At 38.2% G+C, this 52,645-nt stretch overlaps 4 protein-coding genes and 5 non-coding genes across 12 annotated transcripts; 8 read left to right on the top strand and 1 right to left on the bottom strand.

Moving 5' to 3' along the window:
* The first annotated feature begins 1,084 nt into the window (after positions 1 to 1,084).
* LOC111804155 (uncharacterized) lies at positions 1,085 to 17,125 on the top strand. 3 transcript variants are annotated; one of them, XR_002816468.2, is made up of 5 exons: positions 1,085 to 1,289; positions 1,600 to 2,775; positions 4,605 to 4,679; positions 16,684 to 16,884; positions 16,963 to 17,125. XR_002816468.2 is itself a non-coding variant. In XM_023688861.2 (4 exons), the coding sequence occupies exons 2-4, from the start codon at positions 1,861 to 1,863 to the stop codon at positions 16,798 to 16,800; spliced, it is 1,107 nt and encodes a 368-aa protein (XP_023544629.1). In that variant the 5' UTR covers positions 1,085 to 1,289; positions 1,600 to 1,860; the 3' UTR covers positions 16,801 to 17,125. The 3 variants fall into 3 exon arrangements, 2 of the variants coding, with proteins under 2 accessions (XP_023544629.1, XP_023544630.1); XM_023688861.2 differs by having other exon boundaries at positions 16,684 to 17,125; XM_023688862.2 differs by having other exon boundaries at positions 1,563 to 2,775; positions 16,684 to 17,125.
* Positions 17,126 to 19,055: 1,930 nt separating this feature from the next.
* Positions 19,056 to 26,544, top strand: LOC111804567 (uncharacterized). The gene is made up of 11 exons (XM_023689421.2): positions 19,056 to 19,483; positions 20,655 to 20,742; positions 21,136 to 21,227; positions 21,345 to 21,463; positions 23,025 to 23,140; positions 23,211 to 23,338; positions 23,437 to 23,523; positions 24,702 to 24,762; positions 24,838 to 24,878; positions 24,972 to 25,092; positions 26,265 to 26,544. Exons 1-11 carry the CDS (start codon positions 19,119 to 19,121, stop codon positions 26,322 to 26,324), a joined length of 1,278 nt encoding a protein of 425 aa, XP_023545189.2. The 5' UTR covers positions 19,056 to 19,118; the 3' UTR covers positions 26,325 to 26,544.
* Positions 26,545 to 27,499: 955 nt separating this feature from the next.
* RECA3 (RECA homolog 3) lies at positions 27,500 to 35,987 on the bottom strand. 2 transcript variants are annotated; one of them, XM_023688582.2, is made up of 8 exons: positions 35,747 to 35,987; positions 34,534 to 34,594; positions 33,350 to 33,567; positions 32,062 to 32,149; positions 29,824 to 29,996; positions 29,453 to 29,599; positions 29,235 to 29,369; positions 27,500 to 28,241 (listed from the first exon to the last, which is right to left on the bottom strand). In XM_023688582.2, exons 1-8 carry the CDS (start codon positions 35,843 to 35,845, stop codon positions 27,960 to 27,962), a joined length of 1,203 nt encoding a protein of 400 aa, XP_023544350.2. In that variant the 5' UTR covers positions 35,846 to 35,987; the 3' UTR covers positions 27,500 to 27,959. The 2 variants fall into 2 exon arrangements, with proteins under 2 accessions (XP_023544350.2, XP_086984089.1); XM_087127963.1 differs by having other exon boundaries at positions 34,534 to 34,591.
* Positions 35,988 to 36,872: 885 nt separating this feature from the next.
* Positions 36,873 to 40,528, top strand: LOC111803961 (Transmembrane proteins 14C). The gene is made up of 6 exons (XM_023688583.2): positions 36,873 to 37,167; positions 37,769 to 37,997; positions 39,400 to 39,564; positions 39,843 to 39,889; positions 39,980 to 40,020; positions 40,128 to 40,528. The coding sequence occupies exons 1-6, from the start codon at positions 37,057 to 37,059 to the stop codon at positions 40,216 to 40,218; spliced, it is 684 nt and encodes a 227-aa protein (XP_023544351.2). The 5' UTR covers positions 36,873 to 37,056; the 3' UTR covers positions 40,219 to 40,528.
* Positions 40,529 to 44,706: 4,178 nt separating this feature from the next.
* On the top strand, positions 44,707 to 44,778 carry TRNAC-GCA (transfer RNA cysteine (anticodon GCA)). Its single transcript has one exon. It is a non-coding gene; the product is annotated as a tRNA-Cys (tRNA).
* Positions 44,779 to 45,989: 1,211 nt separating this feature from the next.
* TRNAC-ACA (transfer RNA cysteine (anticodon ACA)) lies at positions 45,990 to 46,061 on the top strand. The gene has a single exon. It is a non-coding gene; the product is annotated as a tRNA-Cys (tRNA).
* Positions 46,062 to 47,135: 1,074 nt separating this feature from the next.
* TRNAC-GCA (transfer RNA cysteine (anticodon GCA)) lies at positions 47,136 to 47,207 on the top strand. Its single transcript has one exon. It is a non-coding gene; the product is annotated as a tRNA-Cys (tRNA).
* A 265-nt stretch (positions 47,208 to 47,472) lies between these two features.
* On the top strand, positions 47,473 to 47,544 carry TRNAC-GCA (transfer RNA cysteine (anticodon GCA)). The gene has a single exon. It is a non-coding gene; the product is annotated as a tRNA-Cys (tRNA).
* A 744-nt stretch (positions 47,545 to 48,288) lies between these two features.
* TRNAC-GCA (transfer RNA cysteine (anticodon GCA)) lies at positions 48,289 to 48,360 on the top strand. Its single transcript has one exon. It is a non-coding gene; the product is annotated as a tRNA-Cys (tRNA).
* The last annotated feature ends 4,285 nt before the right edge of the window (positions 48,361 to 52,645 follow it).

Genomic DNA, 52,645 nt, shown 5'->3' with positions numbered 1-52,645 from the left:
GTTTGATTTTTTTTAGGTCAATCCGACCAACTTGAAAATAGTGTTACAATGCAATCTAATCCTATTTTTAAAAAAATTAAGAATATATTTAACGTTTGTAATCGATGTTAATACGTTGTGACTTGTAAATATTTAATATTTAAAATTTATAAGATTTTAGTTATTAACTTAACATGTATACGTGTCACAATTGCACTCTTGATGACAGCAGACTTGTGATTGTGCAGCACTCACTTTCCAACAACAAGTGAGCTAAGCCAATCGTTCTTGCGTCGCCTACGGCCAACCGACGTATGCTCGAGCCTCTAGCCTCGGTTTAAGAAGAAGGTTTTAGAAAATGAGGGCAGAGAGAGATTTTGAAAGGTGTTATATATGCAAGCAAGAGAGTAACAACAACTGCTCACAGTATATAACTATTAGTAAGGAGAATTGACAACTAGCCATATCCCTTACCGTACATTTTGGAGCATTTTAGCCCTAGCAGGTGTAGACACGATTTTGATGAACGATCATACACCTCTATACTAACCCAATATGGAATGGTAAAGGCCTATCTAGAATGAGAGCATATAAAAGGAATTTGGAATGGGCATGCAACCATGGACAATACGTCCTGGACAAGCAAGACCAAGATATCTGTCATGCGGCCACGACAACATGCCTCGGACATGCATAAGTAATTTTTTTTAAATAATTAAAAAAATAGAAATTGTTGGGTTGGATTGTGAACTTTATTGACGTTGCTCGACTCACCGACCTACCTAACCTGAAATTTTGGGTTAGTCCGAGAGATTTTTTCGACTCAACCCATATAAACCCGAGATGATTCAACGTGTCTTCCGGTGTCTTCAACCTCTAGCCAATTTTTCGCTTTAACAATTCGTTAGACATAACATTACTCTCATTATGCTTATTTATTTATTTTTTTGTAGTTTTTATTATTAATTAGTCAAAATTGAGTAATCAATAATGAAACATGAAGTGTAAATATATTTTATGAAATATTTAAATATAAAATTTAGAGAAATAAATAAAAAAAATAAAAATAAATAAATAAAAGAACGGTGTTTCTCCTACTGTATGGTGTTGGCAGCATGTCAAGAATCAGTCAATATCGTCGCTAGCAAAATCCCACTCTCTCTCTCTCTCTCTCTCTCTCTCTCTCACTCTCAGGGCATTCGCTTGCCAACCCAAAGGGCAGATGCAGAGTAGATCACGTGAAGGAGAGGGAAGAATTTCAATCACTCGCTGATTTCCCAGCCCTAATTGCAAATTGATTCCTGCAACAGGTCTATCTCTCATTTCTTTGTTTTTACTTTTGCATAATTCTATGGAATCTCGTTTTGATTTCGTTTCAATGCTGTTTCAACTATGGGAATTCGTACTTCTTTTTCCATTTTTCTACGTTGTTTTTGATTAAGGGAGTTTATCTTCAATTTTGAACATTCTCTTTTGGTCGTAATTTGTGGAATTCGAGCGATCTAGTTCTGTTTCTGTTGATGTTTCTTGTTTCTTTCTCGAGGATCTTGCTTGATTTGTTGTTCTTGATTGGAATTGTTCAGTTCAAGTTCACGGTGTGATAAAATTGTTCATTTCTAGGGATTTTGCTCGCCGACGAACACTATTCTGCTGCTTCGCTACATTAGACTGATGGTCGATTCTTAAACTGGGCGGATCGTATAACTTGGTATAGAACTCGTCAGGATGATTGTTTCGTATCCTCAGTTTTCCACTGCTTTGTAGTGATCTTGTCTAATTTTCATTGAGTGCTCGGGGGAATTATGCCGGAATTGGCTGATTATTGGATTTATTGAAGTAGAATGGCTATAATCCCAGAGTAGAACTAGCTTGTTTAAATCTATGTACTCTACGACTGATAATATGGGAAAGGAAAATTTGCTGCAGAGAGTAGATGACAACACTGAAGTGAATGGTTGTTCAACTACTGAGAATGAAGATCTCGGTTGTCAGTCTCGCCATAGTGTAGGCAAGGAATCTGGGGCAAGTTGTCGTGTGTGTCAATGTAGCGAATCTGACAGGAGAGGTGATGCTGTTTTAGGATTTCTAGGCATCACTCCTCCAATAATGGAAGAAAGAAAAAGTGATCGGGATTCTACGTCCGAGAAGCAAAGTCTAGAACATGTTGATGGTTGTTCTGTGCTGAAAAAAAACGTTAAAGGGGATTCTGGTTCGATTAAGTTCATAGGCCCTAATGGGGAGGTTTTCATTTGCAAAGCTGATATTGAAATGGGTTCATGTCATCTTGAAGATGCATTAGTGGAGCTTGGGTGTTCTTGCAAGAGTGACCTTGCTCTTGTACACTATGCATGTGCTCTAAAGTGGTTTGTCAGCCATGGATCAACAGTTTGTGAAATTTGTGGATGTATTGCGGAAAATATTAGAACTGATGACTTTAGAAAGGTTGTGAGTTCTTTAAAAGAATATGAAGCTTTAAGGGAAAGAACTGCTCGTGGGGAACCGAATCCTATGCAGACAATTGCTAGTACCGATATAGATCCTGATGCTGTTGCTGCTGTCCGCAGGCAGCGGCTTAGTGAAATTGCATTGTGGTTTAGTCCTCATAGTTATATTAGCAACAATAACTCTAGTGCAGCCTCCCAGGTTGTTTCTGAACATTTGAATACCATCTCAGAAAATGTCGTTCGTGCCGAAAATCCTGCAACCAGGTGGGCTGTTGAGGGTACTGGAATTCTCCTTGCTACAGGTCTGCTCACCGTTACGCTCGCTTGCCTAATAGCTCCTCGTGTGGGGAAGGTAAGTCTTAGTAGTTGTTTTATATTATAGTAATTCAGATGCATCTTTCTTGTCAATATGGTTCATTTAAATTCTCTTATTTTAAAATTGGAATTCATAGTACTGCAAATTGCAAAATTGGGGTAGAGGAGCAAACTATTGACAAAAATAGGGTAGATTTTTTCATGATGATTGCCATGTCGCCGCTTAGTTGGAAGGGCAAGTGGGTAAATTGTGTATATCGTACTCGAGTTTTAGGCCTTCTTTTTTAGTTTCAAATAATAATCCAATTGTCTTCTATTATGGTTTGCTCGTTCAATGAGTTCTTGTGTTATGTTGAAGACATGGAAACCATCAATACTCCATTAGAGCAACCATCCACCACCAAACCAAAAAACACACAACCTCTACTTAATTCCCCACAAAAAAAAGGGAAAAAAGGAACACATAATCAATCATTTTGTACACAATCAAATTTTAAAGTGGAATAGAAACCTACAAACAAACTCCACAAAAAGTCCACTCCTTGACCGTTCATTTCATCTCTCTACTTCAGTGGTCTTCTTCAAACATTATGTGAGACTCGAGAAAGGAGGTGTACATGAATGGATCGAGACCACATTTGAATGAGAGGGATCATGAGAATAAGATGACTAAGAAAGGCTTAAAAAAATTGAAAGTTACTACCTATACCAACAAGGTGCACCTTTCTTTTCTGTAGCTCAATCATATGAACTAAGTTAAGTGTGCTTTGCTTGAAGCGATTCTAAGTTGGGTGACATGGTAATTCTCCTAGGATGCATGTGAGTAAGGACAAAACATGCGGGAAGGTCTCGTCTTGGTTTGTAGGGATATTCTTCACTCTTAGAAGCAAGGAGTAAGTAACGTGACCATGTCGCAAAAGAATGTTAAGACCATCACGTGCTGAATTTGGATTCTGAATTCTGATTTGAATCTTGGGAATAGGTCATTACAAATGATACTAGAGCGATATCTCTCCCAATAAGATGTGGTTTGTGGACGAACCAAAGCGGAAACTGGTGGGCATGTGACACCTGAATCAAAGAGTGGTACATGAATGAACCGAGACCACATCTGAATGAGAGCGATCATGGGAATAGGATAACTAAGAAAGATTTAAAAGAATTGAAAGTCACTACCTATACCAATAAGGTGCACCTTCCTTTTCGGTGGCTCAATCATATGAACTCCATAGTTAAGCATGCTTTACTTCGAGCAATTCTAAGTTGGGTGACTTCTTGGGAATTCTCCTAGTGTAACGACCTGCTTTTTGAGGGACTCAAGTCATGGACCGTTACTCACTAATGTAAAATAAGTAAAAATGTGTAAAATTTAAAATCTTAAACACGTGCATGCACATATGAAATTCATTTAAAATAGTAATGAGATTTTTTGATTTAACAATGGATAAACGGAGACCATCAAAATAGAATATTACAATTAAAGCTAATTGGCGAGCTTATTGTTATAACTTGGGTTTGTTTGGGGGTAGAGTTCCTCCTTGCCATTGGGGATGAATATGCCAAAGGTTGCTATTAAGGATAACTCAAATTTATGGATATATCAGACACATATTTTAATATCGAAGGCTATTATTGATAAATTACTCTTAGTAACAGTAGAGTTTATATTTTATTAAGACAATTTTTTAAGAACATTAACAAATATATAATTGCCAATATAAAATTGAATCGACCATATGTCGTCGTTAGTTTCTCTTTGGAGTGCCAATGCTATGGGGTTTTGTAATTGTTCCATTCATTGATATCCTTTGATCGCGCTAGATTTCTTTCTTGAAATACCTCTTAAAGAATTTTATTTTGGTGCAGAAAACTGCAAAAAGTGGCCTTCATATTCTTCTCGGAGGAGTTTGTGCGTTAACAGTAGTGGTTTTCTTCCGCTTTGTGAGTATAACGCATTTTATTTGGCCATGAACTTGTTTTTGTGGCATCTTTTTTTTACTTTTATCATAGGAAACATTTTATTCATTAGTAACGCATTGATTAGGTAGAATGGACTAAAGGTCTCACTCAAATATAGTTGTCGGGTGTCATAATCACAATCATGTGGCAGCAAGACGATGATTGTGCGATACTTGTTCTAACTCAATGAACAAGTCAGCCGTGTGAAAGTCGAATTTTGTGGACAATCTTAATGTATGGTCGAGCCTTGGGTCATGTTTGAGAGAAATGTTTTATAAAACGTTAGCGAGGAAATGAGTGGAGAACAATTTGAAAGAAATCAATATTATAGGTTAAAATTGAATAAGCAACAACGATGACTTGATAGCTTAGAACCCGGATAGGAAGAATAGACAACTAGTCACATACTCCTATAGTACATTTTGGGGCATTTTAGCCATGTAGGTGTAGACATGATTTTTGTGAATGACCATATACACCTCTGTATTGATATAACAAGATAGTAAATACCTAACTAGCATGATAGTAAGGAGAAGGGGTTTGGAAAGGGCATGAGGCCCTGGGTTGTTAGTGTTGAGATATGATTCAAAGTATTCAAAATGAAGATATGATTTGAAGTAGTTGAGATATGATTCAAATATTCAAATATTCAAACTACCAAGATTTTAGGAGATTTTAGGAGATTGTTAGTAGATTTGAATTTATCTAGATTTCCATGATTTACTATTTCTGGTTCAGTGTATTAGGTATAAATACTCAATTGTGTAACCCTCTAGGCATCAAGTCAGTAGACATTAATAAAGCACTGCAGCTTCTATCTATTTTATCTATTCCTATCTCTTTCACTATCCCTCTTTCCAACAATTTTGGTATCAGAGCCAAGTTCGTTCGACACGAGGGCGAGTGATTATTTTCTTTCACAAAACAAAAATGGCAGTAGTTGGTTTTTCTTTCTTTACACCGTTGTTGCCAATCTTTAATGGTGAGAAGTATGAGTGGTGGAGCATCAAGATGAAGACCTTGCTCAGATCGCAGGAGCTATGGGACTTGGTGGAGTACGGGTTCGTTGATATATCACAACCCACAATTGAAGAAAAGGAGACACTAAGCGAAACCAAGAAAAATGATGTCAACGCTCTATTCATTATTCAGCAAGCAGTTCATGAGACTATCTTTTCACGAATTGCAGCAGCAACCACATCAAAGCAAGCATGGTCAATTCTACAGGAGGAGTTTCAGGGAGATTCAGAAGTCATAACAGTGAAATTTCAATCTTTAAGACGTAATTTTGAAACTTTGCTCATGATGAATGGCGAATCAATTGCTGATTTTTTGTCCAGAACAATGGCAATAGTCAGTCAGATGCGTACCTATGGAGAGAAAATTTCAGACGAAACAATTGTTGCAAAGGTGTTGAGAAGCTTGACTCCAAAGTTTGACCATGTGGTGACTACTATAGAAGAAGCTACTAAGGATCTATCAATACTCTCCGTTGATAAACTGATGGGCTCGCTTCAGGCTCATGAGGCAAGAATCAATAGAGCATCAGAAAGAAACGAAGAAAAGGCACTACAAGTGAAGGAGACAACCAATAACGAAAGAGAAAATATTCATTTAGCAGGTAGAAGTCGTGGAAGAGGAGGATTTCGCAACTTCCATGGTGGTCGTGATAACAGGTGGAGAAGTGATGGACAGAGACAATTCAATGAACAAAGGAATGTCATACAATGTTACCATTGTAGAAGGTATGGTCACACAAAATCTGATTGTTGGTATAAAAATCAACGAATGAATTTTGCAGCAGAGAATGAAGAAGAAGAAGAAAAGTTGTTTGTGGCGTGCATGGATACTAATCCAGAAAAAGGTAACTTATGGTTTGTTGATAGCGGATGCTCGAACCATATGACAGGCACCAAATCCTTATTCAAAGAGCTTGATGAGACGCAAAAGATTAAGGTGCAACTTGGAAATACAAAAGAGATGCAAGTTGAAGGAAAAGGTACAGTGAAAGTCGAAACCAGTCACGGTAAGATAAAACAATTAGATAATGTTCAATTTGTACCTGATTTAGGGTACAATTTATTGAGTGTTGGACAATTGATGACCAGAGGACACTCAGTTCTATTTGATGATAACACATGTGTCATCACAGATAAGAAATCAGGCCATAAAGTTGAAATTGCCATGACTTCAAATAAGATGTTTCCACTTGATGTTTCTAACATGGAGGATTTTGCTCTTACTGCTAGCATGAAAGATGATTCAACATTATGGCATCTCAGATATGGACATCTTCATATGAACGGCCTGAAAATACTCAGGGATAAAGGTATGGTTTTCGGATTACCAAGAATTGACTCAACTAATTTATGTGAAGGATGCATTTATGGCAAGCAGACTAGGAAGTTCTTTCCTGTTGGAAAAGCTAAAAGAGCTTCACATTATCTAGAACTAATTCATGCTGATTTATGTGGGCCAATGCAAACGAAGTCCTTGGGTGGAAGTATATACTTTTTACTATTCGTTGATGACTATAGTCGCATGAGCTGGGTTTACTTCCTACAACATAAGTCGGAAACTTTTCAGAAGTTCCAGATTTTTAAAGCTATGGTAGAGAACCAAAGTGGCTGTCACATTAAAGTTCTTCGCACAGACAGAGGTGGCGAGTTCGTATCTAAAGATTTCAATCTCTTTTGTGAAGAAGAGGGCATCCAAAGGGAATTAACAGCTCCCTACACTCCAGAACAGAATGGAATCGCTGAACGAAAAAATCGAACTATTGTGGAGATGGCAAGAAGTATGTTACAAGCAAGGAGACTTCCAAACCAATTTTGGGCCGAAGCCGTAGCAACATCTGTTTATCTATTAAACATCTCACCAACAAAGGCGGTTATGAATCGAACTCCTTATGAAGCATGGCATGGAAGGAAACCATCTGTAAGTCATTTACGAATCTTTGGTTGTGTTGCTTATGCTTTGAAACATCCTCAAACTCGTCAAAAGCTTGATGAAAAATCTGAAAAATGCATTTTCATTGGCTATTGTACTCAATCAAAGGCATATAAACTATACAACCCCGTTAGTGAAAAGATTTTAGTTAGAAGGGATGTAATATTTAATGAAAACGTGAGTTGGGATTGGAGTAAAGAACAGGAGCAGCAAAAGATTACAGTTGAAGTTTCCCCAAATGAAGAGACAAGGGTCAACTCCAGTGCATCTCCCAGTGCATCCACTGCAACACAAAGTGTGTCAAATTCATCATCTTCAGAATCACTTAACAGCAATTCCTCTCTTGAAGAACTTTCAGATGAGACACCTCCAAGGAAGTATAAATCTTTAGCTGACATATATGCATCATGTCAATTTGCTCTTACTGTTTCAGACCCTATGAATTATGAAGAAGCAACTGAAGACGGGAAGAAAGCCATGACAGTAGAGATGCAGTCCTTTAAGAAAGATGAAACATGGGATATGGTTTACCTACCAAACGAAAAGTTTTATGGAGATTTACAAGAAGAGGTTTATGTAACACCGCTAGAGGGATTCATAAAGAAAGACAAAGAAACAAAGGTATACAAGTTGAGACAGACATTGTACGGGTTAAAGCAGACATACTTACGAAGGCCTTGTCAGAAGAAAAGCTCTGTACTTACATCTGCAACTTTGAATCATGGGGGAGTGTTGAGATATGATTCAAAGTATTCAAAATGAAGATATGATTTGAAGTAGTTGAGATATGATTCAAATATTCAAATATTCAAACTACCAAGATTTTAGGAGATTTTAGGAGATTGTTAGTAGATTTGAATTTATCTAGATTTGCATGATTTACTATTTCTGGTTCAGTGTATTAGGTATAAATACTCAATTGTGTAACCCTCTAGGCATCAAGTCAGTAGACATTAATAAAGCACTGCAGCTTCTATCTATTTTATCTATTCCTATCTCTTTCACTATCCCTCTTTCCAACAGTTAGGTTAGGGAGCTTGCTGCCTATTTATAGCTTAGTCAATGCTTATACATAATAAAGTTATATATGGTAAATGACGTATAAGTAAATTGTTATAAATAGTAAATAACTATGTATAGTAAAATGCTATACTCGGTAAAACTATATATGGTATAACTATTTACCATATATGGTAGATAGTGATATATAGGAGATGATTATCTGGTAAAGCTAAATATAGTAAACTGAACCCCATATATATATATATATATATATTATCTCCTTAGACAGAGCTTTGAGTACATGCTGAAGTCATCAATATAAACCTCTAGCCAATATTCCTCCTTGCAATTTCTCTCTCCTGTTCTCTGTGTTCATTTAGATCGAGTGTGTGCGTTGTTGTGCGATCCTAACAATTGGTATCAGATTAGACGAAATTCACCACGATCTGTGAAGATGGAAAGCTTAAAGATTGGAATTGAGAACTTCGATGGATTCGATTTTGGTTTCTGGAAGATGCAGATTGAAGATTATCTGTACCAGAAATATCTTTACGAACCCCTGTTGGGGGTGAAGTCGGATACCATAACCACTGAACAGTGGAAGCTCAAGGATCGACAAACCTTAGGGTTGATCTAGTTGACGCTATCCCGAAACGTGACGTTCAACATCATCAAGGAGAAGACCTTCACGAACCCTTGTTGGGGGTGAAGCCGGATACCATGACCACTGAACAGTGGAAGCTCAAGGATCGACAAGCCTTAGGGTTGATCCAGTTGACACTATCCGAAACGTGACGTTCAACATCATCAAGGAGAAGACAATGTCAGATTTGTTGAAAGCGCTGTCGAATATGTATGAAAAATCGTTGGCTATGAACAAAGGTGTATTAGTTGCGGAGATTGTTCAATCTATAGATATCTGAAGGTGAATCTGTTGCTGATCATATAAATGAACTCAATATGATTGCAAGTCAACTGAGTTCGGTGGAAATTAATTTCGAGGATGAAATTAAAGCGTTGATTTTGATGTCATTTTTACCTGAGTCATGGGATACTGTTGTTGCCGCAATCAACAGTTCCCCGAGGGTCTGATAAACTGAAGTTTGATGAAATTTGAGATGTAGTTCTTAATGAAAGTATTCGCAAACGAGAAATTGGAGACTATCGGGCAATACTCTCAGTGTTGATCGAAGGGGAAGAAGTAAATCAAAGAGCCCAAACAAACATGGGCGATCAAAATCAAAGAATCGAGGAAAATCTCCAAACAAACCCAACGTAACGTGTTGGAGCTGTGGAGAAAAAAAGGCACTTTCGGACAGATTGTACGAAATTGAAGAAGAAGCAGAATCATAAATCTGGAGATGATGATGGTTCTACATATACAACAGAAGATACTGAGGATGCTTTAATCTTTAGTGTGGATAGCTCGACTGAATCTTGGATTTTGGATTCAGGTGCATCGTTCCATTCGTCTCCAAGTAAGGAATTGTTTCGAAATTTCAAATCAGGAGATTTCGGGAAGGTGTATCTTGCCGACAACAAAACCTTAGAGATTGAAGGGAAGGGAGATGTCTCCATACAAACTCCAGTAGTAAATTAGTGGACATTACAAGACGTCAGATATATTCTTGGTCTCAAGAAGAACCTGATCTCTATTGGTTAGTGGATAGCACAGGCTATGCAACAAAGTTTAGAAAGAGTTCGTAGAAGATTGTGAAGGGTGTCATGGTTGCATGTGGCACACAATTCGGAACCTTATACACTACTGCAAAGTGTATAAATATGGTTGCTGTTGCTGAGAGTGCTTCTAATTCAAGTCTACGTCGCAATAGACTTGGACATATGAGCGTCAAAGGAATGAAGATTCTAACTGCGAAAGGAGTTTTTGAAGGCCTAAAATCTGTTGATATGGGTCTTTGTGGAGCTGTGTTATGGACGAACAGAAACGAGTTAGCTTCACAAAGGCTGCCAGAGAATCGAATAAAGTGCGGTTGGAAATGGTCCATACTGACGTTTGGGGACCATCTCCAGTTTCATCACTTGGTGGATCAAAGTTCTACGTCATCTTCATCGATGATTTCAGCAGGAAGGTATGAGTTTATTTTTTGAAACACAAGTCAGATGTGTTTATCACCTTCAAGAAGTGGAAAATGAAGTTGAAAATCAGACCAGCTTGAACATTAAATGCCTGAGGTCTGACAATGGTGGAGAGTACAACAAATCAGAGTTTAAAACATTTTGTGCCGCTGAGGGAATTGGATTTATATGAGAACAATTTCCAGTAAGGCAAGACAAAATGGTGTGCAAAAAGGATGAACAGAACATTGAATGAGCGAGCAAGAAACATGAGGATTCATTCTGGACTACCAAAGGCATTTTGGGCTGATGCTATGAACACAACCACCTATTTGAAAGAACTCAAGTACTCTCACTTGAGAATTTTTGGTTGTACTGCGTATGTTCACGTTGATCCAGAGAAGAGAGACAAGCTTGATGCTAAGGCTGTGAAGTGCTACTTTATAGGCTATGACTCTGACATGTTCGGCTACAAGTTTTGGGATGACAAGAATAGGAAAATCCTAAGACATTGTGACGACCTTTCATGAAAATGTCCTGTACAAGGACAGAGAGAAGATAAACTCTGAGACTACGAAGCAAATGGGAGTTGAGCTTGAGTGGCCAGAAAACTCACATAGTGATATTACGACAGAAGCTCAAGAAACTCCTGATATGGTTGCTGAAGAACCAGACGTGGAGCAAGTTACACCTGAGCAGGTGTTGAGGAGATCATCCAGAACTATGAGAGCACCAAATAGATATTCACCTTCATTACATTACCTGTTGCTGACTGACGGAGGAGAACTAGAGTCCTTTGATGAGGCCCTACAGGGGGAAGATTCAACCAAGTGGGAGCAAGCTATGGATGATGAGATGAGCTCACTTGAAAAGAATAATACGTGGGCGATGACTGAGTTACCTACAGGAAAGAGAGCTCTGTTGAACAAATGGGTGTTCAAAATCAAGGGGGAACCAGATGGCAAAAGGAGTTTCAAGGCTCGGTTAGTAGTTAAAGGATATTCACAAAGGAAAGACATTGATTATGCTGAGATCTTTTTTCCGGTTGTGAAATTAACTACTATCCGAATTCTGTTGAGCATTGTTGCATTGGAGAATTTGCACCATGAGCAAATGGATGTAAAAACAACCAAAAGGATTTGTAGCTCCAGGCAAGGAGCACATGGTGTGTAAGCTCAATAAGAGTTTGTATGGACTGAAACAAACACTAGGACAGTGGTACAAGAAGTTTGACTTCTTCATGTGCAAGAGCAGTTTCCATAGGAGTGAAAATGATTAGTGTTGTTACCTCAAGAAATACACTGATTCTTATGTGTTTCTACTCCTGTACGTGGATGATATACTGATTGTTGGATCCATCATGAGGGAGATAAACTACCTGAAGGCGAGCATGTCTTCAGTATTTGAGATGAAAGATTTGGGTGCAGCGAAGCAGATTCTTAGGATGAAGATTTCTCGAGATAGATTTGCTGACACATTAAATCTATTTTAGGAGCAGTACTTTGAGAATGTGTTGTCCAAATTCAGGATGAATGATGCTAAACTCAAGACTACCCCTTTGGCAAATCGTATTAAATTGTCAAAGGGGCAATCTCCTAAGACAGTTGAGGAATGTGAGCACATGACATTAGTTCCGTACGCTTTTGCAGTTGGGAGTTTGATGTATGCTATGGTCTGCATTAGACCTGATATAACACATGCAGTGGAATGTTAGAAAGTACATGGTAAACCCAGGGAAATAATATTAGGAAGCTGTGAAGTGACTTCTGAGATATCTAAGAGGTGCATCCAATACTTCACTTTGTTATGACAAGGTTTTGTGGATGCTGATCTGTGGAGATGTAGACTCTAGCAAGAGCACATCTGGATATATCTACACTATAGATGGAACAACAGTGAGTTGGATGTCCAAGCTTCAGAAATGCATTGCTCTTTCATATACTGAGGTTGAGTACATGACAATAGCTGAAGCTGGAAAGTTGATGATTTGGATGATAGACTATCTAGATGAATTAGGCAAGAAGCAGTGCAAGAAGATTTTTTATACAGATAGTCAGAGTGTCATACAGTTGGTGAAGAACCTAATCTATCATTCAAAGATAAAACACATCAGAAGGCAATACTATTTCACTTGCAGGTTAGTGGAAGAAGGTGATATGTGTTTGGAGAATATAGAGGGTGCAAAAAATCCAGCAGACATGTTGACAAAATGTGTTAAGGTTGGAAAATTGAGGTTGTGCAAAGCCTTAATTGGTACGGTGTAGTGAAGATGCTGATGGTCGTTTGAGAATGAAATTCTTGGTTGACTGGATCAGTCTTCAAATGGGAGAATTGTTAGGTTATGGAGTCTGCCGCTTATTTATAGCTTAGTCAACGGTTATACATAGTAAAGCTATATATGGTAAATGACATGTAAAGTAAATTGTCATAAATAGTAAATAGCTATGTATAGTAAAAAGTTATATTCGGTAAAACTATGTATGATAGATAGTTATATATAGTAGATGATTATATCTGGTAAAACTATATATAGTAAACTGAACCATATATATATCCCCTTAGGCAGAGCTTTGAAAATATATTTTATGTATTCTCTGTATTCTGTCTTACTGTACATACCTAAAGTCATCAATATAAATCTTTAGCCAATATTCCTCCTTGCAATTTCTCTCTCCTGTTCTTTGTGTTCATCTAGATCGAGTGTGTGCATTGTTGTGCGATCCTAACATGGGTAACACGCCCTAGACAAGCATGACTGGGACATTCGACACGTGATCACAGACAATACACCTTGGACAAGCATGACTGTGACATCTTCCCCCACTCAATTGGTTGACGTCTCTATCATTCGACTCTCCATGAACTCAATGATGTAAGATGAGACTGACTTCAGATCTCTCGACGTGCTTCCAGTTGATCTCAGCATTAAGGATCGCATAACAATGCACACACTTGATCTAGATGAACACAAAGAACAAGAGAGAGAAAATGCAAGGAGAACTCTGACTAAAAAGGTTTGTATTGATGACTTCAGGTATGTACACCATAGAGAATACAAAGAGTACATAAAGTACATTTTCAAAGCTTTGCCTGATGGGATGGGATATATATGGTTCAGCTTACTATATATATAGCTTTACCATATATAACCACTACTATATATAACTATCTACCATATATAGCTTTATCGGATATAGATTTTTACTATACATAGCTATTTACTATTTATGAAAATTTACTTTATATGTCATTTACCATATATAGCTTTACTATGTATAACCGTTGACTAATCTATAAATAAGCAGCATACTCCATAACCTAACAGGACCCCCTTGTCTATGAAGCAGCACGAGGGCCCTTGACTATGGTCGTTCTTGTTGTGAGGTTTCCACCATGGAGTTCTACCTCTCTGTTGGGAGCATTCACCATCCCTTCCTCCATCTTCGAGTTTGTCACCTCCTTACCTTTGGTTGGGGAGTTAGATAAGTAATTTCTATTACTCCCATTTGCAGAAGCCTGATTCCGCTTTACCTCTTGGGATTGATTGTTGCTATAGTCAAACAATCGTTCAACTGTAGCATAGGCCGTGGAAAGATCTTGAACTATGTTCGTAGAGCGTGGTCTTGGTCCATGGCTTCAGCCCCTCAATAAAACTGAAGACCTTATCTTTGTCGGATATGTCATGAATATCCAATGTAAACCTAGAAAACTGCTTAACGTAGTCTCAGAAATTTCCAATATGCTTCCGCTCCTTTTAACTTCCTTCTTACTATTATCTCAACATTATCTGGGAAGAACGTGAGCGGAGTTCTTGTTTTAAGTTCTCCCAAGTATCCACCGTCCATCAACCATCTTGAATGTCTATTTACTTGAATCTTCGTTACAACTTTGCATCATAGATTTATACTTGCACATAGATTACAATGTTAATTTGCAATTGTTTAGGCACATCTAGAAGCTTATTTAACTGCCCTTCCTTGATTTTCTTTCTCTTCATTGATTTTCTTTCTCAAACGTTGTGCTTATGGAGGGGTGGCTGAACTATTCTGATGCGCTGGAACTCTTTTATGAGCTTGTTTGTTGTTTGGTATAGCTTATAGTGATTGGATGATGTAGCTGGCCGAGCCTTCTTGGTCTCATCATTATCAGACTCATTTGAATTTCTTTTTCTCTTCAAGTTGAGATTGGTCTAGGGTAGGTTGATTGATATTGCCTGAACTTCTTCTCTATCGATAGGGTTCATTTGTCTTCCGAATCTCAACTTCATTGCTTGGCATTTCCTTAAAGACGAAGTTTCTGAATGATTGTTCCATTCTTGGCCATATACTCGTTTATTAAAGATACGAGTGAAGTTGAGGTTGAAGCTGTTAGTACGTTGATTCCTTGCTGATTGTTGCGTTGAAAATTTTCTCGGTGTTGTAGAATGGAAACATTTGAGTTAGTGTTAAGCCAGGAAGATGTAATTGTAATAGCTCAAGCCCACCGCTCGCAAATATTGTCATTTTTGGGCTTTTTGTTTTGGGCTTTTCCTCAAGGTTCATAAAACCGTCATCCAGGGAGAGGTTTCCACAATCCACCTCCCTTCGAGGCCCAGTGTCCTCGTTGGCACTCGTTCCCTTCTTCAATCAATGTGGGATCAATTCACTCCCTTTTGAAGCTCAGCGTCCTTGCTGGCACACTACCTCCTGTCCACCCCCCTTCAGGGTTTAACCTCCTTGATGGCACGTCGCCCGATGTCAGCTCTGATACAATTTGTAATAGTCCAAGCCACTGCTAGCAGATATTATCTTCTCTCGGTTTTCCCTTTTAGGATTCCCCTTAAAACTTTTAGAACGCGTTTGTGAGAGGTTTTCACACCCTTATAAAGAATGTTTTGTTCTCCTCCTCAATCAATATGAGATCTCACAGTAATGGTCTACTTACGTGAAGTAGACACTAACGCGTTAGGATGGTTTTGATTCCCTCCCAAAAAATTGGGGTGATGTCTGTTGCAAGTGTTGTTGAATAGATTATTTTGGTTATTATTTGGCTGCCTCCACATTATAAATTGACTCTGAATTAGATGGACAACTTTTTCCAACGTGTGGTTGTAGATGGAATATGCACGACAGTTGGCTACTTGGTTTTTACCGAGAGAACTGTGGGCTGCGTTGACATTGACTTCACCAAGTTAGTTAATGCAGCCATCTGATGTACTTGAAAACTTCTTGTGCTGGATTGAATAGGAAGCTTTCTCTTATCTTAGGCAGATCCCTATTCATACTTATTCTTGGCGATGGTTTTTACCGAGAAGCCTTTAAGTAAACTTGTGAGATCCCACGTTGGTTAGAGAGGGGAACAAAGCATTCCTTATAAGGGTATGAAAACCTCTCTCAAGTAGACGCGTTTTAAAATCGTGAGACTGACGGCGATACGTAACGGGCCAAAATGGACAATATCTGCTAGCGGTGGGCTTGAGCTGTTACAAATGGTATCAGAGCCAGACACCGGATGGTATGCCAAAAAGGACGTTGGTCTCCCAATGAGGGTGTATTGTGATATCCCACATCGGTTAGAGAGGGGAACGAACCATTCCTTGTAAGGGTGTGGAAACCTCTCCTTAGTAGACGCGTTTTAAAACTGTGAAGCTGACGGCGATACGTAATGGGTCAAATTGGACAATATTTAATAGTGGTGGGCTTGAGCTGTTACAAAACTACACGTAAGAATCAACAAAAGGTGAATCCTTATCTTCAAGGATCGGTAGATTTCTTCAATGGGATATTTTAAAATTCTCAAGTAATAGTAAAAATATGGTATACTTGTATACGTATATACTCGAAGTCCACATTGAAGGGTTGTGTACCCATTCGTCGCATTAATCGTTTAACATACTTTTACATCGGCATTAATCGTAAAAGGAGATAGTTCGAGAAACCTCAGCTGCAATTCTTGACATTTATTCTTTCCATTTCTGCAGTTTGTGCTTACCAGAATAAAATATGGACCTGCACGATACTGGGCCATTTTGTTCGTCTTTTGGTTCCTAGTGTTCGGCATTTGGGCGTCGAGGACACACAGTGCCCATACGACGTAACCGAGTACGTTATGTACATTCTATTTGGCTGTTTTTCGCTCTCCACTTCAAGGCGATATAGAAGAGTTTGATACCTTCTTTGAGGTACTAATATCATGATATATATACATATATATATATATATATATTCCTGCAGGGTTTTGATTTTATGTTGTATTTTAGGTTGTACTGAGTGTAAAGTTCACATTGAGAAAGGTATATAAGTATCCAACAGGATACAACATACCCTTCAGCTGTATTCCCTTGACATTAGAGCTGAGCATTTTTTTCTTTCATTTGTTAGAAGGATCTTTGATTCTTTTAAAATTTTGGTAAATTTCTCTCATTGGTGGATGATTTGATTATACGTTTCTAGCTAGATATCGAACCAGATCAGTTACTGCCTCCTGTTGGTAAATTATCGTTGGTTCGATCTCGTCGGTTCGATAGTTTAGTCTCAGTTAGTCAGTTTCTCCCGATACTTATCTTGTCTGGCTTTTTTTTTTTTTTGTTAAGTATAATATACAAATATTATGGAGTCTGAATTTTGGAGCGGTCTGATTGCATGATTACTGAAATTAGTGTTTTTTTTCATGAGTTCAAATTACACCTTGATCATTCTGTTCGAATAGTTGATGGACCTTTCGTTGAAGTTACATGAACATCGTCAATAAAATTGTCAAATGATGTCGTATTCTCAACTATTTTTTGTGTTCCTAAATTGAATGTAACTTATGTTTTTTTTGTTCTTCGTGTTCTAAAATGGTGGATGATTTGACTATAAGTTTCTAGCTAGATATCGAACCAGATCAGTTACTACCTCCGGTTGGTAAATTATCGTTGGTTCAATCTCATCAGTTCGATAATTTGGTCTCAGTTAGTCAATTTCTCCCAACACTTATCTTGCCTGGCTTTTTTTTGTTAAGCATAATATAAAAAAATTATGGAGTCTGGATTTTGGAGCGGTCTGATTGCATGATTACTGAAATTAGTGTTTTTTCACGAGTTCAAATTACACCTTGATCATCTAGTTTGAATAGTTGATGGACCTCTCGTTGAAGTTACGTAAACATCGTCAATAAAATTGTCAAATGATGTTTTATTCTCGACTGTATTTTGTGTTCCAAAATTGAATGTTAACTTATTTTTTTTATTGTTCTTTGTGTTCTAAAATGGTGGATGATTTGATTATACGTTTCTAGCTAGATATCGAACTAGATTAGTTACTGCTTCTGGCTGGTAAATTATCGTTGGTTCGATAGTTCAGTCTCAGTTAGTCAGTTTCTCCCGACACTTATCTTGTCTGGCTTTTTTTGTTAAGCATAATATACAAATATTATGGAGTCTGGAATTTGGAGCGGTCTGATTGCATGATTACTGAAATTAGTGTTCTTTCACGAGTTCAAATTACACCTTGATCATTTAGTTTGAATAGTTGATGGACCTCTCGTTGAAGTTACATGAACATCGTCAATAAAATTGTCAAATGATGTCTTATTCTCAACTGTTCTTTGTGTTTCTAAATTGAATGTAACTTTTATTTATTTATTTATTGTTCTTCGTGTTCTAAAATGGTGGATGATTTGATTATAAGTTTCTAGCTAGATATCGAATCAGATCAATTACTGCCTCCGGTTGGTAAATTATCGTTGGTTCGATCTCGTCGGTTCGATAGTTCAGTCTCAGTTAGTCTGTTTCTCCCGATACTTATCTTGCCTTGTTTTTTTTTGTTAAGCATAATATACAAATATTATGGAGTCTGGATTTTGGAGCTATCAGATTGCATGATTACTAAAATTAGTGTTTTTTCACGAGTTCAAATTACACCTTGATCATTTCGTTCGAATAGTTGATGGACCTCTAGTTGAAGTTACATGAACATCGCCAATAAAATTGTCAAATGATGTCTTATTCTCGACTATTCTTTGTCTTCTTAAATTGAAGAACATTACAGGCAACAAAATTTTTTTTAATTAATTAGAGTAAAAAAAATTAAAAAAAAAAAGGGCAAAATTATTGTTGTGTAAATTTAATTTTTAAAATTATCCCTTCAATCCAAAATTTAAATTTTATTTATTTATTTCCTACATAAATACGACCATTTTAAATATCCATTTTTTATTTAAAAAAAAAATATGAAACTAAATTAAAGCACAATATTTTGACATTTAGTTTGCCACGTGGAAGAAAGCTTGCTGACTTGGCGCTATTTGGTTGGTCAATGACACATGATCAACAGACATGTCATAAAATTTTATTAATTCCAAATTAAATTTGAGAAATGAGAAATCACAGAAGAAAAAGAGATTAGGAAGCGCAGAGACTCAATATCGTCCGCCATGACTGCTCGCAAGAGAGCTTCTGCAAACCCATCGGTCAAAGAACCTTCTCCCAAAGAAATTGATAAGATCCACCAAAGCAAATCCCCAATAATATCGGATGATCCGCCCCTTGCGCCGCCGAAAACAGGTTTTATTTTCAAGCTCGTTCTCTTATTCTCGGTTCCATACTTTTACCTCATCTTCTACCGCTACAAGATCGACATAGAGCTCAGAAGATCAATCATCATCAATGCTGGACTCAGTCTTGCTGGATTCTTTGTCACTCTGTGGATGATACCTGTTGCTTCCAGATACGTTATTAGGCGTAATTTATTTGGCTATGATATCAACAAGCGGGGTACCCCTCAAGGCGCTGTTAAAGTGTAAGTGATTTCAATTCAAATTGATAACTCTGATTAGATTTAGTCATTTTGTGAACATGATTTGGTTTCTGCTTGCCAGAATTTTTGTTCAGTTTAATTTAATTTTCTGGGTGACTTCTAGTTTAAATTAGGTTTCGGAATGTTTATGGGTTCAATTTTCTGATTGCCAAGCTCCAAGTAGACCAAATTGAACTAAAAAAATCAATTAAATAAAACAAAATTACAGATAATCTATTTATTGTCTCTAATTTTTTTTTTGAGGAATTAGCATCATGAATCTTCGCTGGAGGATTTAGCCTATGGTATTGGGCATAAAATAGTTTATTTCTCCTGAATAAGTGTCGGAGTTATGGTTATTTTATGAACTGGTTATTCATGAAAAAATATATTATGAATGATATTTTAGGGATATATAGTAGGCAGTTACTGAATTCATGTGATCAATGATAACAACATTAGGTAATTGAAACTGTGGTGGCATTTATAAATGAGGTAAGTAAAGAAACCAATTTTCATTTTTGTTTTTGGATAGTTACTTTCTATGAAAAAATTGTTTTTGACTTATGATGTCTAACGGTCTAGACCTACCGCTAGTAGATACTGTCCTCTTTAGGCTTTCCCTTTCGAGCTTCCCCTCAAGGTTTTTAAAACGCGTCTGCTAGGGAAAGGTTTCCACACCCTTATAAAGGGTGTTTCATTCTCCTCCCCAACCGATGTGGGATCTCGCAATCCACCTCCCTTCAGGGCCCAGCGTCCTCGCTGACACTTATTCCTTTCTCCAATCGATGTGGGACCCCTACCAAATCCACCCCCCTTTGGGGCCAGCGTCCTTACTGGCACACAGCCTCGCGTCTATCCCCCTTCAGGGAACAACCTCCTCGCTAGCACATCGCCCGGTGTCTGGCTCTGATACCATCTGTAACGGTCCATGCCCACCGCTAGCAGATATTGTCCTCTTTGGGCTTTCCCTTTCGGACTTCTCCTCAAGGTTTTTGAAATACGTCTACAGGTTTCCACACCCTTATAAAGGGTGTTTCGTTCTCCTCCCCAACCGATGTGGGATCTCACATGATGTGTTTTTAAGCTTTTGTTATAAGACATCTATATTTATTAGTTTTAAAGCTCATGTACCTTTTTGATACACTTTCTGATACTTCATTGTGTTTTGCAGGCCTGAGTCGCTGGGAATTGTTGTGGGGATTTCCTTCTTGGTCTTAGCAATTGCGTTTCAGTATTTTAACTTCACATCAGATTCAAATGTGAGCCCCAAGCTTACGAAGATTTTTGCCATTTGAATTTGTTTCATAGCTATGGATTAATTCCTTCGTATTGAGTAGATTACTGTTCTTTTTATTTAATTTAGTTTTAATTGATATATTTGATTCTTTAATTACTTCATATTTTGGCGAGGGTGGGGAGATGTTGATCATAGAAACCTTAGTTTGACCCATATTCTCCAAAAAGTGGATCCCGCTCTAATAGCTCCAAATAAATTAAATACATGCATTAAAATACGAAGGCTTCTTATTCCACAAAAACGAAGGCACTTTTATCTTATGCTTAACTTTATCAAGCAAGCACTTGCATAAGTTTTGTCAAATTTATGTGTCAATTTTTCAAAGATTAAACTGTTAAATAATGTGACAATGCAGTGGCTTGTTGAGTACAATGCAGCCTTGGCATCTATTTGCTTTATGACATTGCTTGGATTCGTAGATGATGTTCTTGATGTCCCCTGGAGAGTGTGAGTATTTTCTTTACTCAATGTTTGTTTCATATCTAAGACGTCATCTAGCATGGTGCTTTAGTAATTCTAAGACTATATTCTGACCTGCCTTCTTTTATTTGCGGTAAAGATCAGGAAACTGCTACTGCCATCGTTTGCTGCTCTCCCCTTGTTGATGGCTTACGCTGGACACACTACTATTATAATCCCGAAGCCTTTGATTCCATACCTTGGAATGGATGTCTTAGATCTTGGTAAGATTTCAGACAAAATATGTTTATGTTGGAGATAGAATGCATGATCCAATGTTGTTCTATGTTGATCCAATGTCACAAGTTTTGGAGTATTCTAAAATTCAGTTATGCTTGTTCGAGATTCTCTTGTTGTAACGGTCCAAGCCCACCGCTAGCAGATACTGTCCTCTTTGGGCTCTCCCTTCCAGGCTTCCCCTCAAGATTTTTAAAACGCGTCTGCTAGGGAAAGGTTTCCACACCCTTATAAACGGTATTTCGTTCTCCTCCCCAACCAATATGGGATTCTCACACTTGTGCTCCTCGGTCTTCTCTCCCTTGAGTTTTGCCTATTTCTACCATGAGTCAAAGATACTCGTCCCCGAGTAATGAAGCCCTTCAAGATAAAGAGGAGGTTTCTAAATGAGAATTTGTTAATCTAAAGAGAGTGCTTTTGATAAAGTATTGATATAATTAAATTTATCGTAACCTATTTAGCTTAAGTTTATGAGTCTAGTGGTGATTTAACGTGATATTAGGAGGAGGAGGTCGAGTGTTCTAACTCCTATAATATTTTTCCTCCGCTCATTAATATTAATTTCACTTGTTAGGCCTTTTTGAAATTTTCAAACCCACAAGTGAGGAGGGTTAAAGTTGTGATATAACTTAATTCACTAATAAAATTTTGCATTTTCTCGCAATGATCTACTAGTTTACAAGGATGTGTTGTAAGAGAAGAATGGCTTGTAACTCATTGCCTCAAGATTTTTTAAAACGTGTCTGCTAGGGAGAGGTTACCACACTTTTATAAGAAATATTTCGTTCCCCTCTCCAATCGATGTAGAATCTCACGATCAACCCTCCTTGGGGGCCCAGCATCCTCACTGGTACACCGCCTGGTGCCTGGCTCTAATACCATTTGTAACATCCCAAGCTTACTGCTAGCAAATATTGTCTTCTTTAGGCTTTCTCTTTCAGATTTCACCTCAAGGTTTTTTAAAACGTGTCTGCTGGGGAGAGGTTTCCACACCCTTATAAGGAATGTTTTATTCCCTCTCCAATCGGTATGGGATCTCACAGGAGCTAGCCATTTCCCCAAACTGTTGTGGTATATATCTAGAAACAGTCCTCTGAAAGTGTTATACTCTTTTATTATGCCAGGAACTTTATTAAGGATGAGAACCAGTGCTTGCTTGCATGTCGCTTGGCCGTTCTAAACTAATATGTAGCATGAAGCTTGTGTTGTAACTAAGCGTCAGTTCTAAGTCCGGTGGCCACATAAGTCTCTGCTTCCTAGGCAGTTAACACATTGGTAACTTCAGTAATAACTTCTCGCGAGATCACACATCGGTTGGGGAGGAGAACGAAACACTCTTTATAAGGGTGTGGAAACCTCTCCCTAGCAGACGCGCTTTAAAAACCTCGAGGAAAAGCCCAAAGAGGAAAATATCTGCTAGTGGTGGGTGTCAATGTTGATGTACTTGGTCAGCATTTCAAACAAGTTAATGTCGTAATCCTAACTTGGCTTAGCTCTCCAATAATTTGGTGATCGAGATACTAATTTCTACTACACTATGATACACAGGATGGATATATAAGCTTTATATGGGACTATTGGCCGTGTTCTGTACAAACTCCATTAACATTCATGCTGGTTTAAATGGCTTGGAAGTTGGGCAAACAGTTGTCATTTCATTTGCGGTAAGTACTGAACAAGCTGTAGTAAAGGGGCCCAATTTTCTTGAGCATGACATGTCTTAGCAATTTGCAGATATTGGTTCATAACGTTATGCAAATTGGAGCGTCAACAGATCCTGAGTACAAGCAGGCCCATGCATTTTCTATATATCTTGTTCAACCCCTATTAGCCACATCCTTAGGCTTGCTAGCTTTCAATTGGTAATTTATCGTGCTTTACGAGAATCGTATAGTTTTTTACCTGTTTTTCCTTGATGTTTCGGTCTTCTCAACATCTTTTGTTGGCTTGCGTGATTTAGGTACCCGTCATCGGTCTTCGTTGGCGATACCTATACATACTTTGCTGGGATGACTATGGCTGTGGTCGGGATTCTAGGCCATTTTAGGTGCGTACTTTGTTCTAACTTTTGTTTTTTTTTTTTCTTCCCTAGAACTTTATTGACATTTCATTGTCAAGTAGATGGAATACACAAAAAAAACGGCGAGGAGGAGATGGGCTAATGGTCTTGAGCACTCAAAATGAACTCTAGATATCTAAAAAGATCGGGATTCCGGGATTATTAAGTGATAACGGGATCTGCCTTTGCTTGTGTCTTCACAAATATAAGTCGATAACACTTAAAAAGGAAAAGAAGAAAAAACAAATTAGTTCCTGTGTAGTTTTGCTTGAGAGGAAGCCTTAAACTACACAAGTCTTCATTTATCTTTGAAAATTGGATTACTTCTTTTGATCACAAATCAGCCAAAAGAGATTTCTTTTGTACGAGTCTCCAAAGGGTCTGAGGTCTTAGCTTTTTCCCTAAATCATAGAATGTCCATGTAATCCAAGAAACTTGGAGCCCTTACTCGAGTATGCTCATGCATAAACAACGAAAATATTGTCTACCCTCATCTTGTGCTAGCAAACTTCTTATCTAATGACTATTGTACCCTTATTAATCTAATGGTATTGTGGCAGAGTGGCCTTGCTGCCCTTACTCGAGTATGCTCATGCATAAACAATGAAAACTACCCTCATCTCGTGCTAGCAAACTTCTTATCTAATGACTATTGTACCCTTATTAATCTAATGGTATTGTGGCAGAGTGGCCTTGTTGCCACAATCCATTGAGATTCAGCTCTTCATCTCTCATTCTGTCCCTCCCCACGCAATAGACAAATTTGATTCTACATGTTGATGATTGGACATGCTCCAAAACAGCAACAAAACTAATAATAATAATAATAAATAAACGTACTCAATGGAAAATAAAAAAGTCCTTGCAGAGTGTTCTTTCTTTCTTGAAGATGAGGCAATGGAATTGCTTTACCTTCTTCTCGTGTCCAGACTATTTACCAAGTGAAAGAGTGAAAGAGTGAAAGAAGAATTTGAGTCTTTCCTTCTCGTTCAAACGAATGAATCTTGAGTTGAGTCTTTACTTTTTTTCGATTATTCAAGACTTACCTTCGACCAAATGGTAAAAAAAATGATTCACAGCCAAATGACATTTGTTTGAAGATACTGGTTCAAGACTTGTTAACTATAATCTTCTAATTCGTTTTTGTTATATCCTTCCTGATGCAGTGAAACTCTTCTGATCTTCTTTTTCCCTCAAGTTCTGAACTTCCTTCTGTCACTCCCCCAGGTTCGATCCTCTACTCCGTGCGTAAGACTTATCTGTATGTTTTCATCGTTTAACGTGTAAGATACGTGTTTGCAGTTGTTTGGATTTGTTGCGTGTCCACGTCATCGGCTGCCGAGGTATGCATTTTCCTATCCTATTATCCTTCTTTTCTTTGGGGAAAAAATAATACTGCTGCATAGTTTAGTCTTCTTATATCTTCTTGCCCTCAGATTTGATCCACAGAGTGGACTACTGACTGGAACAAATGATGGAACACTTGTGAACTTTTTCTTGCGAATATTTGGGAGAAAAACAGAGAAATCACTTTGCACCTATCTTCTTGTTTTCCAGGTGATTTTTCCTTTTTTTGTTTTGTTTTTCTTCTATTCAAAGGCATCCCGAACAAGAAAAGAAAGAAGAATTAATCCCCTTAGTTCGTTATGAACATGACTATATAGAATTAATCCCCGTTTAAGGGAAGTAAGATTCGGATTACCTTGTTATTTCAAGGCAAGAACACTTGATTGAAATTTGAATCACTCCACAAGTAATAAGATTGATCGTGTCAAGCTTGAATGATTCTAAACATGCAATATAAATTATATAGAATTGCAAAGAAACTTAGTCATTGGCTAAAGGAAAAGGTAAGAACACTTAGCCTTAGTGATAAGGAATCACTCCAACGGAAAGTAAAATTTGGATTACCTTGTTGATTAAATATCTCAAAGCAAGAACACGTGATTGAGATTCGAATCACTTCACAAGCAAGATTGATCATGTTAAGCTTAAATGATTCTAAACATGAAATCTAAACTATATAGAATTGCAAAGAAACTTAGCCATTGGCTAAAAGAAAACATTTGGTCTCTTAGAAGACAACATACATGGCTTTATATATAGTCTCAAAATTAAAACCCTTAACCTTCTAAGTTGTAACGTTTATATTTTATGAACATAATGAACCAGTGTGTATATTTTATGACCATAATTTGCCTCTAGGTAAATAAGTTTTAAAATACATTAAAGAAACACCAAAACTCTAAATTATCACCCACCCAAAATTTAGACAACAAAAACTTATTTTGCGAAGACAAGATTTGAACCAAGCTCTTCTACCCTACGAAGAACGGTGAACTAATAGACAAACAAAGATTGAATGTACCCCTATACCATATATATACAAATATAATAGTCGATTTATACAGAATGGTAAAGGGGGTCCCTCTATGATCACAAAATTGAATAGAAAGGGATATATGAATCCTTACCAACTTGACCCGTTAAAGAAATACTATAATTCTAAATTATCATCCACCCAAAATCTATGACCATCTAAGAATAAATGAAGCTTTATTCTTCTTTAATATACGAACGACAACATCATGTGATAGTTTGAACAATATTTTCTTCACATCTTCCTTGAAGTTTATATTGCATGATTGATGCCTTGGTTCGTATCACGAATGCATCTCCATGTCCATGTTTTGTTATGTATAATTGTTGTTACATTTATCTGTGAGCAGGGCGTTTCTTGCTGCTTCTGTTTCTTGCTGAGGTATTTGCTTACTGGATGGTATAAATGAAGCAAAAACAAAACAATCTTCACTTTGAAGCATTTCAAAATCATACCGTCTAAATGACGACGTTCGACTTCGAAGCGGTTTACTCTGCTGTTGTTGAGTTAAAAGAATATGATTTGATTTTAGCTTAGAAAGTTAGAACTTTGTTTATATTTAACAGTGTGGCAAATGAAAAGTTTGCTCTTTATATGGTTGATATCTGATCACATGAAAGTTTCTGAAATGTTCTTTTGCTAAGTTCTTACCTTACTGCAGCCAAAGTCATTTTTTTTTTGTTATTTTTGAGCTCGAGAACGTATAAGGTGGGGATTTAAACTTATAATCTCTGGATCGATACTATATGCATTAATCATTTGAGCTTATGTCAATTTCTGGGCATTATTCCGTTCTTGCATATTGGAGTTGCTGGTAACAGTGGAGATGCCGTTCTTTTTTCTTTTTTCTCTAATAGGTCGGAGACAGGTCTTATGTGAGTCAGATTTCACTAGTATTTGTTTGTATCCTCAATCATGAGGACTTTAATGGAGGTCATATCCATTTTCATAGAGATTTCTTGATTCGCAGTCTAGTGATATTTGTTGTCTTTTTGTCATTAAACGTTAGCAAAATGGTGTTGCCCACACCTTAGAAGGCATTGGGTGTGTCGGGTGGCATGAAGGGAGTTTGGTTTTAGTCGTTGTGCTCGAGTCTTAGGTTATGTTGTGACAACCAAGGAGTTGTGCTCGAGTCTTAGGTTATGTTGTGACAACCAAGGAGTAGAAGTTGATGGAGAGACTATAAAGGAAATACAAGACTGACCCAAAGCCACAAAGCGTAAGTGGGGTAAAAAGTTCCATGTATTAGCGAAGACATTAGTTCCATTGCTTCACCATTAAATTAAATTCTAGTTCCATTGCTTCACCATTAAATTAAATTCTAGTCGGGGACTTTCAAAATCGACAGTATGATAAGGAGTTAGACACAAGTGAAATATCTTACTAACTACTTCTCCCGACATTAGGTAACAATGCATAAAAGTATTGACGGTCTTTCGACACTCCTCAAGATCCATTCAAACATCGAGCTGCAAAGTTTTTTTGTTAGTACATCTATTGATTGTAGTCATGAGGGCATTAACTAATGCATACTATCCCATTCTCTAACTTATCTTTAATAAAATAACGATCAACTTCAATATGTTTGGTTCTATCATACTCAGAGAGTCTTTTTACTATCTCATTAATATCGTTGGACATTTCCTTTTAAATTTCAATAATATCAATCAAAATATTATCTTTTAACTCTATAATCATACAAATACCTGAAAATTGTAGTTATGTTGAATCAATAACGAAGCCAAAATCTTGCTTTCTGCTCGACTTGAAAACGGTAAGAACGCACCCGCTACTCGAAACAAAATGCCAACCATCGTAGGCTAATAGCACCGACAATGACCTCTCCGAGTCCGCCTCGTCAGCTAATCAAAGCAAGCTATGGATTACACGGTTGCTCTCTTCCTTCTGTCAGTTCTCAACGAGAAGCCTCTAAAGACTTTCGACTTCTCCAATGACTCTTCACTTGCTCGGGTCATCGTAAATGACCAAGAACAGAATCGCAAAGCCATAATTCAAGGAAATCATCAAGGGGTGAAGAACTCTACTATTGTACAAATAATTGGTTTCTTAAGATCTCAACCACCTTACAAAGAACATCTTCATTTTCCATAAGATATTGGTGTGCTTCATGCTTGCTGCTGCAAATCCTCCCTTCTATACGAAAGTTGTTTCCATCTTTAAGAATAACTCGATGCTCACAACCCAATTCCAAAACCTCAGATTCACAGCATAAGCCTTTCCCAAAGCGTATCCCGAGTTCTGCCGTTTTCATCGACGTTGCTAACTTATTTTTCACCACTTGCACAGCGACCGCAAGACCCGTGACCTAGAACAAACCATGGTTGGATTTAAGAAAGCATTCCATACATGAAAAACCAGAGGTCTAAAGTCTTCTCGGGTTTGGTATTAACGCAAAATGCTGCAAAAATTAAATGACTAGTAGATGCGTTTTAACGAATGTGAGATCCCACATTGGTTGGAGAGGTCTAAAGTATACAATCCAAAAATGAAGTTATGTTGTAAATAATCAATAAAACTGTGTTAACGAATGTGAGATTTCACGTTGGTTGGAGAGGGGAACGAAACATTCCTTATAAGGGTGTGAAAACCTCTCCCTAGTAGACGGATTTTAAAACCGTGAGGCTTATGACAATGTGTAACGGGCCAAAACAAACAATATCTGTTAGAGGTGGGCTTGAACGGTTACAAATGGTAACAGAGCCAGACACCGAGCAGTGTGCCAGCGAGGAAGCTGGCCCCCGAGGAGGGTGGATTGTGAGATCCCACATTGGTTGAAGAGGGGAACAAAGCATTCCTTATAAGGGTGTGGAAACCTCTCCCTAGTAGACGCGTTTTAAAACCATTAGGCTGACGGTGATACATAACGGGTCAAAGCATACCATATCTGCTAGCATTGAGCTTGCTCTCCCTAGTAGACGCGTTTTAAAACTGTTAGGCTGACGGTGATACATAACGGGCCAAAGCAGACCATATCTGCTAGCGGTGAGCTTGGACTGTTACAAATGATAATAGAGCCAGACACCGAGCGGTATGCCAGCGAGGACGCTGAGCCAAACACCAACGGTGTGCCAGCGAGGACGTTAGGGCCCCAAGGAGGATGGATTGTGAGATCCCACATTGGTTGGAGAGGGGAACGAAACATTCCTTATAAGGGGGTGGAAATCTCTCCCTAGTAGACGCGTTTTAAAACCGTGAGGCTGACGGCGATACGTAACAGACCAAAACAGACAATATCTACTAGCGGTGGGCTTGGACTATTACAACGAATCACGGCTAGCAACTACGAGATGAAGCGTACCTTATCGTCACTCTTCAGTAATCCCCTTCTCAAAAGCCTCAATCTGACTGCTGCATAGAATTGCAAGGCATTCCCACCACAGGTTACCTCGTTCATCTGTCCAAAACCACCCCGAGCCCCTCCGCTCGATCTAACCTGTAAGACGATAATGCTGCATAGTGAAACACTATTTCTTATACTGACAATATGAGGAAGAACGTTTGCAACTTAGTTCCAACCTGATTAATAAAAACAATCAGAGTTTGAGATAGGCTCAGGGAATAATGTATTTTCCTCAACGCTCGGGTCATCACTCGAGATTGAACGTCTTTCTGTGGACTGCCAATCAAAGCATCGAGTTCACTTTGTGGAACAAGTGCAGCTACCTGCAGTTCCAATGAAAGCATCAGCGGACTATCGAAGACTCGATAATATAAAACTAGTCCACGAGTCCTAAGAATAGAAGCATATGACAAATGACATAGTTACCGAATATATCGCTATCGGTCCTCGGAATTTTGGCATATAAAACGAAGATCATGGCAGAACCATAACTAAATAAGACGTTTTGAGATAGGTAATACAATACATGAGGGCAAGGTAGTCTTACGCTATCAACCACGATTACGTCGACCGATCCACTTTTAACTAACGTATCAACGGCACACAACAAATTTTCAGCAGTATCTGGAGGTGAAATAAGAAGATTATCTACGTTTATACCCATTGCTTCAGCAAGTGACATGTCCATTGCATTCTCTGCGTCAAAATATGCACAATATCCTGCCCAGGGGAAAATCAATAAGCAAAAGATGACAATGAAACAAAGAAACCAAAAATCTATCGATAAATTCCACGACAGTTGGTATGGCTATGTAACAGACCAAGTCCACCGCTAACAGATATTGTCCTCTTTTGGCTTTCCCTTCTACGCTTCCCCTCAAGGTTTTAAAACACGTCTATTAGGGAGAGATTTCCACACCCTTATAAGGAATGCTTCGTTTCCCTCTCCAACTGATGTGGGATCTCACAATCCACCCCCCTTGGGGTCCCAGCGTCCTCGCTGGTACACCGTTCTGTATCTAGCTCAGTGTCCTCGTTGGCACACTGCTCGATGTCTGGCTCAGCGTCCTCGCTGGCACACCACTCGGTGTCTAGCTCTGTTACCATTTGTAACAGTTCAAGCTCACCGCTAGCAAATATTGTCTGCTTTGGCCCGTTACATATCGTCGTCAGCCTCACGGTTTTAAAATGCAATTACTAGGGAGAGGTTCCCACACACTTATAAGGAATTCTTCGTTCCCCTCTCCAACCGATGTGGGATCTCACAATCTACTCCCCTTGGGGGCCAGCGTCCTTGCTAGCACACCGCTCGGTGCCTGACTCTGATACCATTTGTAACAGCCTAAGTCCACTGCTAACAAATATTGTCCGCTTTAGGCTTTCCCTTCTGGGTTTTCCCTCAATGTTTTAAAATGCGTTTACTAGGAAGAGGTTTCCACACCCTTATAAGGAATGCTTCATTCCCCTCCCAATCGATGTGGGATCTCACAGGCTAGGACATATGTCCTTGTGGAACACGTTGCACGAAATATACTTATGCACGTGTGTTTTTGACAGTTATATTGGCGAATCATTGACCCACCACATTTCAAAGTTTCCTTGAAAGCCATGTATTAATCTGCCTTTCTTGTTTGCTCCTAAGTGACCTTCTAAACCAGAAAAGGGACAAGGGAAATTGCACCCAAAAAAAGATAAAAGATAGGAAAATACAAACTAGAAAAGGAGCAAAGAAAGTTGCACTAAATTTTCATGAGTAGATATCATTGGTAAATTCCAGAAATGCAGGCATTTCAACATGAAATGGCTGGCACTCGTAGCCAACAAGAAATCATATTTTGGAAAATAATACCATCTTATCTCCATAATTCATTACAACATTCACAATTCCTTCATAAAAATAGTAATAAATAATACACGTCAAGACTTGAATTTGAAGGTGAGCAATAACGGTTAGGAATCACGAGCCTCCACAATAGTATGATATTGTTCACTTTGAGCATAAGCTCACATGGCTTTGCTTTCGTTTTCCCAAAAGACCTCATACATGGAGATAGTAATCATTACTTATATACCTATGATCTTTCTCTTAATTAGCAACGTGGGATTCCGATAATCCTCAACATGGTTGCCACTCAAACCCATCCTCGAAGAAACAACATGAAGAAATGAAATATGATACTAAATAACATGCAACAAACCAACTATTCAAAACATGCACAAGCAAATTTCACTTAATCGAGGCTCAACTCCTTTCTCTAGAGCCCTCAAACAAAGTACACCATTTGTTTGACACTTGAGTCTTTTTTTTACTACCCATTCGAGGCTTACAGTGTCTTTATTCGACATTTGAGGATTTTATTAATATGGCTAAGTGAAAGACATGGCTCTGATACCAGGTTAGGAATCACGAACCTCCACAATGGTATGATATTATCCACTTTGAGCATAAGCTCTCATGGTTTTGTTTTTTCTTTCCCCAAAAGTCCTCATGCCAAGGGAGATAGTGTTCCTTATCTTACAAACCCAAGATCTTCCTCTGTGGGACTACTCTTTTCAATAATTCTCAACAATAACAATCGATGATCCAACAAGTAGTTTCGATATGTTATGAGATTGGATAAAAACGAAGAACGAGCATGAAAAAAAGGACGGTATAAAAATCCGAGTTGATACTAAACCAAATGGGTTTCATCTTGAACAAAATATTTTAAACTAAACAACTTGTCAGAATTATCAACAGGCAGTTATCATTCTGATCCAAAAAAAAGGCAAAACCAACAGATACCTCCAAGTTTCTGAGCCTCCTTAATGATGTGGAGCGCCAATGTTGTCTTTCCAGAAGCTTCTTGCCCATAAAGTTCAACTATTCTTCCCTGCATAGCAAGTAGAGTGCTCAAACAATGCTTTTGCGAACTTTCATAAGTATGCATTATGTAATTTATAAATAATCATACGACTTAGAACTGAATCATGCTGAAACTACATAATTGTTCGAGCATAGGCTCTCATGGTTTTGCTTTTGGTTTCCCCAAAAGGTCTCGTACCAATAGAGATAGTGTCCCTTACTTATATACATATGATCTTCCGCTTAATTAGTCAATGTGGGACTCCAACAATCCTTCGCTCGAACAAAGTACACCATTGAGCCCCCCTTAAACAGTCATCTATTTGTCTAGCACTATCAGGACGACACCTTTTCTCTGGAGCACGTTGCTGATCTAATAGAGCTCTAGCACGAATCTTCACTATGGCTACACCCACCATTGAGCCTCCCCTCAAAGCATCAATTGTCCGTCTAGACTATCTAGACGACTCCTTTTATCTGGAGCACATTATTGGTCCAACAGAGCTCTAACACGAATTTTCACTATGGCTACAACCACCATTGAGCATCTCCTCAAAGAGTCATCTGTCCATCTAAACTATCTGGACGACTCCTTTTCTCTGGGTCCAACAGAGCTTAGCACGAATCTTCACTATGACTACACGTTTGAGACTCACAACTTTGTTCGACATCTGAGTCACACTATAACTACATAATCGAGGCTCACAACTTCTTGTTCGACACTTGAGAAATCTATTGACATGACTAAGTTAAGATAAGAGCATGAGTCTGATACCATGTTAGGAACAACAACCCTCAACATTGATATAATATTGTCCACTTTGAGCATAAGCTCACATGGCTTTGCTTTCGGTTTCCCCAAAAGACCTCATACATGGAGATAGTAATCCTTACTTATATACCTATGATCTTTCTCTTAATTAGCAATGTGGGATTCCGACAATCCTCAACATAATTGCCGCTCAAACCCACCCTTGAAGAAACAACAAGAAGAAATGAAATATGATACTAAATAACATGCAACAAACCCAACTATGGTAAGGTTTAAAACATACATAAGCAAACTTCTCCTATAAGACATGACAACGATACAAAGTAACGACCGTTAAACCTGTTTATGTTCAAATCAACCCGACACGAACTTTAACTGCAAACACATTCCAATTCCATAAGTACATGAATGAATCAAATATAAGGCAGAAGAAGAATTCAACTTGCAGTTACTCACCTTAGGTAATCCTCCAATCCCAAGAGCAAGGTCAAGCTTTAATGATCCAGTAGAAATCACAGGTGCATTCCGGGAGCTGAAAAACCTCTGCAAACACAACATAGATTCCTTCCCAAACTCACCAGCAAGCTGAGTGACTGCCAAACGTAGTGCAGCATCTTTCTCTGTTGTTCTAGTATCATCACTAAGCTTATCACATTCGAGCTCCGAAACATCAACTAAAGCCATAAACACAAATTAAGGTGTATCAGGTAAACAGAAACCGTCAATTGGACATCTCTTATATAACTAATGAGCTACAAAGAAAGAGATCGCTCGTGCTTTTATCTAGTGAGGAAAAATGACAAGCAAGCTGATATGATATGAAGGAAGACACTAGCGGGATTGTATTAAATGATAATGAAATGAAAAAATGTAGGGGCCTTGTGCATTATTGTGTGCTTATGCATTGGGGGATACCCTTTATCCTTCACGATAGTACGGACGCGTACGCTACGAGACAGGAGAATGATCATTATGTTATCATAATGCTGCTCTGATGGTCGCTATTCCTAATGGGTGTTCAACATCAATAGCTACCAGAGAATGCTCGCCCGACCAGAAAGGGGGCTTAGGAGGTGTGCGAACCAACTGGTGGGTCCATACTCGCACGTTTGGACCGTGTGTATGAAAATTAAGTACACATCCCAATTGTTCGTTAGGATGGCCGCCGTAGGAAAATAGGCTGTTATGATAAGTCCCATTCATGAAATTGTATGTGTTTCCATTTATCCCCAATAGTGAGTCACTGAGTATTTCTTAAAATACTCAAGTCACGTGCTACTTCTATTTCAGGTAAAGACAAAGCATTCTTGTACGGCCGACAACGGTATCGCAATTCGAGACCATGACACATGCATAAGGTAGTCGCATTTATTTTCTTAGACTTAGGCTAGAATAAGATGTTTTTAATTAAAATGTTTATTTATTTCATTTAGTTTATCGTTGTGTCGTTTTAAAAATGTTTTCGAATACGTAAGTCCTTGACTGTGTTTTAACATGAAATTTATGTCTTATAAAGAAGTTTAAACGTCTATTTCCGCATAGAAATGGTTACACTATGATGACGGTAACGACTCTAGGTAACTAGAAATCTAGAGTCGTTACAAATGAGCTACAAAGAAAGAGATGGCTGGCGCTCTTACCTAGTGAGGAAAAATGACAAGCATCCAAACCCAAGCAGCTGAGCACATCTCTCCTTCCCTTCTGTAAAAGTGAAAAGGGTCACAAAAGAAACACAAAACTGGGAAAACCCATCAATGAAATCTTACTAAATTGAAAGCTAAACAGAGACAAAATACTTTCAAAAGCCCCATTATCCAAAAATGATATCTAAATCCTTTCGTTTCTTCCTTTTCCTCTTTTCCTTTTTGTAACAGTGAAGTGAAGCGCCTTACTTGCAGATATTGTCCTCTTTAGACTTTTCCTTTCGGGCTTCCCGTCAAGGTTTTTAAAACGTGTCTGCTACGGAGAGGTTTCCACACCCTTATAAAGAATGCTTTGTTCCCCTCTCCAGCCGATGTGAGATCTCACAATCCACCCGATTTGGGACCCAGCGTCCTCACTGGCACTTGTTCCTCTCTCCAGTCGATGTGGGATTTCACAATCCACCCCCCCTCTGGAGCCCAACGTTCTCGCTGGCACACCATCCAATGTCTAGCTCTGATATCATTTGTAACAGCCCCAGCGCACCACTAGTAGATATTGCCCTCTTTGAGCTTTCCCTTTCAAACTTCCTCTCAAGGTCTTTAAAACGCATCTACCAGGAAGAGGTTTCTACACCCTTATAAAGAATGCTTCATTACCCTCTCCAACCGATGCGAGATCTCACAATCCACCCCCCTTCGCGGCCCAACGTTCTCACTGGCACTTGTTCCTCTCTCCAATCGATATGGGATCTCACAATCCACCCCTTTTGGGGCCAACATCCTCACTGACCCTCGTTCCTCTCTCCAATCGATGTGGGATCTCACAATCCACCTCCTTTCCGAGCCCAACGTTCTCACAAGCACCTCACCCAGTGTCTAGCTCTAATACCATTTGTAACAGCTCAAGCACACCACCATTTCGGACTTCCTCTCAAAGCTCTTAAAACGCATCGGCTAGGAATAGATTTCCACATTTTTATAAAGAATGTTTCGTTCCGCTCTCCAACCGATGTAGGATCTCACACTTTTCACATTCACAAGAAAACAACTATCGTTCTATGCCAATATCTAAATCATTTCAATCCAGAGGACACCACAGACAAAACCCAGAAATAAAAAGCTTGAAATTCCAACAAGAACAAATAGTATCAATTTAAGACAAAGGTATGAAGTAATATATAAGTAAAAGAAGCAGTAAAAGGAAAGATACATGGCGGCGGATGGCGTAGAACAGAGACGAAAGGCGCGTTGCTTCAAAATGCTTGAGACGGCAAGAACGGAAGACTGAAGGTGCGAGGAAGAATGGCATGATCGTAAAGCTTAATGAGGAGAGTTTGGGGTTAGGGTTTGAAGATTAAGAGCTTCGGCGCTTGGGGATTTTGCGGAGGAGAAGCTCCATTGTTGATTTCAGTGCTTGTGGAGGTTACTTCAATCAAGCCCATTGTAAAAACTCAGATGATGAGATGAATTTATTTCTAAATAAATAATAATAAAAAAAACATTTCTAATACAAAAATCCCAAAAAAAAAAAATAATAATATATATATATATATATTGGATTTTTGTTTATTTATTTAATAGATAATATTTTTTTTTCATTTTTTTTAAATATTAGTAGTGGAGTCCAAAAAATCCGATGACAGAAAAGCTCGATCAACCCAACTCAATTTGTACAGTTTGGATTGAGTTACGAGCTTTATTTAGATTGGATTGAGTTCGGGATGGTTCATCAGATGGTTCTAAAATTAAAATGAGTTGAACCAAACCGCTCGAATTTATTATTATTTTTTTAAAAAAACACTATTCATTTTATTTTTATTACAAACTATTTTTTTTAATTAAAATTTAAAATTTAAGTGAACAACTCGAACCATTAGAACTAATCAAAACTACCATTAATACTTTGTTATGCTGGTGAACAACGTTTAAAATAGTTTTAAAAATACCCTTTAACTTTAAAAAATATCATTAAATTATCTTTCAATAATACCTTTAAAAAAATTTAAAAACTTCGAAAATTATTTTACCACTTTCTAAAATAACATTAAAATATTTGTACATAATTTACGAGGTGTCATTTTTTTTTATATATATAGATAAAAGCTGTTACTGCTAATTTTTAAATTTTATGGATATTTTTAAAATTTTTTTATGTGGAAATTTTTAAAAATTTAAGGGTTTTTTTATTTTTGAAATATAGTAGTAATAATTTATTTTTGTCATTTAAAAAAAATTAAAGAGATTATTAATCTTAAAAATAGCATTTTTATTAATTTAGGCTTATTATTATTAAAAAAAATAAGGTATTTTATTTTTTTAAAATTTTAATATGAATTCAACTCGTTCAGTCTTCTGTAAAACGTGGAGACGATCCAGATTCTTCGAATAAGTATAATCCTCTAAACCTCCGACTCGATTCGTCACATTCAATTGGAACTCAGATCCTCCTTGTTGAATTTTCACTCCGTTGATTGCTCGATTTTGTTGTTAATTCTTCTTCTTGCCTTGCTCCGATCTAAAATGGCGGCCACGGCGTCTCAGTTTTCGTGCTTCTTCGCCATCAACCGTGGCTTTCGCCTGCAACAGCGCCGCTCATTCTTAGCTCCTCGCCCTTCTCTTTCCTTGCCTAAGGTTTGTGTTTCTTTTCCGTATTCTTGTTTCTGATTTCTTTTGGCAACTTTATGAATCCGAGATTTGAAGAAATTGTTGTGAATTTCGATGAGTTATGAGTCTGTTTCGCTATTATGAATTAGTGGTGAGAACACTTTTTCTGTAAGTCTGGGATTTGATTTATATTCATTCAAGGACGGATAATTAAGATTAAATTCGCTATATTTTACTTGAATGTTTTAATTCAGATACAGTATCTTTTGCAAGTTGGGTTGAATGATTTTGATGTTTCGACTACCTGATTTAATACTACGTTCAATCTAATAAGCTCTTGCTGCTGCTTGAATTTTATTGCTTCTCTGCTTGAATTTAGTTTTCGCTTTGTTCCCTTGTTAGAGTTTTCATCGATACTCATCTATACATTTTGTAAACTTAGATCGAACTTCTAATTGACAAGAGATAGGATAGTTCCCGTTTGATTTTAAAGTTTTGAAATGGTGATTTCTTGAAAGTGCTTAGTTCTTGTTCTGTGTTTAAGTGATGGCTTAGGTTAATGGTGGTAAACACGAGGGCATCAAGTGGCATAATCGGTTGAACTGATACTTGAGTTTTCCTTTTTTAGTTATCGATTGTTATGAGCCTTGAAGGATCTGCTTCAAATACTTCTGATGCTGATGCCCAGACTAAGACAACTTTAAGCGATGCCACTTATGCATCAGAATCTCAAGTTACCTCAAATTCATATCCTGGTGTTGAAGAGTCGTCTGATGTTGGAAATGTAGAGAACGACGTTGGCACTGTGCCTAAACGATCAGCAAAAATCCATGATTTCTGTTTTGGCATTCCCTTCGGTGAGTTTTGCATTCTTTTGTCATTGATAGGCTAGCTGCTTGTAGCAGTTAGAACGCAACATTATTTCTTGCATTGTGTTGGGGTCTTGGTCTTTCACTTGAGGAGGAGGAAAAGTGCTTCCTCACCTCCTAATATTGTTTCTCAAATGCGTTACATTGAATGATGATTTATTGTGTTAAATGTAGCTATTAAGAAACTGTAACCTGATCAAAGCCTTAGTTTTTTGCAATCACTTATTTATTATAAGAAACGAGTAGCAGTTCTACAAATGCATTCATTCAGTTTAAAATGTGAATGGTTGATTTGATCGCCAAATGCCTTGACCTAGTGGCTCTAGAATGACTGAGATGACTTGAGTCATGTGATCATGAGGATTACGAATGGAATGCAGAAAATAACCAGCTGGTTGAGGTTAATTTTCATAATGTATTCTGATAAAACAGTAATCTTTAAGGAGCTCATGCAACAAAAACTTGAAACAGAGATAAAATAGTGAGGGATTATTTCAGTTCTTCAGTACCCATTTCCTGTTTTCTCATTCAGAATAAATTTAAGAAAGAAAACTTCTTCGTCAATGGTATTGTAAGAGAATTTGACTCAGCATGCCCTTCACCTGGTGGGCATTGGTCTTGAAGGAGAAAACAAAATGCCATTTGCCAAACTGTTAATTAGATATGTTCTCTGCTTAACAACCTTTAGAAAGCTGAATCTGTTTGCTTTCTTTCCCCGTGCCATGAAGCTTTTGGGTGTTAGTGAACTTATTGGCCTATGTCTGTGCTGTGAAAGTTTACTGGAGGGAGAGGTGGGAATGGTAATGTAACATTTAAGAGTTATATAGCAGGTGTGATGTAATCATCACGTGTGTGGGATTTGTGTTGGGACAGGAAGCTGGTTGTCTCGAATTGCCCTAACTAGTTCTTATTCTTGTTTACTGCTTTGATCTTTGGAATTTTTTTTTTTTACCAGTGTTGATGCAGAACAGATTGCCTTATAAACTCTCTTTAGGGTACTGGATAATTTGATAATTTCTTTCTTGTATTTGTTAAACTTTAAGAGTCTCTAGATGATGTCCTGTTCTGTTTCAGTGCAATGTCGAGAATATGCGTGACTTAGTCTGTTTCTCCTCGTTTGTTATCTACGGGATGATATTGAATTAGAGGGTTTTAAATAAGGAAAAGGGGGTGAAAGTATCTGACAGTTTCTTTTATTGGAATAATGATAAACCGATAAATCGGGACGTTAAAGCAATAGAGATCCCACATCGTTTAATCTTTGTATGTTCGCTTAAGTTCAGAACCTTCCCTTCCTGTGTAATAAAACATGCCTTCCACTTTGAAAGAATACAACCTAGTGGTGCCATGTTCTTACCCCTCCTAACGTTTGACTATGAACTCGTTACAGGTGGAATGGTTCTAAGTGGTGGCCTTATTAGCTTAATATTTTCGAGAAACCCGTCTGCATTGACCAGTTTGATCTCTGGGGGTGCTTTGCTGGCTCTGAGCACTTTAAGTTTGAAAATCTGGAGGCAGGGGAAGTCCAGTTTGCCATATATTCTAGGACAAGCAGGTAATTGATTTGGTTACTCTTTTAAGTCAGTTGCATCTCCCTCTAAATATACTTCAGACATGCAATATAACGTGTTTTAATTAGGTCCTCAGAGCCTTTTTTCGTATAGTTAGTTGTTCGGTCTCTCTTGGTGGACTATCTTTCTTGTACGCTCGTGCATTCTTACCGCCTCGTTTTAATTGTACACATAATATATGCATACAGCATGTTTTAATTGTTCGAAATACAGAAGTTATGTTCAAGTTCTGAATTTAACTGTGTGCTTACCATCTTTGCAGTACTTACCGCCTCGTTTTTCTGGAATAGTTTTCAGACGTACTCATCGGTATGCACTTTATCACACTTTATCCATATAAATATTCGACCCGAGTCAATAGATATTAATGTCGTGATTATACTATTTTCGTGATTGTAGACCAAAAACGTGTTTCCATCGGCCTTATACGCTGCACTCAGGTAAACTTTTTTTGCTAGTTCTGACTGACATGTCTTCCTTCGCTAACTCTACTTGAGATTAATCAAATTCTCCCAACGCAAACTTGTTTTGGCTTTGTTTCTCTCAGCGCTGCAATGCTGTGCTTCTACTTATATGTGGTAATTTCTGGGGGAAACCCGCCACCAAAAAAATTAAAGCCTTCTCCATCTGCTGCTTAATGAATTCGAATCCTACTGATTACATTTAGGAAACGTTTACTTTGTTGTGTAGCATGTTGAGTTGAGTTAGGAGGGAAAAGAGGACTTATTTTCTATTGTTGGGATGGTAAAATATGAAATAAAGCTTGGGGGGGAGGGGGGGATGTTCTGTACTTCATCATCTGTGAGGTTTGCAAATATGATGTCAATACAAGCTGGTTGTAGTGTTCTAAAAACTCGATAATTCGAAAAACTTGATCAATTCACGTTTGGATTGAGTTACGAATTTATTTGGATTTGGTTGAGTTCTGATAGATGAAAATTTTATGAATTGAGTTGCTTTATAGGTTCTCGATGAACTGAACTTGAATTTATTGTTAATTTTAAAATATATTTTATGTTACTAGAAGCATTTGAAGTTGCACGACCATTGTTTGGCCAACTTAAAATATTTGAAACTAAGTTAGATGATTAATTGATGTCATTAGGTGAATTAAGTCTTTTAACATGTTCTAACCTGATGTCGTGGACCCATATGGCAGGTTCGTGTATGTAATAATAATTTAAGGGAGTTTGATAATCAAACCTTTTTACATGGGAGTTGAAAATTTATCTAAAGTGGATGTAGTTTTAGGCTTTTAGGTGAGATAAAAGCTGTCCTGTCTAGTTAAACTTCCTTGGCCACAATGGCCATAGACTTGGTTGAGGCCTTTTTATATTAGTTTAATTGTGTTGGTGGGTTACTTCGTTAGTTAATCAATCATCGTTCCGTTCTTGTATTCTCGTGGCGGTTTGAACAGAGTTAGTTGATACTCATTGTGAGATTCTACATCGGTTGGAGAAGGAAATGAGATATTCCTAATAAAGGTGTGAAAACTTTTCCTTAATAGATGCGTTTTACAATCGTGAGGATAACGGCGATTTGTAACGGATCAAGCGGATAATATTTACTAGCGATGTGTTTGAGTTATTACAAATGCAAAATACTTGACTAAACCATAAATCCATATAAAATTTTATGATTTATTCTTGCAACAAATACTTTTATGGATATATAGGGATAAAGCGTTGGTTTGGCGGGTAGTGAGAGCGGCCCTAATACCCAACCAAAGGACTACAATACCCAACCAAAGGACTACATAGTACTAGTCAAAAGGACAGTTATCCCTACGGGATGACGTATGCATTTGGGTTGGCAGAGTCGGGGAATTGGATCGACTTGACTCTGACTATAAGACTCTGACTATAAAAATTGGATCGACTTGACTCTGACTATAAGACTCTGACTATAAAAATGTCACATTGGATCGACTTGACTCTGACTATAAGACTCTGACTATAAAAATGTCACAGCTTACTCTATTTTTTGGGGAATTGGATCGTGACCCTATTTTCAAGTTAGTCTGAGGTAACTCTATCCCTATTTTCAGGTTATTTCAGGTTAGTCTGAGGTGGTAACTGTTACCCTATTTTCAGGTTAGTCTGAGGTAACTCTATCCCTATTTTCAGGTTATTTCAGGTTAGTCTGAGGTAACTCTATATTTCAGGTTAGTCTGAGGTAACTCTATCCCTATTTTCAGGTTATTTGAGGTAACTCTATCCCTATTTTCAGGTTATTTGAGGTAACTCTATCCCTATTTTCAGGTTATTTCAGGTTAGTCTGAGGTAACTCTATCCCTATTTTCAGGTTATTTCAGGTTAGTCTGAGGTAACTCTATCCCTATTTTCAGGTTATTTCAGGTTAGTCTGAGGTAACTCTATCCCTATTTTCAGGTGTTAGTCTGAGGTAACTCTATCCCTATTTTCAGGTTATTTCAGGTTAGTCGGCAAAAAAAAACCCTATTTTCAGGTGTTAGTCTGAGGTAACTCTATCCCTATTTTCAGGTTATTTCAGGTTAGTCGGCAAAAAAAAAAAAAGCTCTATTTTTTGGGGAATTTGATCGTAACCCTATTTTAAGGTTAGTCTGATCATAACCCTATTTCAAGGTTAGTCTGAGTTGATTCAAGGTTAGTCTGAGTTGACTCGAGTATAAAAATGTCACTCAAAATTTTTTCAGTTTTTCAAAACTTCCCATTTACACGTTAGAGTTGACTCCACTATAAAAGTGGCACTCGATTATAAGATAAGAAAATGAAAACAAAATCATTATAAACGAGGGGTTTATAATGGATAAAAAGAAGAAGTTATTAGAAGTTTCTAATTGGGAGACATAATGATAATGGGTTGGTGACAAGACATGCTGACATGAACATTAATTAATTAATTAATTACTAATGGAAAAACCCTAATTGTCCACATGGCAAAACATGCTGACAGGTGGTCCATGTGGCAAAATGTATGAACAAGGTGGGCTTCTGCCACGTGTACCCTTTTATTTGTCACATTCACCAATATTATCCTCCCAAAATAAGTTCATAAAATCATCTCAACCAAATCCAAATCCAATATGATTGGATTGGTAATTACTTTACACAAATCTTTTCATGTTTTCCACTAAACAGAGTTTGTGATCAAATTATACTCATAATTTTTCGATCCATGTCAAAATAATTCAAAAGGATAATGTTGAATGCTGATTTGTCGATCGATAATAGGTTTTAATTGGTAGAGGGTTTCAAAAAACCCGATCAACCCAACCTAATGTGTACTGTTTGAGTTGAGGTCGGGTTGTGTTGGATTCAAATAAATGAAAATTTTATAGATTGAGTTGGTTCATGGGTTCCCGTGAAACTATATTGGGTTGAATCGAACCTATCCATATTTATTCTTAATTATAAAACATATACATTTATTTTATTAATTTTAATTAAATATTTGAAAATAAATAAATAGAATATTAAAAATAAAAATTTGAGTAAACGGCCCAGATCCATCGCTATCAGATATCAGATATTGTCCTCTTTGGGCTTACCCTTTTTTGGGCTTTCCCTTTCGGGTTTCCCCTCAAGGCTTTAAAATGTGTCTGTTAGGGGAAGGTTTCCACATCCTTATAGATGATGGTTTGTTCTCCTCCCCAACCAATGTGGGACATCACAATCCACCCTCGGCCCAGTGTCCTTACTGGCACACCGCCTCGTGTCTACCCCCCTTCGGGGAATAGTGAGAAGGCTGACACATTGTCCGGTGTCTGGCTCTGATACCATTTGTAACAGCCCAGATCCACCGCTATCAGATATTGTCATCTTTGGACTTTCTCTTTCGGGTTTCTCCTCAAAGCTTTAAAACGCTTCTACTAAGGGAAGGTTCCCACGTCCTTATAAATTGTGGTTTGTTCTCCTCCCCAACCAATGTGAGACATTACAAAAAGAATGTTTCAGCCTAATTCAACCTAATCCATGAAGGTTTTTAACAATGGGTAGAAGGGTTTAAGGATCGACAACGCGAAAATGTTAATTATAATTGCTTAAAAAAAAACATTAGTCATGATAAGACATGTTTTGTTTGGATGTTCTTAGGTGAGTTTTGTAAAAGTGGTCATAGCACTAATTAGGTGGTCATGTCCACTACAAATTCTTAGCTTCATAGCATGTCATTGTTACCCACAAGGCTTATCTTGTTGAGTAGGCTTTGGACCATCTTTTATCTTTCAAACATAGTGTCGTCCTTGATTGATTGCAACGGTCTAAGCTGCTATCAGTAAATATTGTCCGCTTCAGTTCGTTACGTATCGTCGTTAGTCTCACAGTTTTAAAGTTCATTTGTTAGGGAGGAGTTTTCACTCTTATAAGAAATGTTTCGTTCTCTCCAACTGATGTGAGACCTCAAAATCCACCCTCTTTAAGGGTCCAATGTCCTTGCTAGCATAGGCTTTAATGTCGGAAATTAAATTTCGGAAAAGATCTTGTGTCACTGTTAAAAGAATTCAACTAAATTAATAAAAATATCTATAAATTTTAAATTTTAAATTTTTTTTTAATAATACCCTTAAACTTTTAACTTAAATTTTTAAAAAATTAGTTTGGATGGAAACTAATTTATTTTTAAAATATATTTGAATTTTAAAAAACTTTTAACAAACTTTAAGAAGTTTTATTTATGCTTTTAATTTAAAAAAATTTAAAAATAGGACGACCGTATAACAAAAAAATACCCATAAAATTTTAAAAATAGCATTAACACTATTAACCTTTATGATTTTTTTTTTAAAATCTTATTGTCAATATATGGAAAGAAATAATCTATTACACCTTATAAATCATCTACGGTAAGAGTATTAATGTTACTTATAAAAAGTTCAGATTGGGCAGTGTAACTTTTGGACCGACACTTTGTAGAAGAGGTCAATAAGGTTGAAATCATATAAATGGGTCCATAGCTAAGTGGTAGAGCATTTGACTGCAGATCAAGAGGTCCTTTCTATTTACCCAAGTAGGTAGCTTTTGCAGTTCTCAAACCCAATTGTGCCCTTTCATTCATCCATGTAGGAACCACTCAAACTCGAGTGGGTAGGGTCACCTTTGGACCGATACTCTATAGAAGGGATCACTAAGGTTAAGATTATACAAAATGGGTCTATAGCTTAGTGGTAGAGCATTTGACTGCAGATCAAGAGGTCACCAGTTTGAACCTGGTTGAGCCCTTCTATTCATTGATCATTAAAGTTAAGATTATACAAGTGCCCTTTCTTTCATTCATCCACGTATGATCGCTTTTGGACTGGCCTTTCTATTCATCCATGTAGGGTGATGATTGCTTTTGGCTCGAACCCAATTGGGTAGGGTCACTATTGGAGTGACACTCTGTAGAAGGGATCACTAAGGTTGAGATCATACAAAATGGGTCCGTAGCTCAGTGGTAGAGCATTTGACAGTAGATTAAGAGGTCATTGGGGCCCCTATTTATCCATGTAGGGGAGCTTTTATGGTTCCAACACTCTGTAGAAGGGTTCAGTTGAAATCATACCAAAAAATGGGTTCATAGCTCAATGGTAGGACATTTGATTGCAAATCAAGTGGTCACCAGTTGGAACCTGGTTGGGAAGTTGATGATTGCTTTTGGCTCGAACCCGATTGGGTAGGGTCACTTGGGCCCTTTTATTCATACATGTTGGTTGACGATTGCTTTTGGAGTGTTCCGACACTCTGTAGAAGGGTTCAGTTGAAATCATACAAAAAAAATGGGTTCATAGCTCTGTGGTAGGACATTTGATTGCAGATCAAGTGGTCACCAGTTGGAACTTGGTTGGGAAGTTGATGATTGCTTTTGGCTTGAACCCGATTGGGTAGGGTCACATTTGGACTGACACTCTGTAGAAGGGATCACTAAGGTTGAAATTATGCAAAATGGGTCCATAGCTTAGTGGTAGAGCACTTTTGGCCCGACACTCTTGTAGAAGGGATCGGTTGAAATCATACAAAAAATGGGTCCATAGCTCAGTGGTAGGGCATTTGATTGCGCCTATTCATACATGTTGGTTGATGATTGCTTTTGGCTCGAACCCCAGGGTCACTTTTGGCCCGACACTCTGTAGAAGGGATCACTAAGGTTGAAATCATACAAAAAATGGGTTCATAGCTCAGTGGTAATCATACAAAAAAAAATGGGTCCATAGCTTAGTGGTAATCATACAAAAAATGGGTCCATAGCTCAGTGGTAGGGCATTTGATTGCACTCAGTGGTAGGGCATTTGATTGCGCTCAGTGGTAGAGCATTTGATTGCAGATCAAGTGATCACCAGTTCGAACCTGGTTGGAAAGTTGATGATTGCTTTTGGCCCGAACCCGATTGGGTAGGGTCACTTTTGGACTGACACTCTGTAAAAGGGATCACTAAGGTTGAAATCATGCAAAATGGGTCCATAGCTCAATGGTAGAGCATTTGACTACAAATCAAGAGGTCACCCGTTCGAACCTGGTTGGGCCCTTCTATTTTGTACATGTTGATTGATGATTGCTTTTGGCTCGAACCCCAGGGTCACTTTTGGACCGACCTTCTGTAGAAGGGATCACTAAGTCTATTCATACATGTAGGTTGATGATTGCTTTTCTGAGGCCCTTCTATATCACTAAAGTTAAGATCATACAAAATGGGTCCATAGCGGGTAGAGTAGGAGCGGGTAGAGTAGGAGCGGGTAGAGTAGGGATCACTAATATATCACTAAGGTTAAGATCATACAAAATGGGTCCATAGCGGGTAGAGTAGGGATCACTAAGGTTACAAAATGGGTCCATAGCTCAGTGGTAGAGTAGGGATCACTAAGGCTCAGTGGTAGAGTAGGGATCACTAAGGCTCAGTGGTAGAGTAGGGATCACTAAGGTTAAGATCATACAAAATGGGTACATAGCTCAGTGGTAGAGCATTTGACTGTAGACTAAGAGAAGTCACCAATTCAAACCTAGCTGGACCCTTTTATTCATCCATGTAGGATGATCATTGCTTTTGGACCGACGGAAGGGATCACTAAGGTTGAGATCACATACGAAATGGGTCCATAGCTCATTCTTTTATTCATCCATGTAGAGTGATGATTGCTTTTGGCTCAAACCCAATTGGGTTGGGTTGGGTTGGACCGACACTCTATAGAAGGGATCACTAAGGTTGGGTTGGACCGACACTCTGTAGAAGAGATCACTAAGGTTGAGATGATACGAAATGGTACCATAGCTCAATGGTAGAACATTTGACTGCAATCAAAACGTCACTAGTTCGAACTTGGTTGGGCCTTTAAATTTATCCATGAATAGGGGTCACTATGGTTGAGATTATACAAAATGGGTCATATAGCTTAGTGGTAGAGCATTTGACTGATTAAGATAGGGTCACTTTTGGACCGATACTCTGTAGAGGGGTCACTAAGGTCACAAGTTTGAACCTGGTTGTGCCCTTCTATTCATCCATGTAGCTTGATGATTGCTTTTGGCTCGAACCTGATTGGTTAGGGGCACTTTTGGACCGACACTCTATAGAAGGGATCACTAAGGTTGAGATCATACAAAATGGGTTTATAGCTTAGTGGTAGAGCATTTGACTGCAGATCAAGAGGTCACCAGTTCAAACCTGGTTGGGCCTTTCTATTCATACATGTTGGTTGTTGGTTGATGATTGATTGTGTAGGGGCACATTTGATTGGGCCCTTCTATTTATACATGTTGGTTCATGATTGCTTTTGGAGTGATCCGACACTCTGTCTCGAACCAGCTTGGGTAGGGACACTTTTGGACCGACACTCTGTCGAAGGGTTCACTAAGGCTCAAACCCGATTGGGTAGGGACACTTTTGGACCGTTGGACCGACACTCTATAGAAGGGATCACTAAGGTTGAGATCATACAAAATGGGTCCATAGCTCAGTGGTAGAGCATTTGACTGCAGATCAAGAGGTCACCAGTTTGAACCTGGCTGGGCCCTTCTATTCATACATGTTGGTTGATGATTGCTTTTGGAGTGATCCGACACTCTGTAGAAGGAAATCATACAAAGAAAGGGTCCATTTGATTGCAGGTCAAGTGGTCACCACTTGGGAAGTTGATGATTGCTTTTGGCTCGAACCCGATTGGGTAGGGTCACATTTGGACTGACTTGTAGAAGGGATCACTAAGGTTGAAATCATGCAAAATGGGTCCACTTGGGAAGTTGATGATTGCTTTTGGCTCGAACCCGATTGGGTAGGGTCACATTTGGACTAACACTTGTAGAAGGGATCACTAAGGTTGAAATCATGCAAAATGGGTCCATAACTTAGTGGTAGAGCTCCTTCTATTCATACATGTTGGTTGATGATTGCTTTTGGCTCGAACCCCTAGGGTCACTTTTGGACCGACACTCTGTAGAAGAGATCACTAAGGTTGAAATCATACAAAAAATAAAATGGGTCCATTGCTCAGTGGTAAACTTTAGTTGGAACCTGAAGGGTTCACTAAGGTTGAAATCATTCAAAAAATGGGTCCATAGCTCAGTGGTAGGGCGTTGAAATCATACAAAAAAATGGGTCCATAGCTCAGTGGTAGGGCATTTGATTGCAGATCAAGTGGTCACCAGTTGGAACCTGGTTGGAAAGTTGATGATTGCTTTTGGCCCGAACCCAATTGGGTAGGGTCACTTTTGGACTGACACTCGGTAGAAGAGATCACTAAGGTTGAAATCATGCAAAATGGGTCCATAGCTCAGTGGTAGAGCATTTGACTGCAGATCAAGAGGTCACCAGTCCGAACCTAGTTGGGCTTCTATTCATTCGTGTAGGTTGATGATTGCTTTTGGCTTGAACCCGATTGGGTAGTTTCACTTTTGGACCAACACTCTGTATAGGGTAGAAGGGATCACTAAGGTTGAAATCATACGATCAAGAGGTCACTGGTTTGAACCTAGTTTAGCCTTTCTATTCATCCATGTAGGTTGATGATTGCTTTTTGCTCGAACCCGATTGGTAGGGTCACTTTTGGATCGACACTCTGTAGAAGGGATCACTAAGGTTAAGATCATACAAAATGGGTTCATAGCTTAGTGGTAGAGCATTTGACTGCAGATTACGAGGTCACCAGTTGAACCTGGTTGAGCCTTTCTATTCATACATGTAGGTTGATGATTGCTTTTGGCTCGAACCCGATTAGGTAGGGTCACTTTTGGATCGACACTCTGTAGAAGGGATCACTAAGGTTGAAATTATACAAAATGGGTCCATAGCTTAGTGGTAGAGCATTTGACTGCACATTAAAAGGTTACTAGTTTGAATTTGGTTGGGCCTTTTTTTTTTATTCATCCATGTAGCTTGATGATTGCTTTTTGCTCGAACCCGATCGGGTAGGGTCACTTTTGGACCGACACTCTATAGAAGGGACTACTAAGGTTGAGATCACACAAAATGAGTCCATAGTTCAATGATAGAGCATTTGATTGTAGATTAAGAGGTCAATAGTTTGAACTTGGTTGGGCCCTTCTATTCATATATGTACCTTGATGATTACTTTTTGCTCGAACCCGATTGGGTAGGGTCACTTTTGGACCAACACTCTTTAGAAGGGATCACTAAGGTTGAAATCATACAAAATGGGTCTATAGCTCTTCCGTTCTAACACTCTCGAGAGTTATTCGTATTTATCAAATTTGTTCCTATCTGGAACGCTGCTATTGGATCAAATGACAAAGACATTGTTGAGAAAAAGATGGCTTTCCCCGGATGAAATGTTTGTTGCTATCTATTACAATAATGAATCATTGGTTTAATTGAATAACTATAAAATAGATAGACTCTAATAGATAGACTCTTCTCTTTGTCTTAGGTCGACGGATCTTCTCCATTGAAAGATCCCCTATATGGATAATACACATTCCAGTTCATGAGCCTAATTCTAATTGTTTTACTCCGAAGCAAACCACGGGGCGGTTCGTCCTATTCAGATATTCACAACCAAGAAACACTGGATTCTCTTTCGGGTAGGCCCTGAAAGGAGAAGAAAGGCTGGAATGCCAACAGGCGTTTATTATTGAATTCACTCGTAGAGCATTTGAGCCCTTTTGGACCAACACTCTTTAGAAGGATCACTAAGGTTGAAATCATACAAAATGGGTCTATAGATGGGTCTATTGCTCAGTGGTAGAGCATTTGAGCCCTTTTGGACCGACACTCTTTAGAAGGGATCACTAAGGTTGAAATCATACAAAATGGGTCTATAGCTCAGTGGTAGAGCATTTGAGCCCTTATATTCATCCATGTACGTTAATGATTGATTTTGGCTCAAACCCGATTGGGTAGGGTCACTTTTAGACCCACACTTGTAAGGGATCACTAAGGTTAAGATCATACAAAATGGGTCCATAGCTCAGTGGTAGAGCATTTGACTGCAGATTAAGAGGGCACCTGTTTGAACCTAGTTAGGCCCTTCTAGTCATCCATGTAGGGTGATGATTGTTTTTGGCTCGAACCCAATTGGGTAGGGTCACTTTTGGACAGATGTAGAAAATTGAAACCCTCCTCATTGGATGATCATGATACTTCCCAAAAATCGAAATTCTTGATCAATGGAGGAACAATATCACCATTTTTTTTCAATAAGATACCAAAGTAGATGATTGACTCATTCCATACAAGATTATAATCGCAGGAAATCTTTTGATAACATGGATTCCTATTTCTCAATGATATCCCACGATCAAGACAATTGGCTAAATCGCGTGAAACTGGTAAAAAAAACATGCTTTTTTAGAGAGAAATACTATTTCACCAATGGAATCACAAGTATCTAACATATTCATACCTAACTGTTTTCCAGAAAGTGGTGATGAAAGGTATAGTTTGTATAACTCTTTCCACTTTCCAATTTGGTCATAAAATGGATCCAAAAGGGGTCACTTTTGGACCGCACTCTGTAGAAGGGGTCACCAAGGTTGAGATTATACAAAATGGGTCATAGCTCAGTGGTAGGGTCACTTTTGGACCGCACTCTGTAAAAGGGGTCACTAAGGTTGAGATTATACAAAATGAGTCCATTGCTCAGTGTAGAGCATTTGGCTAGATTACACAAAATGGGTCGATAGCTCAGTGGTAGAGCATTTGACTAGATTATACAAAATGGGTCCATAGCTCAGTGGTAGAGCATTTGACTGCAGATCAAAGGTCACCAGATTGAACTTGGTCACTTTTGGACCGACACTCTGCTCAAGAGGTCACCAGTTCAAACCTATTTGGGTGCTTCTACTCATACCCGTAGGGTCACTACTCTGTAGAATGGGTCACTAAGGTTGAGATCAAAATGGGTTTATAACTCAGTGATACAGCATTTAACTGCATATTGAACTTTGTCACTTTTGGAGCATTTAACTGCATATTGAACTTTGTCACTTTTGGATCGACACTCTACTCATACACGTAGGGTCACTAAGGAGAATGGGTGGGTTACCAAGGTTGAGATCAAAATGGGTCCATCAAATCACCTGGTTGGACTCTTTTATTTTAGACCGACATATAAAGCATAACAAAATATTCTTTATAAGGGTGTGAAAACCTCTCTCCAGCAGACGTATTTTAAAATCGTGAGGCTAACTGCGATACGTAATGAGCCACAGCGAACAATATCTATTAGTGGTCGTCTGGGCTATTTTATATATATATTCAATTTGACTTGGATGGTAACATCGGGTTTTGTATTGAGAATTTGAAGATCTCAACAAAACTTTTAATTGTTCTTTCACAAATTTGCTTTAATCAGATAAGTTATGCTCTCTAATCGATAATCTAAACCGTCCTAATCGAGCTCCAAGGATGCAACAAGGATTTTCATTATTCAACAACTAATCACAACATTTTGGAGGAAGAAAAATGCAAACTAGTGGATGTTGTGGGGATGTTGTGGGTTGGAAGTTGCAAAAGACAAGGCATGATATTCTTTCTTAGTCAAGGAAACTAAAAAAGGAGAAACCAAAGAGAATTGAGTGGCTCCTTAAGGGTCCTATCTTCTAGTGTACAATCTTCCTTTTGACGAAGGCATAGAAAGTTTTGTGTGGCTTCCAAACCCCTTTGGCAATGGCCCTCTAGGGTCTATATGTGATACCTAACTCAATCTAATGATAGCACATGCTTCCCATATTCTAACGACAAGAAATGTTGATCAGACAACGACTTATCAAAGATCAACTCTAGGTTAAATTATAAGTTTCTGAATAGGTTTCTCGACATAAAAAAATATCTAATAATTTTTTCAACTTTCATTCGAGTTAAGAGTCTAAACTTTTGATTAATCTCATTCGAGTGATTGGATTCCTCCACTTGTGTCGTGGGAACTAAATTAATTCTCCTTCCCCTATTCAAAAACTTCTTCGGCTACAAAACGTTCCACATAATTCAAAGTATTGAATTCACCCTCCCAAATGATCTACTTTATGATGTAATGGAATATCAACGAGCTATCAATTTGTTATGTAACAGCTTAGGTCCATTGTTAGTAGATATTGTCGACAGCCTCACAGTTTTAAAATGCGTCTACTAGGGAGACATTTTCACACCCTTATAAGAATTGTTTTGTTCCCCTCTCTAACCAATGTGGGATCTCACAATCCAGCTTCATGGGGTCCAGCGTCTTCGATGGCACACCGCCAGTGCTTGGCTCTGATACCATTCGTAACAACTCAAGCCCACTACTAACCGATATTGTCTGCTTTAGTTCATTACGTATCACCATCAACCTCACAGTTTTAAAATGCGTCGTCTACTAGGGAAAGGTTTTCACACCCTTACAAGAAATGTTTTGTTCCCCTCTCTAACCAATGTGGGATCTCACAATCCAGCCCCATGGGGTCTAGCATCCTCGATGGCACATCGCTCCGTGCTTGGCTCTGATACCATTTGTAACAACTGAAGCCCACTGCTAATAGATATTGTCTACTTTAGCCCATTACGTATTGCCATCAGCCAGGTTTAAAATGCGTCTACTAAGGGGAGGTTTTCACACCCTTATAAGAAATGTTTTGTTTCCCTCTCTAAGTGAGATCTCACAATCCAGCACTCTGGGGTCGAGCG

This window comes from Cucurbita pepo, chromosome 10 (assembly GCF_057944985.1).
Source record: "Cucurbita pepo subsp. pepo isolate OVF chromosome 10, ASM5794498v1, whole genome shotgun sequence".
Lineage (NCBI taxonomy): Eukaryota > Viridiplantae > Streptophyta > Magnoliopsida > Cucurbitales > Cucurbitaceae > Cucurbita > Cucurbita pepo.
Note: the sequence above shows the minus strand (reverse complement) of the source record. Positions and strands in the feature narration are given on the sequence as shown.

Coding starts and splice junctions, on each gene's coding strand:
- LOC111804155 (XM_023688861.2), top strand. CDS start 1,861: ATGTACTCTACGACTGATAATATGGGAAAGGAAAATTTGCTGCAGAGA. Junction 2,776..4,604: donor TAGCTCCTCGTGTGGGGAAG/GTAAGTCTTAGT, acceptor ATTTTGGTGCAG/AAAACTGCAAAAAGTGGCCT. Junction 4,680..16,683: donor TAGTGGTTTTCTTCCGCTTT/GTGAGTATAACG, acceptor CCATTTCTGCAG/TTTGTGCTTACCAGAATAAA.
- LOC111804567 (XM_023689421.2), top strand. CDS start 19,119: ATGACTGCTCGCAAGAGAGCTTCTGCAAACCCATCGGTCAAAGAACCT. Junction 19,484..20,654: donor CCTCAAGGCGCTGTTAAAGT/GTAAGTGATTTC, acceptor TGTGTTTTGCAG/GCCTGAGTCGCTGGGAATTG. Junction 24,879..24,971: donor CCACGTCATCGGCTGCCGAG/GTATGCATTTTC, acceptor TCTTGCCCTCAG/ATTTGATCCACAGAGTGGAC.
- RECA3 (XM_023688582.2), bottom strand. CDS start 35,845: ATGCCATTCTTCCTCGCACCTTCAGTCTTCCGTTCTTGCCGTCTCAAG. Junction 32,150..33,349: donor GGATTGGAGGATTACCTAAG/GTGAGTAACTGC, acceptor CTTGCTATGCAG/GGAAGAATAGTTGAACTTTA. Junction 29,997..32,061: donor GGAGGCTCAGAAACTTGGAG/GTATCTGTTGGT, acceptor TCCCCTGGGCAG/GATATTGTGCATATTTTGAC.
- LOC111803961 (XM_023688583.2), top strand. CDS start 37,057: ATGGCGGCCACGGCGTCTCAGTTTTCGTGCTTCTTCGCCATCAACCGT. Junction 37,168..37,768: donor CTTCTCTTTCCTTGCCTAAG/GTTTGTGTTTCT, acceptor TTCCTTTTTTAG/TTATCGATTGTTATGAGCCT. Junction 39,565..39,842: donor ATATATTCTAGGACAAGCAG/GTAATTGATTTG, acceptor CCATCTTTGCAG/TACTTACCGCCTCGTTTTTC.